Here is a 52,672-nt window from a genome sequence, read left to right as displayed (position 1 = left end):
CGCTCATTTTTGTGTAAAAAAGTTATAAAAAAAAAGAATATTCAGTGCAAGTGAAACTTATACTCGGTTTGGGTAATAACTTTTATTAAATTCCAATCGTTTTAAACGTGAAAATAAGTGTTTTTCGGCAATTCAGGCCAATATCTGTTCTTCTTCTTCTTATTGCAAAGCATCCGCCATTTTGTGACGCGCCCCCACGGAATTAAGTCTTTTAATTTATTTAAATCGATCTCTGCAAATGCAAAAAAGGCAATAAAGATTGTAATTTCAAGTAAAACTCGGGAGTTAAATACATTTCGGTCAATGTTTCGCGTTTAAACCAACATTTTCGGTGTTTCGATGCAAAGGTGCTCCTCGGGACAAGTGTATGTATGTATGTACATAGGTGCATATGTGTGCACTTGTTGATTCCCTGCAAGCCTTTGGAAGATAAATTTATCCCCTATCGTCTAGAAGACACTTCTTAGTCACTTCTGGAAGATAGAAAGACGATAGAACACATTTTACAAAAACAAAATACACATCTATCGCCTAGAAGTCACTTCTTAGACACTTCTGGAAGATAGAAAGACGATAGAAATTTTTGGAAAAAAAAAGAAGAGTTTTTTATCGCCTAGAAGTCACTTATAAGTCACTTCTGGAAGATACACATCTATCCCGAAGAAGACACTTCTGAGTCACTTCTGGAAGATAGAAAGACGATAGCACACATTTTACAACAACAAATATACAAAAAAAACTATCTCCCAATTCACTTCTGGAAGTTGATAGGAAGATAGTAAAGCAAAGGTCCCAAAAATTTACCGATATTCTGGTTTTACTGAACATTTTTTTGTATTTTCCTTTAACCCGCGTACTGATTTTGCTGCAAAGCGTCATTCAGTTTCTAGATTGCTGACTTGCCAGTTCAAGTCTGAAAATTGTTAAGTGTTTAAAGATATTATTGCGTCTAACAACGCGTACAATGCCGGAAAAAATGCAGCTCATGTTAAGATCAACTATTTTTTATATAAAGGTAATGCACCTCAGTTTCTAAATATGCTTTTCATTTTAATAATATTATTTGTTTGTTTTCTTTTAGAGTTTACATTTGTTAAATTTCTGGATGATTCAGAGCTGAAAAATCTAAAAATCTTCCATCAACAGTTCATCGGGTGTACAAGCGTCGAAAATATACAAAATTATATTAAAAAAAATTATATTAACATATAAATTATTATATTTAAAAAAAATTAAATTTTTAATAAATATAGTAAAAATATTTTCTATTATTTTTTTCCAATTGGGAATATTCTTCTGGGTAACTTCTGGAAGTGTCGCGGAAGTCACTTCTAGAAGTGTCGCGGAAGACACTTCTGGAAGTGTCGCAGAAGTCCCTTCTGGGGGGTGACGCAGAAGTCACTTCTGGAAGTGTCGCGGAAGTCTCTTCTGGGGGGTGACGCAGAAGTCTCTTCTGGGGGGTGACGCAGAAGTGTCACAGTTCTTCCCGACGGACGTCACTTCCGCGATCCGAAAGCGATAGTCGCGGAAGATAGTTTTATCTTCCAGAAGTCACTCAGAAGTCTCTTCCGCGATAGAAAAGGCTTGCAGGGAAAGTGTTTATAAAATATATTCCATTAAAAGATGCATTTAAAAACTTTAAATCTATAAAACCAAGGGAAACAAGTGGTAAGTGAACAATAAACAAGAACTATTATCATATGTGTAATTCAATAATCATGCTTGTCTGATGAAAAACAACGATGTTATAATTTTATTTCCGTTATTTCTGTATAGTTTTTTTGATCTTTCCTATGGCAGCTATAAGATATAGATGTCCGATTTTTATGAAACTTTTTTCTCAGTATAAGACTTGATATTCAAAAAATCATGCTCGTGGGATAAAAAACAACGATGTTATCAATTTATTTCCATTAATTCTATATATATTTTTCGAACTCTCCTATGGAAGCTATGTATATGATAGAGTTATCCGATTTTGATCAAATTTAATTCGAAATTAATCCTTCTGGATGTATCCCAAACGTTCGACTGCTCTTGCGTCGACGGTTTAGTTTACAAAATCAATATCCTTCTGCCACAAAAGTTTTACCACTGCAAACAAAACACCGAAGCTGGAGTACTCTAAATAATTATTTTGTTTATTATGGCATTATTTAATGCCAGATGTCTAGTTGATTGTTTCTGTAAGTCGTCCGATTTTCATAAAATTTAGTTCGATTTTAATATCGAGTCGTTAGAAAACTCATATCTGAAAAATTATGCTTGCATTATAAAAAACAAGGATATTATAATTATTATTAAATTTTCACTATTATATCGATTTTTGGAACTTTCCTATGTCAGCTAATAGACCGACTTTTATTGATTTGACCGAACTTAAAAAATCGATATTCCGAAAATCCAATCTGAGACTGATAGAAACTGACAGACGGACATGTCTATACATGTCTAGATCGGTTCAGACGGTGATGCTAATCATGAGTATATATACTTTATGGGGTCTGAAATGTGTCCTTCACTACATTGCAAACTTTTGATTGAAATTATAATTCCCTCTGCAAGGCTATAAAAAGGCACTTTTTTCGCATTAATAAACGCTTATTTTACCTTTATTTTTCTTGTAATCAGAAATGGTGAAGCCAACCAATTTAAGGTTAAAGTAGATCTAAAAAATGTTAGTTTAGGAAGTTTAAACTGACGCAAAACATTCATATTGTAACTCTTTTAATGAATATTTAGTTTATTTACATGAATTATACATATGTAGGTATGCTTCTTATTTTTTAAAAATATAAAATTCTTCCAACAATGTAACAAAGTTTTTGATTGCAAAAAGAAATATTTCCTATAGTATCATAATATTTCTTTGATCCCGGCAAAAACTCAACATACAAAAGAGTTGTGATCGGATCAAAACTGACATAGCACACACAAGACAATATTCAAATAAATTGTATATTTATCAAATATAGTTTATTTCGCCACACGCTTTTACATTTTCATATTTTTGGTTTGGAAATGCTATCACACAGCGTGAGTAGAACGTTGAATTTGAATTTATTCAAGCAAAACGTAAGGCAGAACAATTAGGGGTTCGTTGTTGTAGGACTTTAATTGGAGAACTTGATGCCACTCTTTAAATTGTTGAATCCTTGTCAAGTCCATATCGGCTACACTGGTGGGGGGAGGACTATCTAAAACTGATCTAACCCCAGTACGATACTCTTCTTGTGAAGGCTCCATAGATTTCCGATGGATATTACTGACATTTATGTTATTATTGTTAAAATATATATTATTAGCATCAGAATTTTCATTTTCGCGTTCTGTAAGCGATGCTCTGGGCGGGGATGATTCTTGATTTGTGGCAAATATTGAATTAAAGGATTGCAGCATCCTGTTGTTTTGAAAATCGTTGAGCTCATCGTCGTCGACACTCTCATATTTTTCTGGACGAGCTTCTTTGTCATATAATGAATTTAAAAACGAATCCTCCTCGCTTTCAACTTGTACCTCGGAAATCTCTGTTGAGTCGCTTGATTCAGTCTCAATATCCATTTGATATACATCAAATGCGGAAAGCTTTGTGGGTTTCATTTCCTCCTCCGATGGAGAATTATCCGCTTCGCTATCATCGTCATAGCTCGAGGAGCTGCTGCTACTACTATAGTTAATGATTCTTTCTTCCATACCTTCGGGGTTCTCTCTGCATAGTTCGTGGTGAAAGAAAAGTTTATTGTGAATCTTTACTTTTGAGGAGGAGGCAGGTGCTGCCTCTGGGCTTAAACGGAACAAATGCTTTAATTCCAGGTCAATAGTCTTGCGTTGACCTTTGACAGGTTTTCTGGATGTACGGCGATAACAATTTTGCAATGGTCGCGGAGTTATCCTAATCTTTTTCGTTATTAAATTGTTTTTCAGTGCAACATTACTTTTGTTTTGCGATGTAGGTGAATCTTGCAGATGAGAAATGGAAATGATCTTATTGACTTTTTCCGCAGCTAATGTGTTATTTGGCGAAACTGCCATCGGCATCGAGTTAGCTGGCGAATTTATTTTACTTGGAGTTTTTTTTATTGTCAAGACAATATGATTGTTGAAAGCCACACCGTCAACTATAGGCCGTTGAACAATGGCATATTCTTCCTTATTGTTATCGTTCTCTGCTCCGTTGTCACTATCATTATCACTATTACTAGTACTATTAAAAGCCTTTTTAATTCGCTTCAGTGGAGCATCGAGTTCATAGTTTTCATATTTTTTCTTTTTCGTAACATCCCCACCATGTATTCCTTTATTTCTTTTAGAGGCCTCAGACTTTCTACTGATTGACCTATTTCTAACATTTTTCTTGTTGTTGGAGTCTTGAGTTTCATTTAAACTAGCATAACTGCAACTGCTGGAACTAGTATCCTGATATTCGTGACCAGAACTTTTATCGTTGATTTCAGCTTCTCCAAATTGGATTTCATTATCGGCCAATTTTAACAAATTATTACTGAAACCATTAACTGACGAACACGAATCCAGTACTGGTGTTGATAACGTTGTTTTTTTTAAAACGGAATTGACTTGTGTTGTTGGCACGTGGTGATGGCTGTTAATACCAGAAATTGGAACATCAATATTAACATTTAAGGGGCTTGGAATATTTACTTTAGGTTTTCGTTTTTTAGGAAACTTATCAGAAATCATTTTTGACCCAAAACATTGTCTATACATTCGCTTAGCCCGTCGACAAGTTGGCAAACACTTTGCAACGCCAAGAAACGGTGACATAATAAACTTGAAGGGTTTCGCCTTAAAAGGTTTTATAAATTTTAAGGAAGTCAGATCTTTTCTTATGCGATCTATTGTATGATGTCCATATTTGGGAACTACATCAGCTCCATCAGTCACTGAATACGAATCCAAAGTGTGAAGAAAATGGCTTTGAGATTGAAAATTAGGATTTGAATCAGCAATATCCCAGTTACCATTTATGTTTGGTATATAAAAATTATGCAACGCATTGATGTGGAAATTGGTGATTTGGTTTGTTTGAACATAAAACTGTTGCTTCGCCACACAGTTTGGATCTTCAAGAACGTTGAAAACTGGGAGGACAGCGCTGTTTGTTTCATTGTTATCTCTTTCTTGAGATTGTTGTTGATTGTTTAGTTTAGTTTCGGCACTACTATTTACTAAATGAAGCGCAACATTAACTACTTCATTTTTGGTAGCCTGAAAACTTTTTAAGTGATCAACCTTATCCATTGTCTTTCGAGTGTCATCCAGTATCGAATGCAAAGGGTCGTCGTTGTCATCAAAATCTAGATCGAATATGGACTTGACTGGTTTTGCCTGACTTTCACCTTCCTCATCAACACCATTACGTTCCAACGCAGTCAAATTTTCTTCAGTATTGTGGGAAAAAAGGTTTTCCTGATAACTTAAATTTACGTTCTGATTGTTCGTCTCAGCATCGGAATTTAAAGGATTGGACGCTCCCAATGTTCTTGGAACTTCTTCAATGACAACGCAAGTACACGGTACTAATTGAGTCTGGTATATCTTCTCAATTTCAACTGCAGTTAGTGGGCTGTTTAGGCTGTGAATCAGGTGCACTAGTTGAGTGGTAATATCATGGAAATTTGTCGGCATCAAGTTGTCCAAATTATTTGCTAAATGTAAATTGTTATTAGAATTGCTGTTGCTATCCAAAGAACTACATTCTTTGATTTCTTCTGATTTGTTACTATCGCGAGATGGTTCTGAAGTCACTGTGTCGCTATCCGTGTTTGTAGGATCTGTAACGAAAATGTTATTTGATACATTTAGTTTATATATAACAAGATTTTATTTTTCAAAATTTTTTAAAAATCTTTATTATTATTTTAAAAATGTTTTACCCTAAATTTATGTTACTTCTGGGATTACAAATGTAATATATGATAGTTTTAATTATAAAAGGAATGCCAAGCCTTCTTGGGAGAATAATTATTAAATTAGTTATTAAATTAATTATTAAATTATAAAGTATTATAAATAATTATAAATTATTAAGTATTATATTTTCAAGGCGTTTCGTTTTTCGTTGAAGGCTAATATAAAATTCATTTTATTTTATATGTGGTCTTTCGATTTTTCCTAAGGCAGCTGCTATATGCTAGAATAGCCCGATTCTTATGAAATGTAAAGCGTAATTCAACAGTCGTTAAAAAACTATATAATTTCTAGCAGTTTAGCTTTTCGACTTCAAAGAGGTAAATAGGTTAAGAATTATTTCTTTGCCGCAATCATTTCCATGTTTTGGTTTTAACGAGAGTTTTAATCTATGATAATTAACCAATTTTTAAAGATTTAAAATATCTGCTATAAAAATATTTTCAGAGCATATCAAAACCTCTTTTTCAATTTGAATTTTTTCGGACATTCTTACCTTGTGTTTGGTTAGTAAACGTTTCCAAAATTTGCGGCGAATGCATGGATGTATCTGGGATAAATAAATAAAGAACAGATAAATAAAAAATTTTAAATCATTATTTAATTAATCGAACCTGAACAAGATGACGTTGGTCTTGGGAAAATAGCACGGCCAGCCTGCTCTCGCTTTATAGACGAATTTGAACAATTGCTTGCAGACGATTGCATAGAAACGCTGAATTTTCTGCTCTGAATTTCATTGAAGAGCTCCTTGGTGGTCTTCACCTTTTTAACAGTTGAACCGCCAAAGAAAATCTGCTGAGACAGGCTAGAGGACTCCTTGGCAATAACTGCGTCCACGCCTTTTGATCCTTTTTTCCTGCCACGCCTTTTTGGAATTTGAGACTGAGAGGCGTTTTCTAAATATCTATGCCTACTATTTGGATCACAACCCGTTCCGGGATCAGGCATGGATGCACTGTGTAGCTTTAAATCAATTACATTATCCATTTTTTTTATGTCCTCGACAGTTGAAGGAGATAGACGGCTACAGGATGCACTTGAATCATAAGCGTTATATTCATCCAATTTTGGTTTTCCTGACTCTAGCAAATTGCTACGAGCCAATACACCATTTTGTTCGGCCAAAAAGCTAGAGTTACTCTGCGTTGTTAAGTCATTTTGATTTAATGACTTAAATCTGCCCGTAAATGTTAACTCGCTTGAGCTCAGCCGAGTTTTCTTTGAATTGCCCAACGTAGCAGCTTCCCCAGATAAAATTGAGCTCATCGAGCTGTTGGATAAGGAAAAAATTTCTGAAAATAAAATAAAATTAATTAATTAATCGCAATATTTATGTACCACGTGACTTGACTTTCTTGTTTTTTTTTTTTTTTTATCCCACGAGCATTATTTTTAGAACATCGAATTTTTACCCTTACAGTCGAGTCCCGATAATTCGAAATGGCAAGGGGATCACTTTTTTTTACGAATTAGACGGGAATTCGATTTATCGAGATTTTTTTCAAGGGAACAGAATTTTTTACGAATTATCGCGATTTTCGATTTATCGGGAATTATCGGGATTCGACTGTATATCAAGAAAAATCAAGCATTAAGCATTTAAGCACCATTGATATTCAATTTTACTGCTTTTCGGATCTCGCCTTTCGTATAGACTGTTTACAATTTAATATGACTCTTTGTAATAAATTTATTTTTAAATGAAATTTAGTTAGGTGTAGACTAAACAAAGTAATTTTTTGCCAAATAAGTTACAAGTATTTATTTTTACCTGAATCTGTGGCAAGTGCTGACTGCAGTAGTTTTATGTTTTGTGCCGCCTGCCCTTCTTTTTGTTTAATTCTTTTTTCTTTTTTTTGTTTTTTCTGTCGTGAGCTCGGAGTTGAGGGGATTGCAATGGGATCAGAGACAATTGAATTGTATATTTCTGGCTTTGAGCCACAGTTGTTGTCATTCTCATCAGAATCAGAGACGATGTCAATAACAACTGAGGCGACGTCGGTCAACTTTTCGGCGGTGCTGTTGCCAGTTAAGTTTAAAACTGAATTTAAAGGCTGTTCAATAATGACTCCTGGCTGAGGAGAGCCAGTAGGTAGGCATTGGTCTCTGCAATTGAGCACTGCTGTTGTTATAGAGTTGCTTTCGTCTGGCATATTATAAACATGGTTTGAGAAGTTCGTGTTTAGCTGGGTGTTCAGACCCAATGGTGCCAGCTCGGAAGCCTCAATATTTGACTGTACGTTTGATATAATTTGCTGATCGGCCAATGATTGGGAGAATGACAAATGGTTAACTGATTCGCCCAAGTGCTCTGGTGGTGCTATCATGGTGGATTTTGATAGATCTGCTAAAGGTTTGGGGGGAAGGGTAGGCACTACTTCCGTAGCCGTTTGCTGAATTCCCACCATTTCTCGCCACTTTTTTAGCAAGGACTTTGCTCTGCGAGCAAGGGTTTCATTCTTGGTCCTTCGTCTGAGTTGATTTATGTATTTGGCCAGTCTGGTGGCCTCCAGTTGCTCCTTGGTGATTGTTGTGCCTTCCAGTGCGCAAATAACAGAAAGCACTGCTTCCATATTAACAACCTGGGAAAACATTTTCATTATTATAACAATTATAACATTATGAACAAACAATATACTGCTTCTTACATCGTAGTTTTGATCAAGAGCCTGTGATAGGTGAGTAGTAAGTTGCTGGATTTGGTTTTGGTTCATTTATATATTCCGAAATGACAAGCTTCTGATCCAGATTCTGGCTCAATTTTCTATATAAAAAATATAAGTCATTTGCTGTTTAGATGTACTTATTTACTCTGGAGTTAGATATATTTTTAATTATTTAAAACAATATGTATATTATAAATACAGAATATCATATGCAATAAATATCTGTAAAACACACACACACAAGCACACAATGTAACAAGATTCAACATTACGCTTACAACTTAAATGCCCGCTTTAAATTTACAGATTTCTATTTTGTCCACAAACTGTATTTAATTTGAGAATGTATATATTCCCAGAAAAGTAGTTAATTAATAATTTATGTTCAATTCCCCGATTTTATCACAATTCGCTTTTTTCACCATTGACAATTAAGGGTGAGAGCAAACCGATAACCAGGAAAATCGATATTCCGCTAGTCAATATAAGTATCGTATTTTTTTATTGTACTGTCCGTATGAAATATACTATTTACACTAATGAGTTTTTTTTTTTTTTCAAAATTTGTTACTACAAACACTTGAGGCAGGTTCTCGGTAATTGTTTACAAGTGCGGTGCACGGTAAATACAGCTTAAAAAAATAAAGTAAAATATGAAAACGATGTGTTTTTTTTCTAAAACTTCGAAATTCGTTGGCGGAGAGTGAAAATGTTGCACCGTTTTTTTGTTATTAACAATTAAAGATGCGATTTATAGTACAAATTAGGATCTGAGTGACCGTATTTGCATGTGATGTGCCGATTATTGCAGTCGTCTGGTGGCGGATTATTGCCAATACGGTCACTCAGATCCGAATGACATTGCTGAGGCGCGCAGGAAGTGTCTCGAGGTAGGCCGAACTTCGCCTAACTCCAACGCCTCTACAAATCCTTGCGGTCGTTTCTTAAAAATGAGATTTCCGCGAGTAAAAAACGCTGCTTCGCAAAACTATGCGATTACGCAGATGCACGTCCCAGGGATACAGCGTACAAGCTGGTAATGGGGAAATTGGCAGCCTTCAGCCAGCCCACCCCAACATGTCCTGAGCAGCTTAGCAGCATAGTGGCGCACCTCTTCCCGCCATGTGAAGCACTGCAGCCACAGAAAGAGCCCTTCCCGCTTCAAAGTGATAATACTTCCATGTTCACAAATGCTGCGGAAGTCTTGGCTGAAGTTAGGAGAATCAAAGGCGAAAGGCCCCTGGCCCAGATATGATTCCTAACAAGGCATTAAACATCTTAATGACGGAGAGATTAGAGATCTTCGTCAGGCTCTTCTATGCCTGTTTCGCTCAGAGAATGTTCCCTGATGATTGGAAAATGCAGAGATTGGTACTGTTACCCAAGGGCAATCAAAATGATAACCTTGCGGCCGATAGACCACTCTGCATGCTTGATACAGTAGCAAAGGTATATGAGAGGCTCATCTGCAACCTTATCGAAGTTGCTCTTTCTGAGGGTCCGGGCTTATCCCATAATCAATTTGGATTTAGAAAGAAGCGCTCCACAATAGACGCGATCGGGGGATCCAGGGAGCATGTTGGCGAGCTGATAGCAAAAAATACTGCCTTGTGACTACTCTGGACGTAAAGAACGCATTTAAAACAGCAAACTGGGTGCGGATGCTTTTGGCCCTGAGACGTTTACGGGTCCACAGCTACCTGGTGGACATAGTCTCAGAGTATCCTAGCAACAGGCAGCTTCTATACGACACTGAGGAGGGCCGTCGAAGCTATAATATAAAGTTTCAGCAGGGGTTCCTCAGAGCTCGGTCCTGGGCCCTACCCTCTGGAACTGCATGTACGACGGAATACTCAACCTACAGCTCCCTGAAGGAGCTACGATCATTGGCTTCGCAGACCATATTGTCGTCGTCACAGTAGCAAAGCATGTAAATGAAGCCGAAGCAGTGACAAATGCGTCTATCGAACAGGCTTCCCACTGGTTATGTGCTAATGGCTTGAAGCTCGCCGAGCACAAGACGGAATCCGTCTTGATTAGTAGCAGAAAGGCGGTAGAAACCGATCAAATAATTGTGGGTAGGACTACTATACGGTCCAAGCCCTTCATTAGGTACCTTGGCGTAGTGCTGGATCACCGGCTTACGTACAAATTCCATATAGAAGTGACGGGCAACTCGAAAGGTAGGTGGACGTACAAGCTGCTGCGCGATGTGGAGCGTTGGGCAGAAAGAAAGCACGGACAGGTTGACTTCTACATGACGCAACTATTGACAGGACATGGGTGCTTCAAAAACTATCTTCATAGGGTTGGGCACGAGACAGACCCGTTCTGCACACAGTGTACTGGGGCAATCGAAGACGCAGAACATGTTTTCGTTGTCTGTCCGAGATTTGAAGCTATAAGGCATGAGCTCAGCTTAGCAATTGGGAAGCCGTTCACGGTCTCTGACCTGATGGATACGCCACTGGGCTCACAAAACAATTGGGATGCCGTAAGCAAAATGACAGTCTTTGTCATGAAACGCAAGCGCAAGCGCAACCGTCTTCTAACCTAGTTTAATTACTAGTTGCTGCTTTTCAGGCCATCTCCCCCCTCGCGAAGTAATACCCATCAGATAGTGATGCTGACCCCATATTTAAAGGCAAAAAATCCTCCTTTTCTATAATATCCACTTCAAATATTTAAAAACAGTTTATGTGCAAAAACATAACAGTTCAACACCAGTTTAGTACAGTTTTTTGCATACTCTGTCCATTACCGGTTGAAAATACCATTAGTTTTAAATTATTATTACATTTATTTTTCAGATTATTCGCATTTTGATTTTATTGCATTCTTAAATGTAAAAATTAATTGGGTTAGCGGGAAATGATATTCAGATTGATTGTTGATTTTGTCATATTTTCGTGTACAAAATGTTTTGAAGTTTTGTTTGAATATGTATTTTTTATACTATTTCCAGCGTAATTGACACAACTGCTTTATGAAGAAGCACGGCAAGACGGCTCGTGACCGAAATAGGAATACTATTATGAAGTTTCTATAACAACATAGTAATGTGTTCACCAAGTACGCCTACTCGGCGTTTTATTTAATTTGAAATCATGAAAATCTACAGCTGTGGATATATTTATGTAGGTATGTACCTATTTTTTCTATTCAACTACGTTTGAGTATTTGGACGCATACAAATTTGACATTTACACATGAACCTAATTAGGCATATAGTATATATTTTACAATATTAAACGATACTAACTACCACTATTTGTTTATGCCTTATTTTTCTGGCTACAGCATTGGTGCATAAATGGCACAAAAATTGCAATGTTCCCAAGACCGAGTGCCTCGAGAACTATATTTTCACAAATTAATTATATATATATTTATAATGGCACTTGAACTGAAACTTAAATGGCTAATCAAACGTAACTAATCTAGCTGTCTTGTATTTACAAAGCTGTATATATTGGTATTATTTCTTAAATGTTATCTGGAAAGACAAGTCTTGCCAGCGTTACTATTGCGATTGTGGTTTCTAATCATCCATCTCGCGTTGGGATGCAAACTCGACATCATCGGAAGAAAAGCCAGAGGGGGATAAGCTTTCCGGAGGATAAAAGAACTGATGTGAAGTTGTGTGCCCACAGTCACTTCCATGAACCGTAGATGCTGCTTTACCTCCTGACATATCTTGCAAATGGAAAGCAGCTGCAGCGGCTGAGACTGGCTGAGCATTCGGTCCTCCGTCCTGTCCCTTCGGACAGGTGTCAGTGCACCTATTTGCCAAACCACCACTGACCCCTCCTGTACGGCACCACAATTGTCTCATTTCGGCCCGCCGATTACGCATCAGAACTTTGTATTCAGAAATACGCATCTTTTTACCATCCACGATGCAGGTCCGCTTGGGTCGTGGTCGATACCGGTAATCTGGATGCTGTTCCATGTGAAGTTTTGATAGCCGAGACTGTTCCTCATAGTAGGGCTGCTTGTCGGTATTCGACATTGCTTTCCAGCGAGCGCCCAGAATTTTAGATATATTCGAGTTGTGCATGTCCGGGCAGGCCTTCAATATCTTTCTTCGCTCGTCTTTCGCCCACACCATAAACGCATTCATGGGCCTCTTGATGTGCGGCTTGCTGTGCCCGTGCCCATGGCTATGGCCATGAGCGTTCCCATGAACATGGCCGTTTCCCTGCCTCAATCCGTGGGACGATGGGCCAAGTGGTCCTCCTCCTGTGTTGATAATGTCTGGGTCCAGTGCCGCCGATCTTTCTGAGTTTGTACCACAACTATTAACCGAGTCTCGGCTCATTCGAGTTGTTCTCGATCCAACAGAATCAGCAGCGGTTGTGCTCCATATTCTGCCCTAAAAGAGATAAAAAGAAAAAATTATTAGAAATAAGAAGGTAGCTCGCAGTTAGAACATAAATCTGAGAAGCGACTAGACCTATTATAAAATCATTGGTAACAAAAATTGTTCATATTGTTAGTCACAACCTTCCATTTTCATTTATGGTAACGATATTATATAACAGTCCTATCTGTATTACTTCTTGTAATAGCTACAAGGTTTTGGTAGAATTTGAGCGATATTGCTTTAAATTAAGAGACTAGAGAGAGAGTGCGAGTCGATGTAATAAATCCATTTACAATCTATAAATCTATAATTTATAATTTCTTCCAAACCACAGAACGATGCATGGTACTGTGTTAATTTTTAACCTAATACCTCGTGAGATTTACTTCCTTACTTGTTAGGTTGCCTAAAATCTCGGTGGAAAGCAGATTAACTAAACATTGTGTTCCTTTAGTTTTAAACATTTTATATCTAAAACCTGCATGAGCCGTGGAATTACCTGCGTTTATTTGTTAAAAAAAATATATACTCACATGACTCTTTATAAGAGGCGACTCTATATCACCATATTGATGTTGCCCATGGTGCCAGCTCAGAGGTGGACTGGATACGACAGGAGTAAGGCTTTCACTTTGATCCTTTTGATTGGAGCTGTTGGGCGAAGAGCTGGGGGATCTCTTTGGCTTGGTGAGATTCAGAGGAGCATCCATTTCAGACTCTTGGGCCTCAGATAAGCTTGCCATACTATGGTTATCGACCGGCGGTGGTGAAAAGTTTTTCGAGTTTTCGCATTGCCGACCATGTGGGGACTCCGGGGGTGTATTATGGCTATAGGAAAGGATTTCGTAAGGTGTGTTCTCGTATGCTGGACTCTCTGGCCTTGATAAGCAAGCTCCCCCATTTCCGGCTCTTCTGAATTCTCCAATCTCCATGAACGGGAGATAAGCCGAGGAATCTGCGCTCGATGGTTTATTAAAACTGGTCGGTGTAGCGAGTATATTGTTGTTATTTGAACAATTGTTGTTCGATTTACTATTATTTACAGCTGCTACAGCAGCAGCTGCCAGAGCGGCCTGAATATGCGCAGCCGCCACCGCTGCAGTGGACCACATGGGGGCTAACGCCATTTTTTGTGCGCTGGAGGGCTCATTTTGCATAGTTACTTGACTTTGACTTAGGTGGCCGGCAGTTTGGGAACTCACTTGGCCAGGAATGAGATGTAGAAGCTGTTGTGCTGGCATTGGGGGTTGTAGGAAGGCCGGAAGGAATGGTATCAAGCCTCCGGATGTTACGGAAACTTCTTGCTGCTGCTGGTGATGGGAGCTTGGTGCTGCGAATCGTGCTCCAAACTGGCTGCTCAGTTGATTGTGCAATTCTCGAACGCAGTCTCCGGCCTGCAGCCTTCGATCGTTCTGAAGGTGTTGTTGCTGTTGAGAGCTTGAATCAATGTCGGTCATGCTAACGTAGTGGCCCTGAAAGGAACAATATTTAAAAATGTAATGCAGAAGCCAAAGAAAATTGTTTGTTTTAAAAGGAACAAGAAAGGAAGGTAGCCTCGGCGAGCCGAAGTTTATATAATATACCCTTGCAGTCGGGCCGGTGAAAAGTCTCGATTTCAGGTGGCTCATTTTCCGGAAAGGCGATGAGCGTGGGTAGTTACTTATTATAATTTTCTAATAACCCCAAACATTCATTTTATATTTTTCACATGTTCCGTGAGTTTTTGAGCTTACTTCAAGGTTTTCATCTCTGTTTTTCAGGTGGGTACCCACCTTCCGAATTTTCAAGAGGGTAGTACTACCCATAGTACTCACGCCAGTCATCGAATATATCGAACAAAATACATAAAGGCTAAACAATATCGAAGCTAATTCGATTTTCTTATTAAGTTTCCATATTTCCGACAATTGTTCATATGACAGCTATATGATATATTTTTTTTTTTTTTTTTTTTAGTATTCCGATTTTAATGCAATTTAATTCGAAACTCGAGAGTCATTAGAAAACTATATATTCTAAGAAGTATGCTTATATGACGAAAAACAACGATATTATCATTCAAGGGCTTTAACTCACTCTTCATGAAAAATCTTATCTATTTTTGACAATTTGATGCCTTCTTGATCACCTTGATTTAACCTCTTCAACAAAATGCACATTTTCTTTTCTATCCTCTCTTCGCCAAAAAAAAATACTCAAAGTTTTTTAAAATTCACCTTTTTGGTTCACTTGGGAGTCAGTTATTCCTGGGGAACCAGTTCCAGAGGCTTAAAATAGTCGCATTCCTGCCAGAATCGATAACTTGTTATCGGCGGCCGTTGATAAACATATATTGTTTGCATTTTATTTGGTGTTCAATTTCTTCGTTTGGCCGCGCACATAACAAAAAGAAACAAAGAAATCTCGCTAAACCTTTACCAACAGATTTATATTTTGCACGTCAACTACATGATATATATAGTTGGAATCATATTCAGCAAGACACTAAAAAACTGAGAGACTACTTTGCTGATCAAGATAATATACAGTTTATAAGGCTGAAACAAAATGTACTAAAAGTTTTTATAACTAACCCTAGCTTAAGCGAAGACATGATAACTAAGAATACTCACAAATTCGATGTTTTTTAAATTCCCAAAAACAAGAAAGGAAACTAGCTTTTTCATAAAACTTCCCACTTCTATGGAAGCTCTACAATATTGTATACTATATATATATACTATATACAGTAGAATCCGGTTATAACGACTTCCAAGGGACCGACCATTTTTCGTCGTTATAACCGGAAGACGCACGAAGCAAAATGAGGAAAAAATTTTTTTTTTTTATTTTATGGTTGCTGAGTTTGTTATAGGTTTTTAAAATAAATCAAATTAATTTTTTAATTAAAAGGAAAAATTTAATAAATTAAATTCAAAAACATAGGTTTTTCTAAATACTGAAAACTGAATGAGCTTATTACACTGTGCGACAAAATTTAACGAAATGTTTGTTTTAGTTACTTTTTTGATTGTTTTCGGTTAAGGGGCATAAGTTATGCACAAAAATATTTATGCCACCTTCTAAGTGATAGGATTTCTTTTTTTATGATAAATTTTATGAAATTATTATTATGAAAATATTTAACACAAAATATTATTTTTTTTTTTACTTCCAATAAACTATTATTTTTTTTAAAAGTGAAATTTTTTTCTGATTTTTTTGGATTTTTTAGAGGTATCCTCGCGTAACAAGTTCCATACGTACTCGCCCAGAGTATAGAGCTGGGAGAAAAAAATTTTAAAGCATTGTTATAAAAGCCTAATGGTATATTTGCTTAATATATTTTAATTAATAGATATTAAACTTGCATAAAACGCTTATAACGGTGAAAAAATATTTTCCCAATATGGTATTATAAGGCTGTGAAATATGCAAAAACATGCGTTTTTGGGACCTTTGAGTGTGCGTAGAAGCTGATTGGCTATTGATATTAACAAATCCAAAAACTTGTATTCTTATTTTGACTAGTAGAAGTGAAAAATAAGAAAAAATCAACTCAAACATTTTTTTGTCGCACAGTGTTATTGCACATATTGCATTTGGCAAATTAAAACATTCAGTTTTACTCGGAAAAAAGCAGAAAAAACTAGAAATATAACGGGACATCTCATGGAATTGACTATGAGGTCTGCACACACAGTGTGACGTCGGAATTGCACTTCGACTCTCTCTCTCTCTCTCTCGCAGCAGCGTTGTTAAGGCGACAGCTAAAACTAACAGAGTTGTGCCAGTGCAAGATCCTTCGTGTCGCTGCTACGCACACAAGCAAGGGTGCCGATCACTGACAAATACATACATTTCTAACAGCGTGTTTTGATGCTTAAATTTTTGAACTATGGCACTGTATTTTTTCCGGCACGACGCAATATCCGGTTAAATTTTCCAATTTTCCTGAAAAATTTCATTCTTATAAGCGGTTTGTCGCTAAAAGCGGAAACGCTTTAAGCGGAGGCCCTTTCATATAACTTTGTATGGGGACCAACCAAACCATCGAGTTTTCGACGCACAACCCGGACGGACACTATAAGCGGAGTCGTTATAACAGGATTCTACTGTAGTAGTAGTTCGTACTTTCTAAAAATGAACATTTAATATCTATTGTCAAAACGAATTGCTTAGTCGTCAAATATGTCGAACAAAATGCATAAAGGCTAAACAACATCGAAGCTATAACGATTTTTCTATTCATTTTCCATATTTCCGACTATAGATCATATGGGAGCTATATGATTAGTCGTCCGATTTCGATGAAATTTTATTTGTTATTCAAGAGTCGTTAGAAAACTCTATATTCCAAAAATCATGATTTTCTGATGAGAAATAACGATGTTATCATTTTATTTCCGTTGATTCTATATAGATTTTTATACCCTTGCAGAGCAAAAGGGTATATAATTTCAGTCAGAAGTTTGCAACGCAGTGAAGGAGACACCACAGACCCCATAAAGTATATATATTCTTGATCAGCATCACCATCTGAATCGAAATATGTATGTACGTCTGTCCGTCTGTCCGTTTCCGCGCAAACTAGTCTCTCAGTTTTAAAGCTATCTTGCTGAAACTTTCCCAAAAGGTGTGTAGTTATTGCACGCAGTATATAAGTCGGAACGGGCCGGATCGGCCGACTATATCGGATAGCTCCTATACGAGAGAATGAAATAAAAAATTCTCACGCCGTTGTTTTTGATCAGATAGACTTGAATTCTTCAAGATGGCGTTTTCTAACTGTTATTGAATTTCGGATTAAATTTGAACAAAATCGGATAACTCCATCATATAGCTGTCATAGGAGAGATCGAAAAATATATATAGGATTAATGGAAATAAATTGATAGCATAGTTGTTTTTTATCCCACGAGCATGATTTTTTGAGTATCAAGTTTTTTAACTAGCCTTGATTTATAAAAAAAAATTTCATAAAAATCGGACAACTATATCATATAGCTGCCATAGGAAAGATCGAAAAATCTATTTAGAATTAACGGAAATAAAATGATAACATCGTTATTTCTCATCAGAAAATCAAGATTTTTGGAATATAAAGTTTTCTAACGACTCTTGAATAACAAATAAAATTTCATCAAAATCGGACAACTATATCATATAGCGGCGATATGAACAATAGTCAAAAATATGGAAAACTAATAGAAAAGTCGTCGTAGCTTCGATGTTTTTTACTTTGTGTATTCTGTTCGAAATATTTGATGACTGCAAGGGTATATAAGCTTCGGCTTGCCGAAGCTAGCTTCCTTTCTTGTTCGATCTTTCCTATGGCAGCTATATGATATAGTTGTCCGAAAGAAAGGAAGCTAGCTTCAGCAACCCGAAGCTTATATACCCTTGCAGTCATCAAATATGTCGATCAAAATGCATAAGGGCTAATCAGCATTGAAACTATGACGATTTTTCTTTTAATTTTCCATATTTTCGACCATTATTCGGATATAGTTATATGATATATGATATAGTTGTCGGATTTTAATAAATTTTTTTCTTGATTCAAGTGTTATTACAAAACTCCATGTTTTGAAAATCATGCTCCTGGGATTAAAAACAACGACGTTATATTTTTTTTGAATTGTTTATATATATATTTTTTGATCTTTTGTATGGCAGCTATATGATGGAGTTAGCCGATTTTGATAAAATTTTATGCGAAATTCAATAGTGGTTAGAAAACGCCATCTGGAAGATATCAATCGATATGATCTGGTCTGATATGATCGATCTGATGAAAAACAATGGAGTTAGAATTTTTTATTTCGTTCTCTCGTACGGGAGCAATCCGATATAGTCGGCCGATCCGGCTCGTTCCGTTATATACTGTGTGCGATAACTACACAACTTTTGGGAAGGTTTCAGCTCAATAGCTTTAATCCTGATCAAGAATATATATACTTTATGGGGTCTGAGGTGTCTCCTTCACTGCGTTGCAAACTTCTGGCCAAAATTATAATACCCTTTGCTCTGGAAGGGTTTTCATAACAAATTACTAATAAAAGGGCAAGTAAGAAGTAACCCATTATTTTAAGAATAGATGGCTCAGCTTTTTGCAAATAAGGACGAATAATTTTATGAGAGGCGTATCATGAAATTGCCATCAAAATGGCAATCGATTGTACGAAAAGTTATGCTTATTTGAAATAAAGCGGATAATTCTAACCATCAAATTTTTTTTTGAATTTCATGTACAAATAATGGATTACTTTTTACTCGACCTTTTATTTCGAGTGCAATCAACTTCGGCATTGACCTAATTCACTAAACAAATGACTTATTCTTCGAGGATTTTGTTCCGTTCCTTAGAAACTGTTTTAATTAAATGGGTCTGATTATGATAATATATTATTATTAATAAAAAAGACAACAAAGTTACAAAACTATCCGGCTTCAGGTTGTTACTCTAATATTGAACAAGAAATAATGGGACGAACGAATCAAAGATGAAACATTTTTCCCTCCTGTATGTCGATGTATACCGATTTGTATTGTGACGCTGATTAAGAATACATAACCAGAAAATATATTCGTCTACGAAAATTGACTAAAGAAGAAAGAAAGCTCACATAACCTGTAGTAATAACAACTATAATTATAATTAATATAATTATAACTATATGTTATAACTATGTTAAAAATACATACAAGGATATAATAAGCTTTGGCCCGCCGTAGCTGTCATAGGAAAGATCGAAAAATCTATATAACAGTATCGGAAATTAACGGAAAAAATGATAACATCGTTGTTTTTCATCAGAAAAGTTAAATTTTTTAAATATATAGTTTTCTAATGACTCTTGAATTTTAATTAAAATTCCAGAAGAATCAATTGTTTGCCTAAAAAATCAATATATTTGTTGCTTTTGTTCAATCAAATATTATTAACTATTTTAGGTAAGCAACAAAAATATTTCTAAAATCAAAAGGAAATATTAGTTTTATTGTTTTTAGGATTAACAAGATAAAGACGACTTGTATGGGTAATTTTTTGCCGTATTGCTGATATTGGATGTCGGATGATGGGTGTGATTTTCATAATAATAATACCGAGATGTTAGCCACACATATGGGTTCAATTGCATTGGCTCAAAACATATGACAAATTTCATTTATATTTTCGAAATCAGCAGCTTATTGTCTTTCCTCACTCTATTTTCATGTTCGGTCGAATCTTTTATAATTTTGCTCCTAACGTAGATGCCGAAAATATATTAAATTTTTTTAAAAAGTCACAGTTGGCAAACTGTAATTACCTTTCGTTTGGCAAGCCGTTTTTTTTTTTTAATTTAGGTAAGCTCCCTTTAAAGAAGATATGGCCTTCTCAAAAAATCGAATACATAAAAAAATCTTTTTCTAGTTGTTATAAGTTTTCACTTTTTGTACCCGTAATATTTTCTTAATCACTTCACCATGATTAGTTTTTGGGGTATCTGCTTAACTCACTTTTTGTTCACTCACTTATTATATTGAATATAAGTCACTTATTGTCGTACACACCCACACTAGCTATAGATATCTTGGTAAATATAGCAGGTGGCTCACCTCGCGCATCGTCAACAGTTCTGCCATAACAGCCAGTCAATCCTGTCGAGCCGTAAAAATGTTTAAACAGGGAGGTTGGCCCGAAAGGTCTGCGCCTGATTGGCCAGAGCGATGCGACACAATGGCAAATCGCAGCGTGACGCGTATCCGTATCAGTATCAGTACCCATAAACGTCACTGCCAAGCGACACTGTGTTCCTCCACCGACGCCAACCAGTTTGCTAGTTTGCTCAGTGCTCAGTGCTCAGAGTCCCATCGCTGCTCTCAGAGCACTCGGTAAAAATTGGTTGTTCATTCGGCCAGGGTCTCCAAACGACCAAACGACCCTCTATGGGACTTCGATTTCACTTGCTGCACCCTGTGCACTTACGGTCGTCGTCACCGCCGACTTGGATCTACTTCGGTGGAGCCATCGCGGGAAACTGACGATGCTGGAGTAGTCGACGTCGACGACTACTGAAGCTGGGGCGCGCACAACGGAACAATGAACTGCTCTAGACGCTCAGGGCGCAGCAGCAGCGCACAGTGGGCGGCATAGCTCATCAACTCAACGATATTCGTTCCATCTCAACCACTTTGTACATCGCATTGGCTTTGATCTGTTAATTTTTTTATTCTGATATCGGAAGGCTATGTGCTATAATAAAGTTTAATTATTATTATTGTTATAACACTTATAGCGATATTTGAAGTGAGTGACCGACAGAGTCGACCCAAATTATTTTATAAATAGGCTTCATTCTAGGCATGTAGATTATCGCCCACTGTGCGCCACCTTTTAATCTCTTTGCGCTCTTCGCATCTCTTTCTGTAGATACGGCTGCTGGCTCTCCAAACGGTGAGGTAGCTCTTTCCTTTAGCACTCCCATCCTCTCAGGTCACGGAACAAGCTCGCCAAGCGGTTGGTTGGGGATTGTATGTGGGCGTGGATTCAATTGTTTTGCACATACATATTGTTGCACGAATTACGAGAATTGTCTCTCTCGCTCCTTGTACTTTGGACCAATGTTTTTCTATCATTCTCTCACTCAATCATCTCGGTATATCTCTGTCTCTGTCCCGCCTTACGAGTGTCGATTTCGAGTGAATATACATGAATGCCGAGAAACAAAAACCTTTTTGTTTCTCTTCGACTCCAAAATCAATAGAAGAAAGCCAGGGAAAGGGCATTGTTAAAGACCAACGTGCACATGTACTGTACTGTCGAGGCTCCGCCCCTTTTTGTGCAGCGACGTACCAAGTGGTAGTGGTGGTTACTGCTCCGCTTGTCTTGGCCAATTGTCTCGCCAATTATTTCCTATTGTATCGCCACATTGCGACTCGGTTGGCGGACGGATTGCGGAAAAGCGGTAACAAGAGTATACTAAAAAGAAGCACACGTCTATGTGAACATGTCTTATTTTTGAAAATGTACCCACACTTGGCTTCTCCATCTGTTTCCACTATTTTGAATATGTAGGAGGCAAGGGCGTACCCTAAAATCCACCTACCTATTGGTTGGTCAACATAGATTTCGATTTTACTCTTTAAAACGCATAGAGCACAAATTTAGAAATATCTCCTTTTTAAATATGCATGTGTAATAACACAAGAAAATATTTGATTTGTCCCAGAAACCATTTACAAACTAGCAAGGAAGCCAGCTTCGGCGAGAAAACAACTAGAATCTCCAAAAATATATAGAACCACAGTTTTTATCTGTTGTTTTCCATTGCTAGTTTGGTCCTTACAAAGTCACAATAAAGTGTTCTATATAACTATGGTAGCAATATGATATAGATGTCCAAACAACATGCAACACGCAACACCCCATATGTAATTGTCAACAAGTTCAGAAATATGTTCTGAAAATCCTTTTGCCCAACTTTTTATATCCCTGCAGAGCAACGCAGACACCTCAGACCCCATAAAGTGTATATATATGTATTCTTGATCAGCATCACAATCAGAGTCGAAGTACGTCTGTACACCTGTCCGTCTGTCCGTTTCTATGTAAACTAATCCTTCAGTTTTAAAGCTATTACTATAGCTAAGGGTATTATAATTTCAGTCAAATGTGTGCAACGCACTGAAGGAGACACCTCAGACCCCATAAAGTACATATATATTTTCTTGATCAGTATTACGATCTGAATCCAAATTCGTCTGTCCGTCTGTCCATTTGTCCGTATGTCCGTTTCAATGTAAATTAGTCTCTCAGTTTTAAAGCTATCTTGCTGAAACCTTCCCAAAAGTTGTGTAGTTTTTGCACGCAGTATATAAGTCAGAACGGGCCGGATCGGACGACTATATAGGATAGCTCCCATACAAGAGATTGAAATACAAAATTGTAACTCCGTTGTTTTTGATCAGATCGACTTGGTTTCTTCCAGAAGGCGTTTTCTAACAGCTATTGTATTTCGGATTAAATTTTATTAAAATCGGACAACTATATCATATAGCTGCCATAGGAAAGATCGAAAAATCCGTATAGAATTAACGGAAATAAAATGATAATACCGTTGTTTTTCATCAGACAATCATAATCTTTAAAGTGTTGAATAACGAATAGAATTTTATCAAAATCGGACGACTACATCATATAGCCACCATATAAACAATAGTCGAAAATATAAATTTTTAATTATATTCTAGAACATTAAGTTTAAGACAACATCAGATTTGTAAGTTAATTTGCTTATAATGACGATTAATTTAATTGTAATTAATTTAATTGCAATTACTTTTTTAGTCAATTAACAAGAAAATTGACAAGTTAATTGATTAATGCCCAACACTGGATAGACTCTATAAGCTTCCTTTCTTGTTTCTATATTTTTCAAGAAATTTTTTTAATTATATTCTCGAACTCTACAATTTTTAAACTCATTGTTTAAGTTTAAGACAACATCAAATTTTTAAGTTAATTTGCTTATAATTTGCGAACACTGTTCCTGTATCTTGTATCTTGTAATTCGGTCATGGCCCTAAAACCATCTGTAAACCAGTCAGAAATTACGCTTTCTTGGGCATGGGTTGAGCGTGGAGGAGGTTGGAAAAAGATCAAAGGACAATTTCCTGATTGTTTTATTCCGTTATTTTATTTTGTTTGCGCTCCGTTTCGCATCGTATATATGTTGGTACAGTTTTATTGTTGATTTTGGGCGTATGTTGTCTTTGCTTATTTATTCAATTCGTTTACTTTGACAGTCACCGTCATTCTGTTTCAAAAAACCCTCGGCCCGTCGAATACGTTTCGCTGGTTGTCAACCACCCGTCATGGTCAGACTTAGCTATTTATTTGTTTATTTTCATTATTAAATTGTACTTCATTTGTATATTCCCTTTTGTTTCATCTCAATTATCGTTTGTATAATAAACAACTTTTATGTACACCCAACAATTTAGCAGTCCCTATGCTTTCTAAGGATTTAAAACCGAATTACTATTTATGTAATTGGTTGTTCGGGAAGATAATGAACACAAACCACTTTCTATTCCCTTGCAGAGGGTATTATAATTCATGCCAGCTATATGATATAGTCATCTGATTTTAATGAAACTTGATTTAATATTCGATAGTAGTTAAAAAACACCATCTGGAAGAAACCAAGTCGATATGCCAAAACAACGTCGTAATACTTATACCCTTGCAGAGGAAAAGGGTATTATAATTTCAGTCAGACGTTTGCAACACAGTAATGGGGACACTCATATATATTCTTGATCAGCATCACGATCAGTATCAATGCGACTGTACGTCTGTCCGTCCGTCTGTTTCTATATAAACTCAGTCAAGGGTTATTAAAAAACTCCATATTTTAAAAATCATACTCGTGGCTATATGATATAGTCGTCCGATTTTTGTAAAATTAAATTCGAAATTCAAGAGTCATTAAAAAATATATTTCGATCTTTCCTATGGCAGCTATTTGACAGAATTATCAAATTTTCATCAAATTTACTTCGAAATTCAAAGAAAATTTGAATTCAAGTCGAGTAAATTCAGCGGAGTAAAAATCATAATAATAAATAAGAACCGAACGACTATATTATATAGCTTTCACGTGAACAATCGTCGAAAATATAGAAAGTAATAGAAAAATCGTCATAACTTTGATGTTGTTCGACATATTTGATGACTGCAAGGGGATATATGCTTCCTGACTTGTTCAATTGATGGTTTTAGGCTTGGAACACGTGTATACCTATATGGTGGTGTGTTTCTGCAGAGTGCTGGCAACCAAGCGAATTCCATAGAACTACATACACCAAATTAAGATAATGCTTCAGCTTTAATTAAAAGAGCCAGTGCTATGGGCTTCCATTATACGCGTAGCACAAGCCTCTTATCTTATACCAACAATGTGACCCGACCCCTCTAGCTCCCATCATAGGAGAAACAGACCCGGACACCAGCACCTCATTAACGCCACGAAACGATCTCGACACAATGTCGAGTTTTCAAGTAGACTCTTACAGCCCAGTTCATCGGAAGGTTCTGTGTGGGAGGTGAAGATGGGTTTTGTCGTCAAAATGTTTTGTTTGCTCTGGCTCCGTTAAACGGGCCCACCCCTGAAGTACAGCGTTCCTTATTCATATTTTTTAAACTTTTGTGTCGCAAATTGTTTAAGCTTAACTGTTTAAAAATAGCTAATGAGCATTTTTTAAGGTTTGAAATACATTAACAGTTTTACGAACTCTGCTTAATTGACTTCTACTTTATTCAATGGACATTGTCCGACAAATAAATTCGTAAATTTTTTGTATTTTATCACTATTATTAGTTATTATGTTTTATTAAAAACTCGGATGCAGGAAACAAAGTCAGTGCACCCACTTAAGCCAATGCAGGCACCTTAGTCAATGCACAAACCTTAGGCAATTCAGTCACCTTACATCTGGCTCCGTACTTGAGTAACGGGATCTGATAGCCGGGCACCCGATAGCTTTCTCTCTGTCATACTCTTGCCAGGGGCGGACGCAGAACATAATTTTGGGGGGGTCCGAACGAAAATTTTTTAGTTTGGGGGGGTCCGATCAAAAATTTTTTTAGTTTATATGGTTCAAAGACCGAGTGCTGTAAGGGAATTTGAAAAATTCTGAGATTTTGGGGGGGGCTCGGACCCCCAGGACCACCCCCTGGGTCCGCCCCTGACTCTTGCAGAGGGGATTATAATTTCAGTACAGTTGTTTTCATGTAAACTAGTCTCTCAGTTTTAAATTCAAGAAGTCGTTAGAACACACCATCGTATAATAAAATCAACAGTAATAAGCTCGCTCGATCCCTTCCGACTCATATATAAATGTCTACATTTTTAACGTAATAACTAAAAATAAAATATTTAAGCTTAAATAATAAAAAGGTATGCTTAAGAATAACACTTAAAAAATTTCTAGCAATTTGCTTGTTATTATCATACTGTTGTTGGCAACTAAAGGACAATCTATATGAAAAAATAAACAATTAATATTTAAGGAAAGTTAAAAATATATAGATTTTTATTTATTGCTGCATTTTACAAGACTTTACAAACTTGATCGATTTTCTGTAATGGAGAAATAATTTCTTAACGTCAACAAAAATTCAATGATGTTAACTTACAATAAAAAAAACAAAGTTTAGGTTCTAGTCTACATATATTTCAAGGCAGGGATAGTGTAATTGCACTTGCCAACAAAAAAGCTAGCGTATGTCACTTTATCAAAAGAACTGGCGTTTTTAAGGCCCCAGTTGAGTCTGGGCATTCCTTTGTGCTTTTATTATTTAGGATGCCTTGGCCCCAAATAATAAATAAATAACGAAAGTAAAGGAAACAGGCATCGCCACTGAACAGACCGATTATTCTGAATGATATGAAAATAACAATGCATATATACACAAACATTTATGAGCCTCAAAAGAGAGACACAGTTTATATGTAGCAAGGGTGCACTAGGTTCGTAAAATTTATTTAAAGGCGTAAATGCGACCGTGTCTATAAAGGGGAGGCTTTATAAACCAAGACCAACTCAAGCCCTCAACTTACTTTAATACCCTTGGACAGCAAAGGGTATTACAAAGGAAATACTTCGATTCAGATGGTGATGCTGATCAAGAATATATATACTATACAAACTTTTGACTGAAATCATAAGAGGGTATTAGGGCAAGGGTATAAAAACATAAGATTGGAAGCAAGAGTGAGTAGAGTTGGGGTGGCGCTGATGATTCTTGTCGCCCGAGTTTAAATTCTGACCATATCCAATTTTTGACCTGTTTGACGTATATTGTCGGGTGCGTTGGTAATGGATGAAGATTGATTACCTCGATTGATGATCATTTCTATACGTATTATTGGAGGGGTTGCTATTGAACGTGCATCGCTTCAGTGCTTCATTGCCATATATTCTTGGCCTTAACTGTCGAGGCTTTGGATCTACGTCATTTTCGTGGGTCACAGCTAATGTGTGTACATCCCATCTCTTCATTTGTGACCCCATTGTCTGAGAGGAACAATAGGCTTTGGATGTCCCAACACATTGAATGTGGCGCTACTTTGGCAACAAAACATCGACAATGAGCTTCTAATTTGAATTCTATTTTGTCTTTTGTTGCCAGAGATTTAATCATCTCCTTCTAAGCAGGACTGCAGCTCCCTAGCAGGCATTTTCCCATCATTAGAGCCGCCATTGTTTTCGGCCTAAAATGAGGTCTTTATGCTCATGGTGGGTGAGATGGGCGGGCAAAAATATTGAAACAACAATAAATTGTCTTTAAAAAGTTAGGAATTATTGATGCCATTGTATGTTGAAAAGCTTTCTAACCGAGGTAGGTTAGAGGTATACTGAATATGCGACTGTAATAATTTCTACACGTCATGTTTTGCATTCATATTTCAATTTCCCCAATCTATTTTTGAATTTCCTGCCAGAAAGTTACATGAGAAAGCTTCGTGCGTTTGCAGTGCGAACGTTAAATAATCCGTAATTGAATTGACGCCGACTCAGGATGCAGGACTCAGTATGTGGAATTGTCAAAGGGAAGAGACGTCGAGGTGGAGGAACAAAGTTACAAATTGTCGTGCAAAGAAAGAAAAAACAATTACCCAGCAAACGATGGGCGGTCCAAGATGAAATACATTGCCATTGAAGAAACGAATGCCGTTTCTATCTTGACGACCCGCAATCTCGTCGCGACCTTTGCTTTTGACCAAGACATTTGCACTTGACATTAGCCGCGCGGGTGGGCGGGCCGAGGGTTGTTTCTGAAGCGGCTTGTATTCGTAATTAGAATAAAGCCAGAAGTTGAGTGGCGGTCTTTTCAGCAGCCGCTGCGGCTTCCACCGACTTTCCTCCCCAGAAAAACACAATCATTTATTTGTAATCCCAAACCATTCAATGATCTGCACGTGCAGATGCAGCACCTTTTTCCATGTCGTGGTACAAGGGCCATCAAGCCAAGTTCGAGCTTTATTCGCTTGCCTTTTTTGTTGTGAGGTCCACTGACGGAATAACAATAAAAAGCACAGGTGTGTTTCCTATAGAATTCGCTTCCCCCGTTTCAATCGAATCAAAGGGGGATATACACTCACTGCCACAACAGAATTGGTATCATTTGGAGATATAACATATACACATAGTTCAAAATCTAATAGAAAGATTTCGATCTCACTGAAAAGATAGGGATAAAATTAAGAACAATGAACGAAAAATTCCTGCAAAAATATTTTCCAATAGGGAGCATCTGGTATGTATTTTTTTTTTTTTTGTTACGTATATAAAATTGATACATGCTGTACCAACACCACCAACATAAAGTATATTTAAAGTATTGACAGCAACAAGTACGGAACAGTTCATTGTTATAATTGAGTTTAATTTCATTTGAATTTCACGGCTTTTTGGTCATGAAGGAAAAATTGAAATGGCAATAATCTTATTTGCATTAAAATTAAATACATTTCTTGCCTGTTTGTGAATTGAGAAGCATCAATAAAATATAAATGAATCTGTACAGCATTTAAATCTTTAAAAGCCAGCTTCTCGCCGGGAATAATTTGTTTTCCCGAGAGGTTTAATTTGAAATTTTTGTTTTTGTATCCGTAACTCATTTTGAAAAAGAAACCGGGTATCGATTTCCTGTTAGTGCCACTTGAAACAAACATTGTTAGGAAAATCCCTTTCCCGAAGCATTTGTTAGAATTTACGACAATGCAAAATTGTTTAAGGCGAAGAAAACTTTCCTAAGAGTCATCTTCCAGGACCAAGCAGTCAGTCAATGAAGCGATGACAAAGCGTGTCATCTGTGTAATTTGCTACGTTCATGCCACCGGCGTCCTCCCACTGTCACTGCTTACTTTTAGTGTACCTTGTGTTATTGGAATATTAACGGTTTTGTTACAGCTTTCGGCGACAGGAAAAGCCGCTTGGGAATTCGAATTCGACATTGAATGTCTCAGCTGGTGGTTGCGGTATTGCGGTTCCTTCAATTTTTATCAGATTAAGCCTTGTTGCCAGACACAAAGGGAGCGTGCCAATGAATTTTAATAGCAACCGCAACATCAATACGATTCCAAAAGAAATCTTATCTTATGCTCGGTACAGCCCAGCTCTTTTCCTAAATAGTGGCACAATAAAATATATTTTGTATTTAATATTAAAAACTATTACATAATTAAAATAAGAAAAAAAAGCTAGTTTCGGCGAGCCGAGGCTTATATATCCTTATAGTCATCAAATATATCGAACCAAATATATAAAGGCTCTACAACATCGAATCAATGCCGATTTTTCTACGAAGTTTTTATATTTTCAACGATTGTCCATATGACAGCTTTATGGTATGGTCATCCGATTTTTATGAAATTTAATCCAAAATTCAGAGTCATTAGAATTTATTCCTTCGATCTTTCCTATGCCAGGGTTATGATATAGTTGTAAGATTTTTATGAAACTTTTTCTCGATTCAAGGGTATTTAAAAAACACGATGTTCTTAAAATTATGGTCGTGGGATAAAAAACAACGACGTTGGGGTTCAAACCCCTGCAGGTCTGCACTTGCAGAGCGGTAAAATTGAATTGAAACTATTCGTTTATAATTTTCGAATAATTAGAAATATATATGAACTGATATAAAGATAATTCCCGAGATTAACATATAAGTTCCACAAACTAGATTTACACTGAACAATTTTTTTCAATCGAAAACCCCCCGATTGAACTTCTAAATTCGCCACTGACTGAAAGAGTACATAAGCATGCCATTATTTATATATAATATTATATATACTTTTATTCGATTTTGACTATACCATATAGCTGTCACAGGAACAATCTTTGAAAGTACAGAAAATGAATAGAAATATGGATATAGTTTCAATTTTGAATCGCATTCATATATTCTGCTGGACATTTGGTATGACTGCAAGGGTAGGCGTCCGAATTTTGGAAAAGTTGTATCGAGATAGCTTAAAAACTAAGAGAATAGTTGAGAATGAATCAGGCAGTCGGACAGACTTTAAAATTTTGACTAAATAACATAATACCGTGAAGTATCGCAATGATATTTATAGATAGTTCAAAGCATAAAATTGTCTACATTTGTTTGTTCTACTTGGTTTTTAAACTTGTTTTTCTTTGAGTACATGGTAAAGTATTTTGACTACCAAATATGAACTGGTTATGGTGCTTCTTTATCTCGACCACCCAGTCGAAGTGCACTTATTACTCACTGGGGAAATATTTTAGGCATTGTGTAGCAGTGAGTAGCAGATTTACAGCCGTAGCTGTCAATGAGTAGGCAACTTCTGCGGAGTTCAGGTTCGGACTGGGCTTAACTAAGCTAATCGGCTTGGAATCACGCTAATGTGATGTTTATCTTACCAATACTTCGCTGAAAAGCAGGGGATGATTGACGATGATGATGGGCTGAATAATATTGTCATTGCGCAATAGATCTACTGAAATCTGAATCTGAACTTTCCGGTTTGGGTTCGCTACTCTGGGGTGCTGGGGTGGTTCTTCTAATATCTGAATACTTAAAAAAATCCGCCGCCGCAAGGTAGATTCCCAACAAAAGATACTATCTTTCAGCATCAAAGTTCAAAAGGTTCGTATTAAAAGCATATTTTCACACATAAGCTTAGTCCCTGGAAATTTTGAGTACCTTTTATGTAAATTAACTACACTGAATCACTCAAATTCATTAAAACTAGATAATAAAAGCATTAACCGGACATTTTTAGAATGAAAAATATTTGAAGGCAGCTAGAAAGAAAAACCATTTAAGTAAGAGATTTAGTCTAATTAGATTTATGTAATTTAATGTTTATTAATTTATTATTTATAGTCTTCAAATAGAAGAAGACGCCTCAGACTCTATAAGTTATATACATTCCTGATGAACATCACTATCCGAAGCAATCTAACTATGTTGTAAAAGAAAAAGCTTTTCTTATAGTTTTATTTATATTTTTCGTGGGAGTCAAACTCGAAAGCAACTACTTATTTTTTAAACATACTATTTGAACAAAGCAAAAAATAATAAACATATTTTTGGTGTCAAAAAGGATAATTTTAAGAATAAAAAAAAAATTTTTTTTTTTTTAGGTTATTAAAATTTTTAATTACTATTAGAACATAAATAATAATACACATTTCTGTCGCCATATAATATAGATACATTTCCCTTTTTGGCATGGCAGTGCGTAGGCCGTCGATAAAATAAGAAAAGCCCACACAAGCGCCGGAAAATATTGGGCTGACCTAAATCACTTGAACGAAGACAATAAACATTTTACAACGATATTTATGAATTTTATGACAATAATAGATGAGTTCAGCATTTGGGCCCCGTCAGGTTTATACAATCAGAACTGGCTGATCGATTTTTATGTGAGCAAAACTATATATATTCTTGAGCAGTATCACTATCTAATTATTATTTATTGTATCAGTTTCTCCCACTTAAAGCTAATGCTATATCGTAGGAGCTCTACGAGTCCTGTAGTTTGTTACAGGTAGTAAATGCGATAAAGTCGAATTTCCTAAATGCGGTCGAATGATAAAATTTTATGCGAAATTCAAGAGACTGTAAAAAAAGGTAATAAAAAAACAAGAAAGGAAGCTACCCTTGCAGTCACTAAAAATGTCGAACAAAATACATAAAATAAATTAAATACATTATAATTTTATTACCGATATTTCTATATAGATTTTTCGATCTTTCCTATGACAGCTATATGATATAGTACTCCGATGTTTATGAAATTTTTTTCTCAATTTAAGAGTATTAAAAAAACTTGATGTTCCAAAAGTCATGCTCGTGGCATTAAAAACAACATTATAATTTTTTTCCATTATTTAAATATATATTTTTTGATCTCTCCTATGGATTATATTTTATCAAAATCGCATAAGGGGAAAGATCGAAAAATACATAATAATATAATAACAAAAAATTGATAACGTCGTTGTTTTTTATTCCAGGAGTATGCTTTTTTGAACATCGATATTTTTAATCACCCTTAAATCAAGTAAAAAATTTCCATAAAATCGGACAACTATATCATATAGCTGCCATAGGAAAGATCGAGAAATGTATTTGCAATTATCAGACAAGCATAATTTTTGGAATATAGTGTTTTCCAATGACTATTGAATTTCTAATTGAGTTTTTTATAAAAATCAAACGACTATATCATATAGCTTTCATATTGATTTATAAAAAAAATCGACATAGCTTCGAGGTTGTTTAGCCTTTATGCATATTGTCCGACATATTTGATGACTCCTTTTTTGTTTACCATTACTTTTATATTAAATTATTGGAAGGTGATTTCTCGTTATTATAGATTTTTAATTACTGCTGTATATGAGCTTCCTTTCTTGATATTCTTTGCAGTAAAACGCCTTAAAATTACATCCTGGTATCAGTTGTAATGGTTAAAAAGATGCCTAAAAGAATACATGTCATATACAGCAGCATATTTGTATATATACCAAGAGATGTGTTAAATCTGATGCTATAGACTCAGAAGTGTTCATGTTTTCATTCATAAATTTCCCCTTTAAAAATAGAATTTTTCCATCCTATTTCCATTCCCCTATATCATCACTTCATAGTTCTCTGCCTGCATACTTGCACGCAAAGATATAGATATGTACTTTTCCTTTCCATTTCGTATGAGATTGTCATGCCATGATATTGCAGTGGCTTTGCAAGGTTAACACACTTGATTAATGCTCTCAAGAAAGTTTGCAACGTATTTCCGGTGTGATCTTAGAAAATGTTCTTTTTCAATAGTGGATGAGTATAGATTTTAGGAGCTCCTAAAAAGTTGCCTTGCTTGGAGTGTATCTCCATATAAGGACTGCATTATAATTTCAGGGAGAGAATCAGGGAGGTTCTTCATCAGCATCTTCATCTAAGTCGATCTCCGACAATTTGTTTCTATACAAACTTGTCCTATGATGATTCTGACCAGGAATATATATAATTGTACGGTAAAGTGCACTTTATTATATAATTAAGTTATATAGTATTCTCCTAGTTTTTTTTATGATATCTCTGGTTCGGTATAGAATTATGTATATATACCATACTATTATAAATGAAATAGTAACCCGGTCATTATAATACAAATTTTTGAATGTCGAGAAAATGCATGAATTACCAACAAAATCGAAGCTTCTACAATTTTTCTATTAATCATGAAATTTAATTCAAAATTTAAAAGTAGTTAGAAAACTTTATATTCCAAAATAAATATAACGATGTTATAATTTTGCAAAATTATTTTTTGTTTGTTGTTTCCCCTTAAACGCAAATAACAATTTAAAATGTTCTGCCAGTTTTGCGTGTAAATTTATTTCCAAGCTGAAGTATTTTTTTTGTACCGAGCGTCACGTATTATTTGTGAAGTATAATTTTATGAAAAAACCCACGTTCAAAATAAACTAAGTAGTCACGTAATCACTTAATTTAAAGTTGTAAAAACTCTGTTTATTTGTTTGTTATTTTCGTTAAAATAAATTGAACTTTTGTTACCATTTTATCCAAATATAATATATATATGTTATTATTTAACACTACTTTACATTTTTAATTTGGTCCTATTCCTTTGTACGTATGCCACTATAGCGTTATTTCTTATTTGAGGCCCCCCATTCCTTTCATCAGCTGAGCAGCTTTGAATAGCCTTTGTGTTGTTCAGTTCATTCAGGACTCTAACAATAAGCTTTCTTTCAATAGCTTGTACTTTCTCCCAGACCTCCTCCTACATGGTCTTTCCTTCAAGCTGTTAACACAGCCCCTGCCCAGGCCACACCTAAAGTCATGTTCAAACAGAAAAGGAAGCCGGCTTGGCGAGCCGAAGCTGATATACCCTTGCAGGCATTACAACTGTTAAGCTAGTTTCAAATCTAAAAGTCATCGATGACAACATCGAAGCTATGTCACTTTGAAGCTATGAAGCTTTTATACCCATGCAGAGGGCATTATAATTTCACTGAGAAGTTTACAAAACTTCTGCAAAAGGGGAGACCTCAGACCCCATAAAGTAGGTATATATAATAAATTCTTGATCAGCATCACCATCTGAATCGAAATACGCGTGTTCGTCTGTCCGTTTCACTTTAAAATCGTCTCTCAGTTTTAAATAAAATTATAACATCGTGTTTTTCTTGTTTTTTAAAAACAATTAAAATCTTTAAAGACACGATATTCGACAATCACAATGCAATTCAGTTAACGCTACATCATAATAATATATTGTGAGTGATATTTATGTAAAGTGAACAACATAAATCATATGTATTCTTGATAAGCAAATGTATAATTATAATTTAAAAAGTTGATCTATCCATATCCGAAACCTCTCTCAAAATTAACATTCAGAATTTTAAGTATAGTACGAGTATTTAAGTCCCAAAATTGTTTTTTCATCTTCTAGTAGGTCCAATACCTTTCAGGCCAATTAAAATTCTAGCATAATTCTTGTTTTATATAATTTTTATATATTAATCTAGTAAAGGGGTAATATACCTTCCAACAAAAAAAGTAACTTGAAGTAACTCTTCAACTTTGTTCAAAAAATATATAACAAAAAACTTACTTGACTGAATAATTGACTTTTTATAATCTGAAGTTGCTTGATCATCTCTAAATCGGAGTAATACTTCTCATTCGACTGGTCTTCTCCAGGGGGCGGCATGTCGGCATATCGGCGGTCTCTGTAATTATTGTTAACAAAATTTAGTGAGGTTATTCGCCTAAGGAGCTAGTTTCACCAAGAAGAAAACGAAGATTATGTTATCTTTGAAATACAATATAACTTAAAAATGCAAAACCTTTGCTTTTAAAGAACTAACATAGTATATATAACAAAATATAAAATATTTGTTAAATGGAAAGGTAGGGGAAAGCCAAAAAAAGGGCCATGTTTGATTTTTTTTGCGGCGAAATGAGTAAGTTTATTTTATTGAGCTTAATTACATGTTATTGTTTAACTTTTGAAGAGTATTAGAAAAAAAAATTATTTAAAAATATTAAGAAATAAGCCTGTGGAGGTTAATCTTCCGAAGCGCCTAAAAAAAAAGTTGTTTTGCGGTGAACATCATAGGGCGTTAACGGATCATCTTAAAAATAAAATGTGATATGCGTTGTAAAGATAATGAATTTCCCGAGGTAATCAGGAAGAGTTTTTTTTTAATTTATTTTTTGTCTATTTTTGGGAGCACTTGAAAGTGAAAAGTGCAATTTTAGCTTAAAAGATCGCTGTTAATTTATTTTTTAAAAATAGAAAAAAATTAAAAAATAAAAAAAACTATTCCTGATTACCTGCGTATTTATGTTGAGAATTTGTGTTAAAAATTGGAAAAGGATCGGTTCAGTAGATTTTGAAGTCTGATGTTCACCGACTTTCAAAATAGCGTCTTCGGCAAAATCGATTCAAAGTATTTTTTTACGTGAAAATACGTCCAAATACGGTTGTTTAAAACGCTGTAACTCCGTTAGTTTGACTTTAATTGACTCAAAATTTGTACACAATGTTCTCGACATATTGGTCACTCAGAAAAAAAATAAAAAAAATGTAAAAAAAAATTTTTTATAACCTTACCCCCCCCCATAAAGTTTTCTATCTCTATTCTATTTTCTTTACCCTTGCAGAGGGTTTTATAGGTTCAGTCGGAAGTTTGCAACGCAGTGACTTTAAAACCGTTAACCTGAGCAATGGGTATCTGATGGGCGAGTCGGACGACTTTACCGTTTCCTCTTGCTTTACTTCCGCACTTACCGTAACTAATTTATTTGTTTATTGTTGTTTCCCTTTTTCGGATTCTGCCACGACTGTAGAGTCCCGTGACTGTACAGGATGTATTTTTTTATGTTTCCCATTTTCATACATACGTATAGGTGGTCTATAAATATTGGTATTTAAATATAAGAGCAAGAACGAGGCGAAAGGCGCTCTAAGCGCAGAGAAGTTTGGTGAAGTACATTTGCGGAAGCTATTTGACAGTTCTCAAGTCAATATTTGTGCCTCAAACTGTACTGCAACACACACACATATAAACCGTTATGTGCAAATCTGTATGTGCCTATTACAAGGGATACGGAGTACAAACACTAGGCCTTGTGTGGATGCCGTCGCAGTGAGCGGAAGTCATTATTATAAATAAAATGTTCAGTTCAAAGCGTATCGGAAAAACAATCATTTATTTCTGAAGGGCACCACAATGCTGAATATTGCACATGGGACATGTGTATCTTTTGAGCGCATTTTCTGAACATAAATTATTAATACATTATAGGAACTTGAGCATGATAAGCTTTTTGTTCACGGAACCTTGGCATTTTATTCACTTGCAGAAGTTACTTAAATTTATAATTAATATTTGTTTTTTTGTTTTTTATAGTCGTCCGATTTTTATGAAATTTAATTCGAAGTTCAAGAGTCATTAAAAATCTCTATATTTGAAAAATTCTGATTTTCTGCCGAAAAACAACGCTTTGATCCTTTTTATACCCTTGCAGAGCAAAAGAGTATTATAATTTTGGCCAGAAGTTTGCAACGCAGTAAAGGAGACACCTCAGACCCCATAAAGTATATATATTCTTGATCAGCATCACCATCTGAATCGAAATACGTCTGTACGTCTGTCCGTCTGTCCGTATGTCCATATGTCCGTCTGTCCTCCTGTCCGTTTCTGCCCAAACTAGTCTCTCAGTTTTAAAGCTATCTTGCTGAAACTTTCCCAAAAGGTGTGTAGTTATTGCACGCAGTATATAGGTCGGAACGGGCCGGATCGGGCGACTATATCGGATAGCTCCCATACAAAAGATTGAAATAAAAAATTCTAACGCCGTTGTTTTTGATCAGATCGACTTGATTTCTTCTAGATGGCGTTTTCTGACCACTATTGAATTTCGGATACAATTTTATCAAAATCGGATAACTCCACCATATAGCTGCCATACAAAAGATAAAAAAATATATATATAAATAATGAAAAAAAAATTATAACGTCGTTATTTTTAATCCCACGATCATGATTTTCTAAAAATGGAGTTATTTAATAACCCTTTATTCGAGAAAAAAATTGCATTGAAATCCGACCACGTTGTCATATAGCGGCCATATAAAAGATCGAGAAATCTATATAAAAACAAGAAAGGAAGCTAGCTTCGGCTTGCCGTTACTAAATATGTCGAACAAAATACATAAAAGCTAAAGAGCATCGAAGCTATGAGGATTTTTCTATTAATTTTCCATATTGTTCATATGACAGCTATATAATATAGTCGTCCGATTTTAATGAAATTTAATTTGTAACTCAAGACTCATTAGAAAACTCTATATTCCAAAAATCATTATTGTCTGATGAAAAACAACGAGGTTATAATTATATTTCCGTTATTTCTATATAGATTTTTCGATCTTTCCTATGGCAGCTCTATGATATAGTACTCCGATTTTTATGAAATTTTTTTCTCGATTTAAGAGTATTTAAAAAACTTGATGTTCCAAAAATCATGCTCGTGGCATTAAAAACAACGACATTATAATTTTTTTTTCCATTATTTATATATATATTTTTTGATCTCTCCTATGGCAGCGATATGATAGAGTTATCCGATTTTGATAAAATTTAATACGAAATTCAATCGCAGTTAGAAAACGCCATCTGGAAGAAATCAAGTCGATCTGATCAAAAACAACGGAGTAAGAATTTTTAATTTCATTCTCTTGTATGGGAGCTATCCGATATAGTCGGCCGATCCGGCTCGTTCCGACCTATATACTGCGTGCAACAACTACACAACTTTTGGGAAAGTTTCAGCGAGATAGCTTTAAAACTGAGAGACTAGTTTACATAGAAACCGACAGGAGGACAGACGGACAGACGGACAGACGGACAGACGGAGAGACGGACAGACGTACATACATATTTCGATTCAGATGGTGATGCTGATCAAGAATATATATACTTTATGGGGTCTGAGGTGTCTCCTTCACTGCGTTGCAAACTTCTGACTGAAATTATAATACCCTTTGCTCTGCAAGGGTATAAAAATACGGGAAATAATTGATGACTGCAAGGGTATATAAGCTTCGGGTTACCGAAGCTAGCTTCCTTTCTTGTTTTTTCGTTAATTCCGTTAATCCTACACGGATTTTTCGATCTTTCCTATGGTAGCTAAATGACATAGTTGTCCGATTTTTATGAAACTTTTCTCCCGATGTTCTAATATTCATGGTAGCTATATGATATAGTTGCCCGATGTTCTAATAATCTGGTCGTGGGATAAAAAACAACAACGTTATAATTTTGTTTAATTATTTATATAATAGGTCAAGTAAAAAGTAATCCGTTAATTGAACATGAAATTTAAAGCCTTTTTATACCCTTGCAGAGCAAAATGGTATTATAATTTCAGTCAAAAGTTTGCAACGGAGTGAAGGAGGCACCTTAGACCCTATAAAGTATATATATTCTTGATCAGCATCACGATCTGAATCGAAATCCGTCTGTACGTCTGTCCGTCGGTCCGTCTGTCTGTTTCTATGTAAACTAGTCTCTCAGTTTTGAAGCTATCTTGCTGAAACTTTCCCAAAAGTTGTGTACTTATTGCACGCAGTATATAAGTCGGAACGGGCCGGATCGGGCGACTATATCGGATAGCTCCCATACGAGAGATTGAAAAAAAAATTCTCACTCCGTTGTTTTTGATCGGATCGGCTTGATTTCTTCCAGATGGTGTTTATAAACTACTGTCGAATTTCGAGTTAAATTTTATCAACATCGGATAACTCTATCATATAGCTGCCATAGGAGGGATCGAAAAATATATATAGAATTAATGGAAATTAATTGATAACGTCATTGTTTTTCATCACACGACTATCATTTATTAAGTGTCAAGTTTTTTAACTAGCCTTGATTTATAAAAAAAATTTCATAAAAATCGGACAACTATATCATATAGCTGCCATAGGAGAGATCGAAAAATCGATATAGAATTAACGGAAATAAAATGATAACATCGTTATTTCTCATCAGAAAATCATGATTTTTGGAATATAGAGTTTTCTAACGACTCTTGAATAACAAATAAAATTTCATCAAAATCGGAGGACTATATCATATAGCTGCCATATGAACAATAGTCAAAAATATGGAAAGTTAATAGAAAAGTTGTCGTTGCTTCGATGTTGTTTAGCCTTTGTGTATTCTGTTCGAAATATTTGATGACTGCAAGGGTATATAAGCTTCGGCTTGCCAAAGCTAGCTTCCTTTCTTGTTTTATGGTTAGAATTAACCGATTTATTTCAACTAATTTATGATGATATTTTTATGAAATCCCTCTCATAAAATCCCTCATCCTTAGTTGCAAAAAAACTGAGCCATTTATTCTTCAAATAATAGATTACATTTTGAAAACACGTACTTGGGACGAAACTTAAATAAATAGAGTAGAACTTGATGAAAAAACCTAATGGGAAACTTGAAAATTTCTAATGTTTTGTGATCAGGAATCCAGAAGTTTGAACTCTACCTCCAAGGATTCTTGAAAAATAAGCCAATGGTCTGAAGCGATAGAACTTAAAAAAGGATTTAGCAGCAAGTACAAACGAAAAAGATCTCCAGTTTCTAAAAAAAAGATCGTTTTTAAAAATGTTGAACTATTTATGTATAGATTTAAACATAGTTCAACCGCTTAATAACTGCCTAGTATTTCTGTAATATATACTCTACTTAATACATTATAAAATCACTCTATCATTTATTCGGAAGTCTTTGGGTTTCGTTAACATATACGATATTACTTCTCTTTGTCTGATTTGTGCTATTTATCTGTATATGAATAGATCGGTTAGATGGTTTATACAGAACATATATACTTCAGGAGATCAGATATGTCTACTTTACCGCGTTGCAAACTTGACTGAAATTATAATATAGGGGTATATTTAATGGGAAATATTATAACATCGACGAGGTTAGTTTCCTTTCTTGTTTTGTTTCGAACTCCCCTATAGAAGCTATCCGATATGGTCGTCCGATCCAGACCTTTCAGAGTTATATACTGCAAACTATGACTGAAATCATAAAACTCTCTGCAAAGGTAAAAGCAATGGGATAGTTGTACTAAGCCGTATAATTTAAACAAAATAGATTATATAAAATTAAATTATGTATTTGTATAACATAGGAAATATATTAAGCTTGAGTGTAAAATACAAGGTTATACATTTCATATTAGTACTCTTAACCAATGGAAAAGGAACAAGAAGTAGATCATCACATCTATATAGTTTTAGTTCTTGTTCCTTTTTGTGTTAAACTACATATAGATGTGTAGCTTTACTTCTGGTTCCTTTTCCTGTTGAACATCCTTCCGGGGCAACTGTGGCCCCTATACAGGCGTGTATCCACCTGGTTGATTGGTGGGTGTATCAAGGTGCAAGCAATAAATATTATTTCCCCCGCGTCGCAAAGAAGCACAAAACACTCGAAAAACCCCCAAGTGCAATAATGAATTTTCAATTGAGGTTCTAACCTTCTCATGACATGTGGCCGGTTTATTGATTGCGGCCAGCATTGTTTACGAGTAGATGTAGTAGGTCTAATGCGGCTGCTCAAACACGTGCTGGCATTAAAAATGAATACGAATACGGTTCGAAAGGACCAAAGGGACCAAATGGCCTCTACGAAATCCTGCAGACGTTTTAAACCGCCTGGCACTTTGCAAATTGAACTGATACGAGTTAAAAGTTGCGATCTCTTTTTATTCCCTTACAGAGGATAATAATATTTTGCAAAACAAAATACCCATGAAATATATAATATATATTCTGGATCAGCATCACCATCTGACGTCTGTCTCTCTCTCTCTCTCCAATTTTACTGATATTATACCAAAAAGTGTGTATTTATGGCAGGTAGTACATATCGGACGACTATATCTCCCATAGGAAACAACGGGATGGTAAAGGAGATTGTCTTTTATCATGGAGGAACTGTTTTTTGACAAACATCGATTTATAACGTCGATAACTTCGATAAGATTTTATCGAAAAGAAACAAATCGGATCAAAACGCGAAAGGAAGCTAGCTTAGTGAGCAAAGGTTAAAGATAGGTTAAAATATAAATGATGTGAATATCAAAGCTATGACTATTCTATTACTATTATATATTTTTATCAATTGTTTCTATGACATCTATATGATACACTTGTCTGATTTTTATGAAACTTATTCCGAAATTAAAGGGTCGTTAGAAAACTTCATATCCAACAAGAAAGGAAGCCAGCCAAATGGGTGTTTCGGGTGTATTTTGACCAGTATAAGTGTAGTAAAAGACCTGCTTTAATCTAAAATTAACATATATGGTTCAGAGCTGACATAAAGTCAGGAAGAATTGTCAGATCCTTTTTGTCCACTTGGGCCTGTGAACGTATCCACGGAGTCTTTCAAATCCCAGTTCAAAGAGAGTTGTACCTTTGTGTTTATGAATGTTTTGTTACTGAATGCGCTTTGTGTGTATATTGTTCGTTTGTTGATGGTGCACTTGTTTGGTCAAAAAGCCGCAAACAAAAGGCCGACTGGACCGCGCCTAGCTTACAAAGGAATACATTTTCTGCTCCGTTTATCCGCCAGTCCAGACTTCCCGGACTTCCACCCACCGCGCCGACAGGCTTATGTATTATGTATGCCTGCTTATGTCTGTGAATTTCTATCTATCACCGTGCATTCCCATAGAAGACTCGTAAACATCCTTTCACATAACTTAAGGGTTATCCAGGTGTCTGTTTATTATACCCGCGCAGTGGTTATTAAATTTTCAGTCAGCAAATGGCATTGAGGAAAACTTCCATCTCCATGCAGTATACGAATATCTCGCACACATTTTAGATCAGCATCGCCATCTGTCTAGATCCAGATATGTCATTTGTCCGTCTTTCTGTTTGATACTATAGATACTTTACAAAAGTCGTGTATTTCAGAAAAAGCTTAAATGGGAATTTGAAACTCTATATAACAGATCTTAAGGTACTCTTTCAATAGCCTTGCAGAGCAATGGGTTTTACAATTTCAGTCAGCTATCATGATTTTTGGAATATAAAGTTTTCTAACGACCCTTGAATTACGAATTAAATTATATTTAAATCGGACTATATTATACAGCTCTATAAGTACTATATCATATAAGTAATATATCATATAGTACTATATCATATAGATGTTGTTTAGCCTCTATGTATTTGGTTTGACAAATCATCCGATTTTCATAAAATTTAATGTGAAATTTGTAAGTTGTTAGAAGACAGAAAAATTGATGCTTTCGATAACAATTTCGATAACATGAATTTTTTGATAACAACAAAGTAATAATTATTGTTTCACTTATTTCAAAAAGATTTTCTGATCTTTCCTGGCAGACTTGTTTTCATAGAAACCGAAAGGCGGTTAGACGAACAAGGGTATAAACACTTGTAATCCTTACATCCTAAAACAAGTATGGTGTTAAGAAAACTTTATCCCCTTTTAGAAGCTCTTCTTATTTATGTGAAAATATGGTAGACAACCAGCCAGAACAATAAGCCACAAAATTTCATTGCATCTACGTGAAGGAAAAGTTGACAAAATAAGTACATCTCCAATGAGGTTAAGCCAGACATTGGGGGTTTCTGAAGACAAAGTAATCTACAAGGGGAGTAGCACTGTACTTAGCCATATGGGGTGCGACAAGTGTAATAATCGCCAAGGAACTTAATGGTCATGTCAAAGTTTGACCCTATAAGCTTTCTTGAAATATAATCCATGTAGCAGTTGCATACCGAACTTGTTAAATATCTAGAAGACCGCTGAAATAATAGTACGTGACTATGCGCTCGGATTTTTATTACTTTAAGCCACTTGACCGTAAATAAATGTTGTGTTTTTATATCAATAAAATTCATTCTGTAAAGGAGACATTTTTACATATAGTACCTACTAAAAATATCCTAATTTTATTGCGTACACCGACGAACTAAAAGACAGAAATGAAGAACTTGCAAATAAATTTAAATATTCTTTTTAATTCCCTTTCAGTTCGACATATTCAATGACTATATGTATATAAGCTTCGGCTTGCCTACTTTTGCATGCTGTCTATATGGATTTCTAGATTCAAACACAGTAAGTCCTTTTTAAATTGTTCATCATCCAAGATTCTCAACCATCCGATGGTAGTGGTGGTTTTTTCGAAGGCCGATTTTTTATTGATTCATTTTACTTACCCACTTTTTATGATGTCTAATCACGTTCAATATGAAAACGGGTGTTGGCGCCTTTCTTGTATATTTGTCAAAGCCATCCCTGCAATTGAACGAATTAAAAAATATTATTTCCAAAATGTATAGCAGATTCCTAAGTAAGGTGTTAGTATGATAGTGGCCGATATATTTACTTCTTATTCTAATGAAAATCATTATTCCAATCCTTATGATTCGGCGTCTCGCATTTGACTTAGTTGCTGATTTTACTTTGTTTCGTTTAGAAGTTCTCCAAAATCAAAACCTTATTCCTAAGTTTCAAAATTGGCTTACAATTCTGATAAATTTAAATACGACAATTTTGTGATGCCCTTAAATGTAGGAAACACTGCCAAGAGGGAAAAAGTCAACTTATATACTCTACCATATCCTCCTACACGGATTTAAACAGATCGAGCTGGCCAATGTTTTTCTTTTCACTTTCTGAAAAATACTATAATTGCTTTCAGATGAATTTATTTTGGCAGGGGTCGGAGTTTATTATTTTCCAATTCTCTAAAAATCCAACTCAGTTCCTTCAACTTTATTTATTGGTGAGGAAAATGCAGAAGCCGATAAATCGCAGCCCAAGCCCCAGCCAAATCGAATGTATAGGCCATTTTGAAATAAGCAACACTTGAACTAAATAAATTAGAATATAATGAAATAAAATTAAGCTAGAATATTCCCTAACAGAAGGACAAACAAGAAAGGAAGCTAGCTTCGGCAAGCCGAAGCTTATATACCCTTGCAGTCATCAAACAAATCGAACAAAATACATAAAGGCTAACAACCTCGAAGCTATGACGACTTTTCTATTAATTTTCCATATTTTCGACTATTGTTCATATGGCAGCTATATGATATAGTCGTCCGATTTTGATGAAATTTTTTTCTCGGTTCAAGGGTAGTTCATAAAGTCGATGTTGTAAAAATCATGCTCGTGGAATAAAAAACAACAACGTTATGATTATTTTGCCATTATTTCTATATATATTTTTAGATCTTTCCTATGGCAGCTATATGATAGGGTTATCCGATTTTGATAAAATTTAATCCGAAATTTAATAACCGTTAGAAAACGCCATCTTGAAGAATTCAAGTCGATCTGATCAAAAACAACGGCGTAATAATTTTTTATCCTTTATTTTTTTGACCTCTTGTATGGGAGCTATCCGATATAGTCGGCCGACCCGGCTCGTTCCGACTTATATACTGCGTGCAATAACTACACATCTTTTGGGAAAGTTTCAGCAATATAGCTTTAAAACTGAGAGACTAGTTTAGGCAGAAACGGACAGGAGGACAGACGGACAGACGGACAGACAGACAGACGGACAGACGGACAGACGGACAGACGTACAGACGTATTTCGACTCAGATCGTGATGCTGATCAAGAATATATATACTTTATGGGGTCTGAGGTGTCTCCTTCACTGCGTTGCAAACTTCTGGCCAAAATTATAATACCCTTTGCTCTGCAAGGGTATAAAAATGATATAAGAAAAAGTGTTAAAAAGTTCTTATCGAAAAACGGAAAATATGGTATATTTAGTTTCTTATAATTGATTTTTTCCAGTTGACGTTTTTATAGGAATCTTGACTTTCGGTTTAAGTTTCAAGTTTCATTACCTTCTATAAATCAAGAAAATATTTTTATAAAAATCGAACTATTAGAAAATACAGCTGTTATAGGAAAAAAAATAATAGTAACAAAAGAAGGTTTGCCTTCAAACAAACAAAATATAAATAATAATATGTATGTAACTAAGTGGTATAAAACTAAAACAGATACTGAGTAAGCGATTCCCCCTTTTTTACAAAATTACTCAAAACGATTCCGCAATGGGACCATTAAACTTCAGTTCTTTGGTCGCTGCTGTCGATATCAAGACTGGACAAAAAATCATACATTTTATATTTCTTGGCTGACCGAGTGGACACATTTTTTGTAATCCAATAGCAATAAAATCAACAGATGCTATTCGGGCCCACCATATGGATGGACCAAGTAAGAAAAATAACAAGGAAAGCTAGCATTTCAGTTAAATCTTGGGTTGATAAAAAGAAACTCATCACAAGTCTATTGTACGGAATTTTTTATTCATAGTCTGGTTCTTCAACGGATGCAATTAAATTGCTTATATTTCTTCTATAAGAAAATGCCATTCGAGCAGTTATTTTAACAACACCTTTATAAAATTTAATTTGTAAATTAAAAATGGTCAAAAACCTCTATATTTCCTATGTCATGTTTATGATAAACACGAAACGAAGCCAGCTTCGGCGAACCGACACTTGTATACCCTTGATCTCTCCTATGGGAGCTATCCGATACTGTCGTCCGATCCAGTCCGAAATTTTATACTGCATGCAATAACTACATAGCACAGGAACCATCGCATGAGCATCGTTCAAGTGCTGTTGACCTCGACGACGACAGAGATTTACTTAAAAGGGTCACTGGTCACTGGTCACTGGTGACGAATCATGGGTAAATGGGTAAATCTTTCGAATGGAAGTGGCCAGAAGACCTAACAACGAAAAAAGCACGCCAAGTTTTATAAAATGTCAAAGTTTTGCTATGGCGTGGGGCACCAGGAGTTTTTATCTGGAAGTTATGCATCACAATAATGCCACTACTCACAGAGCTTTGGTTTGTAAAAGGTTTTGGCAAAAAACAACAACATAATCATGCCTCAGTCACCATATTTACCGGATTTGACCCCATGTGACTTGCTTTTGTCCCCAGAACTATAGACATCTATGAAAGGACGGAAATTTGCAACGACAAAAGAGGTTTAGATTAAATCACCGAGCAGCAAAGCACTTAATTCCTTCACTCCTTTGACAACCAACCAAAAAATGCCATTCACTTGGAATTTGGTAATCGAATATCTATATATGTATATGTCTAGATCGGATCAAGTGGCTATGCTGATCCAGAATATATGTATACACTTAATGTGGTCTGAGATGTCTCCTTCACTGCTTTGCACACTTCAGACTGAAATTATAATACCATCTGCAAGGGAATACAAATCTTGTTACTATATACATACATATTTGTGATGTGATTTACTCGATGTATTCGGCCCACAGAAGCTAGTTTCGTTTCTTGTTATCCTTCCTTAATAAGGGTATACGTAAACATAAGAGTTTTCTGCACTCTGTCCCAAAGTCAAAAGACTTAAAACGATTGACAATGAGGTAAGACTGCTTATAAATACCATCTGAAGCACATCTGCTCTGCATATGCATAAACTCTCGAATATGGGTATATTTCTCTTCCCTCGTAGCGGCTATTGTAGTTCAAGTCAAAAGTTCGCAGCGCAGAGAAGGACCTTCGAACCCAAAAAGTTACTACAGTCGAATCCCGATAATTCGTACCCCGCTAAATCGAAAATCGCGATAATTGCCATTTCGAATTACCGGGACTCGACTGTATATTATTGCACCAGCGGCTCCATCTGAATCGATCTAAGCATGTGCACACATACATACATACATCTGTCCATGTGTCTGTTTTTACCCCAGTTTTACAGTTATCCCTCTTTGCCAAAAGTCTTGTTGCTACTGCGGATGGAATGTAAGCTGGATCGAACGACATATGTAAACTATATACGAAGTTCTCATAGAAAAAATTGGAAGTATAATGGGTTAAAATTTAAAAAAATGGTATTCGCTTTGTATACGAGTAGTTTCCAAATATGTATACATACATACATACATACATGATACATACATGATCATTCAAATCTGATTTAAAAAAACGGTATTTTCAGTGGCGAGTGGCGTTCGCTCCTGCAGTTGATACATTTCAATGCACTGCAAAAAACTGCTGGCTTTTTAATCAGTACATAACAAATTTGCGAAAAAAATTATAAGCTTATGTAGAACGTTTTTCGGATTCGAAGGAGCTAGGCAAAATTCCCTATTAAAAATAAAAATTAGTCAAACATTTAAATGGTTAGAAACTATTTAAGTTTTTAGTAATTTTCTTTCAAGTGCATTAGGGTCCGGACACCCTGGACCATTCATTGACCCACATTTTATTTTTTACTTATTAATCTTTGGTTGTAACTTATGAAAACGAAGGATGTTCAACAGGCATTTTGTAATAAGTATGTTATCTAACTAAAAATCGGAATTGTAATATCATTTGTTCTTGATGATGTCAACCGTGAAATGTTGGAGTCAGTGGCAAGGGTCCGACCAATTTAAGATCGAATACAAAAGCTGTGTTGTTTGCCAGACTATTTGAATCAACTCCTCCGTTCATTCTGCTTTTAACCAACAGACGATGCGTTTGTTTCCACACTCTTAAGTGCAATGACATAACACTTCGGCTGCAAAAGAATTATTCTATACAAAGAATGGAATATGGCTTCGAATACTTTGTTGAGTGCAGAAGTAAGGAAGCTTGATTTGTCAGGCAAAAGCTTATTGCCCTTGAAGTGAGAACTGAAGTCTTTTAAAAGGCTAGACTAATCACAAATTTCTTTTCCATATTGCGATTAAAAATTAAGATTCTCCAATATTACGTCCATAGAAAGCGAAAACAGTTTTTATTTCACATAAACTAATTTACTATATAGTGGGTTTTACTTACGATAACGCAGCGCATGGCGTTCTTTTTAATTTTTCACGACTTCTCTTTGACATTTTGACGTCAATATCATATTGAGATTGAATTAAGCTAACTTATTTGTATATCCTGCAGTCATTAAAAACCTATAGTAATTTGTTTATTTAATCAGCAGTCAGCGAAAAAGTGTACTTAATATCACTTCTTTATTTTTTGTATTCCCTTGCAGAGCAAAAGGGTAGTAAAGGAGACACCTCAGACCGCATAAAGTATATATATTCTTGATCAGCATTACGATCTGAATAGTATATATGAAGTATATAATATATGAATAGTATATAAGTCGGAACGGGCCGGATCGGGCGAGCTCCCATAGGGAAGATTGAAAAAAAAATTATCATTCCGTTGTTTTTGATCATATTGACTGATTTCTTCTAGACGGTGTTTTCTAACTACTATGGATTAAATTTGATCAAAATCAGATAACTTCATCATATAGCTGTCATAGGAAAGATAGAAAAATCTATATAGAAATATCGGAAATAAAATTATAGCATCGTTGTTTTTCATCAGACATATTTGATGACTGCAAGGGTATATAAGCTTCGGTTCGCGGAAGCTAGCTTATATTCTTGTTTAACTTGTCTATCATATTATATTTAACTTTAACGAAAAGGTTTGTAGGTCTCCTGGGAAAGATCGAAGTTAAACTACAAATTAAGTTTCAAGATATCATGTAGAATTAATAGAACAAAAATGTTAACTGATATATGATAAAGTTAATTATTTATTTATACTTAAAATTTGAATTTAATACTCGGTAATCCTTCTTCCAAAAATCATGTTTTTCTATAAGAGCTACAGTCGACCGACCTGGTTCGTTCCGTCATATCTATATAGGTACTATCTGCAATAACTGCAAGATTTTAAGCAACATTTTAGCACAATAGCTTTAAAAGTGGAAGACTAGTTTTTGTGGTAGACCGTGAAGGTGATGATGATGGAGATCAGGAATATACATACTTTTTGGGGTAAAAAATGATTTCATTATTTGGTAAGTTTAGTATTTGTTAGTTTTAATTTCGGCCTTTTCTGCTGTATGTAACCACATAGCACACGTTTTAGTTTTACTCTTGTTGGATAACTCATATTCGCATTCACCTGTTGTTATTTCGAGTGTGTTGTTGTTGCTTTTCGTTGCAGCGACTTAAAAAAAGCAACAGCATTAGCGTCGACAATACAACTAGTTTTCCGAGCTTCTCTCCCGTCGACTGTAGTCCCGGCGTATCGACGCAATTTGCAACATGGCTGTGTGGACTTGGACGTTTTCCATATAACCCAAAACATGTTTTTCGCTGCAGTTTGTTATTAGATATATATACCTGCAAGATCTGTACTCTTGCGTAAGGATGCTTTGGAATTTAACTAAATAACTTTGTAAATATTTTTCTATTAGTGTTAAATGTAGTGCTCTTCCAGAACAAGAAGAACCTTACATGTACAAAAATTACAGTTATAGAGTTATACAGTTATAACAGTTATACAGTTATAACTGTGTAATTTGTATATGCTATAACATTGTGAGAAATCTATTTTTTCTAATTAAGTAAGTAAGCTTACGATTATTATATGGACTTTTGGGAGGAAGAGTATTTAAAGCTTCGGCCCCAAAAGCAGAGTTTCTTTCTTGTTTAGTTCGCTGCTGCTAATTTTGTCTGTGGGCCAGTTTTGCCAGATCTCTCAGACAGAACTGGATAAACAACCTGTCATGTTCCCCGTACGTACTCCTCAAGTTGAACTTAATGATCGTGCGTGCAAATGGGTAAGCGCTGTGAATCTTTTTTAAGTGCATACTGTATTTCTGCCAATAAATGACTATTGCAGATACTGGCGCTGTTGATAATGTACACTTGCATACGTAGTTCTATTAACTGCAAGACTGTAAGTCGCACAGTGAACAAGGACATTTCTTTACTGAACTAGACATTAGAACATAGCTGTTTTATCCCATCTGTTCCATTGAAATGCTTAGAATTATTTAAAACTCCTTGTATAAAATCATATTAACCATTTTAAATTTATTTTAAGAAGCACAAATACTAGCATAAAGTAAATACCCTCCAGACTTTAGTCTCTCATTAAGTCCTGGTTTATTTTATGTTTACGCTTCTCTATTATCTATTTATCTTTTTATTTTTGGAGCATTGTTGGATATGAGGCTGTTGACTTTGCGTTTGCACCACCAGCCTTTGAGAAAAAGTCTACAAAGGCGATGGGGCGGGGTGTGTATCATTGTTGTTGCCTTTGATTGTTTCTTTGATGTAACCGTGAACCCTATTATAAAGGCTGTGGATGCAACTATTCCTTTCCTGTCTGTTCAGCGGCAAGAATTTATGGCGTTCCAAAGTGACACCACTAAACGACGCGAAAACAAAACCAAAAGACAATGGGAAATATGCACCGAAAGCAAATACTTGAATTGTATATGTATGTATGTGTCTTGTATATATGTGTGTACCACTATCATTTGACCCAAGGGAATACTAGAAAGCGTAAGGTAATACCCGATAACGATATTGCTCAATATTTGAGAAAAGAGAAATGTGAATACACGATTTTGTGGATCGCAGCCTGCGAAGATTTAGGAGTTCGTACTGAGATACTTCGCCTGGCAGTGCATTATTGTTGCTATTGCATTTGTGTCCACACACACGCATCGGATATACAAGCACATGCGTATGGAAAACCAGTCCAGTGCAAGCCATCTCATACACGATCTCCAACTCCTTTTGGCCAGCCACTGATGAGATATTTCCACTATCCCCCATCCCCCATACCACATCCCCCTTGTAGTGGAGACTGGGCACGGGGGGGATGCCCAGTCTCCACTACCGCGCCGCGCGAATTTCGATTCCAGTTCCGATTTCTGCCTGGGCACCAGAAATATTCTCGCGTGGCAAGTGCACCTGTCGCAACCAATGCTTGTATGCACCACCAGTCCAGCAACCAGCAACACAGACCACGATGAATCAGGAGGCAGGCTTGAGAGTCTCACTGCTTTGGAAGAAACAATGCCAAACGACGTGGCAAAAGGAAACAGTTTATGACTATTATGCGGGGAGTTCGAAATTCGAATTGCTGTCGTTAAGTTGCTCGGTGTAGGCAGTATACTCACTTTGTCTTATAGAACCCGGTTAAATCATATATTTCTAAGTTGTTCTTCTTGGGCTTTTTGCAACGAACACTGCTTTTAAAAGCCCTTTTAATGTTAGCTATTTAAAGAATAAATCTTAATATACTATCTTATGGCACTTCCGAAAATTTACAAATTTTACTGCGTCACATTAATTGGGTTTACGGATTTCCCGTTCCTCTGGTTCACGACACACTGACATTTTTTTCTTTTGTATAAAACTTAAATTATGACATTTTTGTGTTTCGGTGTTAGCGTAGCTTAGTCACAGGCACTTTATTTACAGTAGGCACCAAACTGACATTAACATTTTTACTCGGCAAGTGTGTGCGAAATTAAATACAGCACAGCCCTGAGATCCCCGACCACCCGGGCGCAAAAATATTAATTTTTCGTTTGCAATAAGTCTTTGCAACGAAATATGGCCGGCATATGATCGAAATCATTCTGGCTCAAAGCCTTGCGAAGTTATGCAGCATAATGTTGACATAGGGCACTTTAAGTTCAGCACGCGCACGTGGACTGCGACCCACACCACCACTGCGTAGTGATGTTCAAATTGTCACTGATTCCAATTCCACTTTCCAAGTCCACTTCCACTGAAGCTGCTTGTGTTATAAAATAAATAAGATAGACCTTCTTGGCAGAGTATAAAGTGGTCTCGTCGGTCCGACAGTCCTTTAACAATGCGTGCAGTGAGAGTGAGCAAAAGGGTGTTTTCAGATGAGAGCGAATGAAACAGCAATATCGGTTGTTGTCTAACCCCATTGCGGCGCACGGGCTTGAATTCGCTCCCATATTGTTCGCCTTGCTTAACATTTTGCTGCAATTATACAATTTTTCCTTTGCGCACAAGGGTTAACGTTAAAAAATTGTGTGTTTCAGTTCGAAAAACACAGATCCGTAGGGTTAAGACCTTTCTTAAGGTTGTAACACATTTACGGTATCAAAATGGGCTTAAATTGAAGACAAGTAAACTGAAGACTGCGCCCCCTACAACTTCCCCAACCATAGTGAAACTTCTGTTTTTAAGTTTGATGTGATTTCAGACTTAACAGGGAAAACGTTTTCTAAATCCGTAAAAACCGGTGGGGAACTCTCTCAGAGAACCCAAGCAAACTAAGAGAGCCACACGAAGGTTAAGGAACTCAACACGAACGATTGGTCAGCCGACGAGACACCTTATACTTATTTTACCATGCCTGCCTTTTAAAAATATAAAAATCATAGTCGAATTGCTCTCAAGTATTTGGTTCTCTTGATTTTTCTCTTTGCTCTTAAGGCCAGAGAACACAAATAGAAAGGGCGGCCAATGATTTGGTGCCGAGCTATCCAATCGCTGGACAGTTTTTGGGCCGCCTAAGCGTGATACAAAGTTTGACATTCCCGCGCACATCCAGTTTTAGAGCAGCTGATGGAATATAATAGTAAGTAGATTTTACCTTAAATTTTACTTTAAAAAATCGGGGAAAATATATTACAGTTTAACAACGTCAAAGCTTTGTAGATTTTCCTATTCATTCTGTATGATTTCTCCGTTTGTGCCTATGAGAGCTATACGTTACATTCGTCTGATT

At 35.8% G+C, this 52,672-nt stretch overlaps 2 protein-coding genes across 7 annotated transcripts; both read right to left on the bottom strand.

Moving 5' to 3' along the window:
• Window positions 1-2,710: 2,710 nt before the first annotated feature.
• LOC108095038 (mediator of RNA polymerase II transcription subunit 26) lies at window positions 2,711-9,040 on the bottom strand. The gene is made up of 6 exons (XM_017195929.2): window positions 8,876-9,040; window positions 8,580-8,695; window positions 7,703-8,513; window positions 6,543-7,223; window positions 6,425-6,478; window positions 2,711-5,792 (listed from the first exon to the last, which is right to left on the bottom strand). The coding sequence occupies exons 2-6, from the start codon at window positions 8,643-8,645 to the stop codon at window positions 3,061-3,063; spliced, it is 4,344 nt and encodes a 1,447-aa protein (XP_017051418.2). The 5' UTR covers window positions 8,646-8,695; window positions 8,876-9,040; the 3' UTR covers window positions 2,711-3,060.
• A 2,617-nt stretch (window positions 9,041-11,657) lies between these two features.
• Window positions 11,658-51,665, bottom strand: LOC108095032. Of its 6 annotated transcripts, none has more exons than XM_017195907.2 (5): window positions 51,078-51,665; window positions 43,299-43,377; window positions 34,623-34,740; window positions 13,497-14,435; window positions 11,658-12,972 (listed from the first exon to the last, which is right to left on the bottom strand). In XM_017195907.2, exons 3-5 carry the CDS (start codon window positions 34,719-34,721, stop codon window positions 12,139-12,141), a joined length of 1,872 nt encoding a protein of 623 aa, XP_017051396.1. In that variant the 5' UTR covers window positions 34,722-34,740; window positions 43,299-43,377; window positions 51,078-51,665; the 3' UTR covers window positions 11,658-12,138. The 6 variants fall into 6 exon arrangements, with proteins under 6 accessions (XP_017051396.1, XP_017051395.1, XP_017051399.1 ...); XM_017195906.1 differs by lacking the exon at window positions 51,078-51,665 and adding an exon at window positions 49,064-49,335; XM_017195910.2 differs by lacking the exons at window positions 34,623-34,740; window positions 43,299-43,377; window positions 51,078-51,665 and adding an exon at window positions 20,918-21,151.
• Window positions 51,666-52,672: the final 1,007 nt, after the last annotated feature.

This window comes from Drosophila ficusphila, unplaced genomic scaffold (genome assembly GCF_018152265.1).
Source record: "Drosophila ficusphila isolate 14025-0441.05 unplaced genomic scaffold, ASM1815226v1 contig_220, whole genome shotgun sequence".
Classification (NCBI taxonomy): Eukaryota; Metazoa; Arthropoda; class Insecta; order Diptera; family Drosophilidae; genus Drosophila; species Drosophila ficusphila.
The sequence above is the reverse complement of the archived record's forward strand: the minus strand, read 5'-3'. Positions and strand labels throughout refer to the sequence as shown.

Bases quoted from the DNA above. Each gene is read 5' to 3' on its own strand.
- LOC108095038 (XM_017195929.2), bottom strand. From the start codon at position 8,645: ATGAACCAAAACCAAATCCAGCAACTTACTACTCACCTATCACAGGCT. The intron at 7,224-7,702 runs GTAAAAATAAAT...TTTTATTTTCAG, and splicing joins AGCACTTGCCACAGATTCAG to AAATTTTTTCCTTATCCAAC. The intron at 5,793-6,424 runs GTAAGAATGTCC...TTTTCGTTACAG, and splicing joins GTTTACTAACCAAACACAAG to ATCCTACAAACACGGATAGC.
- LOC108095032 (XM_017195907.2), bottom strand. From the start codon at position 34,721: ATGCCGCCCCCTGGAGAAGACCAGTCGAATGAGAAGTATTACTCCGAT. The intron at 14,436-34,622 runs GTAAGTTTTTTG...TGTTCCTTTCAG, and splicing joins AAAGTCAATTATTCAGTCAA to GGCCACTACGTTAGCATGAC. The intron at 12,973-13,496 runs GTGAGTATATAT...TATCTCTTTTAG, and splicing joins CGCCTCTTATAAAGAGTCAT to GGCAGAATATGGAGCACAAC.